Raw genomic sequence first — 71,381 nt, forward strand, 5'->3', positions numbered from 1 at the left:
CCACAGAAGTGAATCCATCTGGAGAATACTTTTGGTCCGGAAACAGCTACCATGGATTAGTTTTTTCTTTACCCTATTGCTCATCAACCCTGAAAAGAAATAAGTGCTGCAGTTGGAACGGGAGAACAGCAGATTTTTTGCTTTGGTGTTCGCAACGATACAACATAGAATAGGTTACCTGATTGTTTCCCACGCAGCAATACTTTGAAAGGTAGGTCCATCAGTCACTAAACTAGATTTGCTTTAGGACTTGCTAGCGGGGCATCATATATTTTAACTGAAGTTTTGATACTCCATGAGATCTCGTAGATTCTTGCTGGTTGCACAAGCCTGCTGATTGGCATTTGGCAATACATACATATAGTACGTAGCAGTTTGATTAGGGATGTGGGATTTTAAGTTCAACAAATGATGGCTTCTGTGTAGTCAATCATTAAATTGTCTCGGCCGAGCTATCCGCCATGTCATTATCTTTCTATTGTTAGTGATCAAGAGGCCTGCTTATGAGATTTATCCCCTTCTATTATACCTCACTTTATAGTTATCAAAATATGGCTATTTCTAGCTGTAGCTATATTTTATGAAGGATGGAGGTAATAGATTCTTAACTGATTGCCCTTTGTTAGATTTGGTCCTGTTTTCTACCATGCATATAACCAACTTTTGGTTATGAATATGGACAAATATGTGTTCAGATTTATAGCTTAACACTTGCTATATTTTGAGAGCATGCAGTATTTCTTTTTCATTTGACAAGTAAATTGACAAACTACTCGCCCAACTACCCAAGCTACGCCATTTGCCGATCTGCACCGTATGCCGTTGGCGACCTGCTCGTCTTGTCCCTTGCTCGTCGCGTTGCCTCTACTTATTCTCGAATAAAACCGTACATAAGTAATAGGGATTTGATATAGGGAAAATTGGCATATCTCATTAATATGAAAGTAGTATTGGTGGGTTGGTTGGTAGGTAAGGGGTATTGAAGGGATAAAACTCTTCCATTTGTGAACCAATAGTAGGTAAGAGTATAGAAATCAGCTTTTTTTTTGGCATTTGACGGGGAACTTGTAGTTACATTTTGGAAAAGTTCCTGACTTGTAATTAGCGCGCAGTTCGTCTTTGGCAACCTTTAGAACTCCCGCTACCTCTAACATGTTAGAGCATGTCCTAGCTCATCCAAACCTGATCTACCATATTACCATTTGAATGGTCATAAAAAAATCCATCTCTATATCTCTTTTCACTCCAACAAATCATTCATATTACATCTTCAATAAACCACACCTTTTTATATTTTATTAATATCTTTCAACTCCTAACTGGTAAAAGTATATTTCTCTTCATCTTTTCTCTATGACAGGTTCATCCCGGGTGCTCGATCCAGAGAAGAGGAAGAGGGGAAGGGTGGACTAGGACAACCGAGTAGAGGGGCGACAGTGGGAGCTAGCGACGCAGATGGGCACGGGTGGTGCAGGGCCATCGGAGTTGGGTCAGCGGCTCAGCACGAGAGGTGCACTGGTCACAGACTGTGGGCCGCTAGAGCCTCCTAGGGGAGGGCGTGAGCGGCGCAGGTGATAGCGCGGGTCGCACAGGGCCGCCGAAGTTGTCGCAATTGGAGGTGCTGCAGGCGTAGGGGCAGGGGTAGTTGATCCGAATGGGGGCGGGAGCTTGATCTGGAGGAGTCGGTTGCAATATGGCGTGAGGAGAGAGAAACGCCAAATATAAATTTGGTGTTTCTCTCTGTGGGATAGCGTATGCACCATTTTTGGAGGCCTGGATAGCATATATGCTAGAGTCGCTTTTTTCCCTCCATATGCCATTTTTTCAATGGAGAACATGATAGATGAGCTGCTAGGCATGCTCTTAGCAAGCGTCCGTGTGGTGGATTATGTTTCACTTGTAGTGAAAAGAAAATCTTGACCGTGGAAAATACATAACATGATTATCTGATGTCAACTTAGTGGAACGCTGAGGATGGTGCCTGCCTCCGGACTGCTCCAGCTAAAAACCAATTCCCTAATAACAAACAGATAAAATAGCTTATAAGCAGCTACGTTTTCTAGGTAGCCAGCTAGTTAGCTAGCAATGCTGCCTGTCGATAAATCATAGGCAAGACCGGCCACCTGTTGGCCGCAGCGAGCAGCGGGAAGGCGATGCTTGTCGCCGGCGGCGACACCAGGTGGTGAGGTCGGCTGGCCGGCCATCCGCGCGGCGCGGTGGTCGTTTTATTCTTAGCCAATAAAGAAACTAAAATTCTGCTTCACAATTTTTAATTTTGGTAGCGGCTGAGAGGCAAACTTCGATGTGACTTTGTATAAATTTAGTTTATTTTGCTTATTTTTTATATACTCTCTCATCCTAGAATATAGCAGTCTATAACTAAATGTAACTTACACTACTATGTAAATCTAGACAGGAAAAAAAAGTACAAGAGTACTCTCCATCTTATATTAAGTGCAGTTGTAGAATTTAATTAAAAACCAAATTAGTAGGACAAACGAATTACCTAAATGCCCGGATGGGATTGAGAGTGGGATGGCATGTAATTTAAATGATGAATGATAAAATGGGAAGGAATTAATTTAAATCAAAAGTGGTTGAAACAGAAAAAATGTGAATAGGTTGCCACTTATTATGTGATGAAGTTTGCATACTAGGAGGTGTTTAGATACAGGGGTGTAAAGTTTTGGCGTGTCACATCAGGTATTATATAGGGTGTCGCATGGGGTGTTCAGGCACTAATAAAAGAACTAATTACAGTATCCGTTAGTAAACCACGAGACGAATTTATTATAAGCATAATTAATCTGTCATTAGCACATGTTTATTGTAACACCATATTGTCAAATCATGGAGCAATTAGGCTTAAAAGATCCGTCTCGCAAATTAGTCGCAATATGTGCTATTAGCTATTTCTTTAGCCTATATTTAATACTCCACGCATGTGTTTAAACGTTCGATATGACAGAGTTTAAAATTTTGGGGTGAGATCTAGGCAACTTATCCTATGCACACACCTATCTTGGTGTACTCATGCACTCGACCACTATCAGCTCTTGTATTCTAATCCAAAGGCTAAAAACCTAAGTGTGGCGTTTTTGTAAGAGAAACCACGAGGTAAGACTTCATGTTAGTTTTCCTCAAAAAAAAAATTCCATCAAATGGCCCATTCCGTAGGAATTCTGAAGATGCTTTTCAGAGTCATTCTTTTATTCAAAACAATCACATAAGAATTATTTCCCCTAAGAATTCAATCTTTGATAATTCCTCCATTTCCCCTTTGTTCCGAAGGAGCCCATAGAAGACAGTGTCGATGTCCAAGACTTTACATAATTGCGACCACATAGAATAATCTCACAGTACACGTGGAGGCTGACGTGCCATGGTCCTATCATGGTACACTTTCACAGCCCACTTGGCACGATCTTATGACCTTCCAAGACAATAACGCCCAAAAGTTGTGGAGATTTTAGCTGCAAATGTTGCCATCCAACACAACCAGGGAGGGTACAGTCAGTAGAAAATGTACAATCGAGTGGAGCAAGCGGCCTTGCCAAGTTGCCACGGCCTACATCCCAGCATTTGTTGTCAAAACATGAGTGACCCATCTTGTTGTGTTCGTCCTCCAAACGACAAACCGCAAAACATCATCGAACATATGCCTAGACCACCCAAGTTTCTGCTGTTCGCTAGTACTGTTGGATCCACAAGAATTAATACTCTGCTAGAGACAGACAGAGATGCCCCTAGGTGGTATTGGCACATGTACAATGCTACTATAGTTTGCAATGCCATGACATGAAAGATATCATAAAACGAGAACTAAAGAAAATGGTATAAAAGGTACAATATGACCAATACAATAAACCTGAAGCTTTGGTTAGAATCATTGCAGCAATCGACAACTCAACTATTCGTGTGCCTCTCCACTTCTCTCCATATACACAGAAAGGACTGGTCGTACATGTGAGATTCTTTACTTGTTGCAGGACCAGCAGGGCAACGATGCACATCAAAATGATGTATAGACAAGCACCTTTTACACAATAAAAGAGAAAAAATACACAAAAAGGAAAAAAATAAAAGATAATAAAGCACACTCTCCAGGAAATCCGTTCTCCTGATCCTTGCAGGGATGTTCAAAATTCTCTTCTTTCAACAGGGAGAAATGGCATTCTTTGTGTAATTGCCTCACTGTCACCTATGAGCAACCAAGACATTTACTTACAGGACCTAAGAATTCCAGGAAGCTGGATGTCTGCTGAGGTGCTGTTTCCTCTGCTCTTGAAGGTAGATGTCTGAGGAATGCCCTGACTGCACCTGACACACCATCTTCAGATTCCATGGCCTTGGCAAGCTCCACGGCATTGTCTTTCACCTAAAATTACATATGACACCCGACAAAGTCATTGATCAGGTACGAAGCAGACCCGTCATACAATGTACACCACCATGCCATAGACCATAGTATCCCCTTATCCTTATCCACGCTATGGGAAAATTAGTACTTTTCAACATCGTATCAAATATTTCGATTTATGTTAATTGACACTTACATAAAAAGTACATAAAAGTAAAATATATATATATATCTATATCGGCTGGTTTACACAGCAGATAATGGCTATGATAACTTGGTACAGATTGTATTGAAACAGTAGTGGCAGCGGCTATCTGGGACAACAGTGGAAATTGACGACATTGTGCAATGGAAAAAAATACCCTACTACTGCCTATTGCCAACCATTCCAGCACAAGGTAATGTTCAATTCCAAATGGTATTATCATATCTACAGATTATTTTATTATTTTAAAAAGGAAACCCAAACCTAGAATGGGTAGGATGCGGGGAATCATTATCTCCTGTGTGAATCAAGTATCAAGTCCAGAAACGATTTCTTTCAATGAAATGAACTAGCAACTAGGTATTCCAGTATTTCATTTGAGGGAAGAAACCAGGAAAGCAAGGGAAGTGAGTCACCCAACAGAAGAGAAAAAAATTAGCTAGAACTTTTTGGCAAAGAGGGTCTTAAATACTGTGGAGTGAGTAAGGGTCTAATACTGGAGAGTAAAAGAATAGCATTTAAGTAGCGCAAGTGGTGTAATGAATTAATAAACTACTACTATAAATCAACACCTGAAAAGAGAGAATTTAAATAACCATTCTGGGGCCAAAAAACGGATATTGCCAGTTCTGGTTTTCATCCTGAAACAGGTGATTTCCAGCACAAAAGCTGGTCCATTAATTTGGAAGGCAAAAAGTGATATAATATATAATCTTAGAAAACAGGTGATATAATGCCTATTCTGGTCAAACTGCAAATACAAGCAGATCCAAATAAAGAGAAAACCAGCCAAGCAAATAGAGACCAAACAGGATAAGGCTCCAGAGAACACTGGTTTTCCAAACCCTAGCGAGTTCAAGACAGACAGTGCAGGAGCAACTCTGTTGTCACAAAGTAGGAGCAGTATATATGCAATGTTGGTTGTTTCGGTGAAGCAAATGTTCGTTTTTTACTAGACATTTTGCACATCAACAGTCCCTGATGCGCATGTTCCATTGCTACCTTTTTCAACTATATATTTACAAAAAATTGAAACATAAATATATGAAAGTATTTTTCATTATAAATTTATTAATACCATTTTCACATATCAAATCCAAATATTTTTTAGCATATTAAAATTTAAGATCTCAAGACGTAATCTACTTGAGAACGGAGGTAGTAGATTCCCTGTTAACTATTTACATTTGTTGGACGGTTAAACATGTTTGAATGGAAGATATCATGTTATGTATGAAAGAGGAAGCATTAGAACCAAGTTAAAATGCACCAGCTAGTCAGCATATCTACGAGGGGTGAAATCTATATATTCGCAATCCTATTGACAACATATATACATCCGATCCATATTCTTGTTGTCTTTATACATCTTACCAACAAAAATAACAGCAACATTAAGAACATATTTGAATTGTGTTGCAAAGTAGATGTTACCTTTGGCTCCATCATGAAGTTTATAGCATCAACCAATTTTTGCAAGCTGAATTGATCAACTGGTATAGGTAGAGGCCCTACCCCTCTAGCATGCACTCGGTCTCCCCAGAATGGTTGGTCACCAAAGAAAGGTACAATAGTTGTAGGGCACTACAAATCACACAAAGGCTAGGTTAGGAGAACTGAATCATTTTCAAGAATTAGCCCAAAAAGTAGCACACCACCTGCCAGACCCTATTTTTTGCAACTGTGTTAACAGGAATTTCTGAAAGTTAGGTGGAATTGGAACTGCTGTTAGAGTTCATAAATTCATTCAATCCAGAAGTGTAACCCCAATTTTTATTAGTTAAGCCAGGTTTTTCTTTTGAGAGAGAGAAAGGAGGGAGATGGGCTAAGAAGGGAGAGAGGGAATACCGCTGCTTTGAGGCCAGCAGCTGTTGTTCCAGCACCGCCATGATGTACCTACAGAAGTAAAAAAAAAAAAAAACAAAGAGTGAGCTAGCCTCTCCCTGAACGCACATGCAAACTTAACATCATAAGTTCTTTCAATCAAATTAGATAAATTTCTAAGTACCGTTTTAGTCCGTAACAGGTACTTATGCCATGAAAGCTACTCATAATCAATAACTGAAAATTTAAATTTTGGTTTATAATTTCACTAATCAGTACTAAAAACTATTAAGAAGTAATAACTACTAATCTCTGAAAGTTAAACTTAAAGATATCTACTTCATGCCAAGCATGACAAGCAAAATGCTTACCACTGCTTTACACTGCAGGAAGAGCCAGTCATGGGGGCAGTTATCAAGTAGATATACAAAATCTTTTGGCTCTGCCACTGCCACAATGTTTTGGAGTTGTCAGGATGGAGGTAAATTACACGTGCACAGAAAAAAAAATGGCAATGAGAAACAAGGTCACATCTTAAGAGGTGAACTTACATGTTCCAAGCCCACCCCAACCTTTGTTGATGATACCTCTCTGTCCAGTTATTTCAAGTGCTTTGACAATGACTTCAGTCATCTTTGCTGGATCTTGAACTGGCTAGTATACGAACAAATGAAAGGAGTGAATTTTCAAAACACAACAATCATAGTATCCTAAAATTCATTAAGAAAAAAACTGAACCATGGAATCACTATTTGCAAGCAGCTACTATGCATGCCGCACAGATCAACACCACCAAGGCACCAACAACTCATTATCATAAGCAAAACTAACAAGGAAGTTCATCCTTGTTTCCTAAGTGTACACAACTGTTTGTACAACATTGACCTCTCCCCCAAGGTCAAATATTGGAATTGCAGTTGCAGAATGGCCAAAAAGATCACAGCATAACAAAATGTCCTGTGTGGCTATGCTTGAAGTTACTTTTTTCATAAATTTATTCTATACAAATTGAGCATAGCATTTTATGTAACAAGCTTCTCTGGTGCATCAAAGTTATGGTTTCCATAACAATTTGATCTCCTGACATCCATATACCATTTTCTAGAGTAAGACATAAACTATTGTGAATAACATAACTATTGTTTGCCATGAGATGCTATGCTAAGCTTCATAAGTGACATAACAGTGTACTATTAGATGTAAATATGCAATGGTAAAAAAGTGAAAACACTGTAAAGTGTTGTTTCATGCAGTAAAATAAATATTCCCTCCATCCCTAAATATTTGACGCCGTTGACTTTTTAAAACATATTTGACCGTTCGTCTTATTCAAAAAATTTAAGTAATTATTAATTTTTTTCTATTATTTGATTCATTGTTAAATATACTTTTATGTATGCATATAGTTTTACATATTTCACAAGTTTTTGAATAAGACGAATGGTCAAACATGTTTAAAAAAGTCAACGGCGTCAAACATTTAGGGAAGGAGGGAGTATGAGTTCCACTAATCCACAAGCTGCATTAACCACCGATGTCATTTGGACAACTACAGAAATGATAACACATGCACACAGTCCTATCAAATTAGACAAGCAGTTCAAAGTTTAACTATATAGTACAAGTAAAGGTCAACTAATTGTGCCATCATACATAGAAGAGTAGAAACATAATACGTCAAACGATGCCTAGATCAGAACAGGGGAACAAAAACTGAAAACCTCTAATAATACAAATCGAGATCAAAGTGATCTTACAAGACTACCAAACCCAACGTATATGGGCTTGTCACCAGCTTCAAGCCATTTTACAAGTGGTTCAGGAGGCACATAATTGGAAGCAAGATCAAGAAAGCAAAATCCAACAACATCAATCTTAGGGCCCCAATCTGCAACAGAATAGACTATGTAATTCACAGTAGAATTACAGACAATTAACAACAAAAATTGCTCAGTTAACACCAAAATTGAGCAGGAAACTTCAAGGTTTTTTCCTTAACAGTTAACGCACTAATATATCCATATCTTACAACTCATACTATTGAAAGGATATGATAGTTCCTTATACACATCAGTGATTACTGAAAAAGCATAAAATAGCTTAACAAGCATTTTCCTAATGATATATTTTAGAAAGAATTGGATATTTGCCACCAGAGTTTGCATCAGTCATCGGTCTGCCATCGGAAATGAGCTTATTGCTACAGTGCCATTGGTTTTTCGGTGGTTTTGATATATTTGCTACTCCTACAGCATTAGAAAACAACTAACTCCTTTAGGCCAGCAGCCTCTAACCATCAAAAGAACCCCGGGGATAGGTACATGACCCAAAAAAAGAATGCTCTCCACACCTTTCTTCATTTCTCCTCTCTACTCTCTCCCATATTTTTTCCTCTCACATCAATCGGCTGCACTCATTGCCAACCATGCATGGCACTCCTTGTCAGCTGAGGATCCCCTCCATGGGTCGTGGAGCTATCTCCCTCAGCCATCTCCACCTCTGAAAGCCACCCCAACGTGCCAAGTAAGTTCTTTTTGTAGTTTGCTGATCTTCCTTAGCGATGCATAGATGGAGAACATGGACTGATTTGGCCAAATGAACCTGGCAAAGTCATCTAACAATCACAACTGTATTTTGTGCAAGCTTTTTCATTTTTGGACAAAGTCCAAGTCAATATTGTGAACCGGCTTAAACTTGGGCAGGGCCAAATTTTGTTTGAATTGTAGCAAGTCAATTCTGGAGAATCATATACAGTGGTTTCAGCAACCCCCCCCCCCCCCCCAAACAATAAAAGGAAGTACTAAAGGACCCTATCCTATTTCCTGTGTTAACATGAAGTTTGGATGTCCACATACACAAAATGTCCATATCTGACGTTAAATTTCATTGGAATTACTCTCTCTGTCCCAAAATATAAGCATTTTTAGCATGGTGACAAGTCAAACATTTTCAACTTTGACTATTAATAGCAAAAAAAAAGATCAATCATGTCAAATTTATGTTACTAGATTTATTATTAAACAAACTATCATAATATGTAACTCTTTTTATTTAAAACATCTTCCTTTTATAGATATTGCTGGTCAAAGTAGCATCTCGGAGACCGTGTCAGAGTTCAAAAGTTCTTATATTTTGGGACGGAGGGAGTAGCAAATTTTCATGCTCATTACCAATTAGAAAAATGTGGTATCAAACTGAAAGGCTACCAATTTCAGTTGGCATTACTAATATTGACTTGGTTCACAGTGTTATCACAGCAAATACTCAAGCAAGCTCTTTTCAATACAACAACTGAATGCTATAAGAAAGTCAAATGAAAAGAAACCATAGGACCAGATTAAGGTCCACAAGTTTTAAAAACTATACAATCGAAGGATGACAAGGTTAAGCATGACGTGAAAAGGGATAACATATAAATTTCAGATAAAGCTAATACTCATCAGGAACCTTTCGGTTTTGGAACAAGGTGAGGACTCCAGATGTAACCATGAGGAATGTCATTCCCAGAACCCTGTGCACCACTTAGGTATGTTACCGGACGCAACTTCAGCTTCTTCTTCCTAAATTCATTTATCATATCTCGGATACCAAGCCAAATCATAGAGTCAACAATTTGATAAGAAAGCTGCAAGTGTAAACCATTTGAAGATTAGATAACAAATCAGATCAGAAGAAAATGAGTGATTTGAGAATGAATCTTTCAACAAGTGCTTGATGTGAGTTAGGGAGATGATCTCTAACTTTGACATGTGGTGCATGGTTGTTTTTAGGGAATGCAGCAAAATTGCATCCTATTTAATTACAAGAATTACTATAAATTGGATCAAGGTCCCTTGCAACCTAAAGAGCACTCCCAAGAACACCAGCCACACTGAATGAAGCCAGAAACTAACTCTCTGCATACAGTAACTCACTTGAGTTTACCACCCAAATCAGTCTAACAACAAACGAGCACAAGCAGGCAGGCCAAAATTGTCAGAGTTGGGATCCTATCCCAGAGATGCACAACAATGCAAACAAAGTAAGCACAACAAAACCTATTGTCTGATTGCCATTTACAAAATAACAGTTCAAGCCATTTCAAATATCTCTACTATTATAAAAATTGAAGATGTTTCCACCGGAATTTTGGTACGTATCCAATTCGACATGAGTCTAAAATAACTATTGTAGACCCCCCCCCCCCCCGGCCCAGCCCAACCCAAGGTCCCAAGCCTTTTTTTCTCTTTTTTTTTTCTTCTTTGCCTTTTCTTCTCTCCTGATCATCCTGATTTCTCCCTCTCCTTCCAATCTCTGTTTTCTGATAAACTTTAGCTCAATATTTTAGAAAACTGCAACATTAGTGCACAATTTTATCAGAAAACTGCAACTCCATCCCCATTTGTGTCCAATAGGTTGGCCCAATCTGTAAAGGCCCTATTGCATGTTGCTAACAGAATGTCGGTTCTCTAATAAAACCTACACTTTTTGCAGTTCCTTGAAATGCCCAGCTAAAGTTGAAGATAGTTTTGACAGAATAGTTGCACTTTCTGAAATTTACTCTGGCATTAACAAATGTAATAATGAATAGTTCAGAAACATCCGTGGGCAAGAACATGTTAAGGACAACCTATTATTACACATATGCACAAGCGTGCACATGGCTATGGCCAGCAGACTAGCCATCTGGACACCAAACAAATTACAGCCAGGTGTTCTGCATCTTAATCTATCTGTTGGCACATTGTTCAGTTGGATAAGGTCTTTGCTTAATTATGGGTTAGTCACCTACTTAAGAAGGCAGCCAGATATAGTAATCGAACGCAAGAAAGAACAAATAAAATCTAATCTCATCTAAGTGTTCGTCATATATAATGTTCTCTCATCACAAGCAGCTGACACTGCCAGCTATCCTCCCTGCAGTGTCTGCCGCATTTAATAGTATAAGGATCATTATGTATTGATTAAAAGAGAATGTAAGCTCCCGGCAACCTTTTTTGTAGTATTTCTTTCAGTTCATCAATTAGCATACTGACTAAGAAATGGGAAATCGAAGATCAATCCTTGCCTGCCATTTTCTAACATATGATTAACGCTATGCTTAGTTGCTTACTCCAAAAAGAAGTATTCCTGAGGCCTATGCCATAAAACCAACTGCAGTTTTCAATAAGCCTAAGTGTCACAAAATATGATAGTTAATCAATTAGACGCGGTTGATGAAAAATGGGAAATGTCTAAAGCCCTTAGAATGCTGCTTCTATTCTTCCATGTCCCAAATCAGAAATACCCCTCTAAATCAACTATAAGGTTCAAGGATTAAAGATCTACTGACCTTGAAAATATTGAACTTAAACTATAAATGCGAAAATGTATAACAGCAAACAGCAGAGTGTTTTCTTTCTTATGTTCTTAGAATATATTTCCATAGATACTCATATCTCTTTTTGTTCTTTCATGAGGCTTAGAAAGGGCATTCCCAGACAAATCATTCAAGTATGTGTTGTTTATCCTTTCTGTGAAATTTACAATGATCCAGAATGGCCTACACCACAGTATTAGTTTGTAGTATGTGCCAATGCTGTGGGTTTGGTTCAAATTAAGAGATGGTTATGGGCTCAAACCTATAATTAAGCTACCCACCAAAAAAGGCATAGAGTAAGCTAACCACCACAATATAAGCACTAATGATTCTGTTTTTTCTACTGTTAATGAAGCAAAACCACATATCTAGCCTAATGGCAATTGCATTTAAACTGTCTAAGTTTGCTGCCAAAAACAAAATCAGGTTTAGCTAACACAGCTGGGTTATGCCGGTAGGGTTAATTTAATCATTGAGCAACTATAACAAATGTGTCTAAGAGAAGAAGTTTAAAATATTTCCTGAATAAATATGTAAGATGCAAACTCACTCGATATCCAGCCGCTTGTTTCACACGAGAAAGAGGATGGGGGAATTCACTAGTTGGCCTGAACAAGCAGCACAAGTTAGATCTCCAAATGAGAATATTCCTCAGCAAATGTGCTCTTCAAAGAGGAAGCAGAACAATAGTGACTCACGTCCATGGCATGGTAAAGAATATATGAATAGGTACTTTTAGTGCCTCTGCCACATGAGTATGTCCTGAATAATCGTTAAGGTCAGCAGCAAAGAAACATTTATAAATTTTCATAGAAGTGAATTGCAATTGGCTACTGGACCATAAAATACAAAACATGCAAAAAAATTCACACTAGAGCACCTTGTAAACACATCATTGCCTAATCATTTGAGCTGGAAATGACTATGATTGGTTCCAAAGTGATAAACACAGAAAAATCCTGAAAAGAGATGCCTCCAGAAAGATTGGCGAAACAGAAAGAGCTTTTAAAGATGTCAACTTCCCAAGTATATTACTAGGTCAGTCTGCCTATTAATTGCACACCAAAGAAAAGCACCACCATCATAAGGCATGAATCAAGAAATGATTGTTCTGAAATGGATGCCTCAAATCAGAAAAATAAACCAAATTGAAGCAGTAAGAAAGAATTGTACATGAGCAAACTTATAAAAATTTAAGATCTTTTCGTTTTAAAAAATATATGATCTTGACTGGACCATAAAATATGATGACGCTGATCCCGTTGGATCCTAACGTGCATAGGATCTTTTCAATTCTGACGACCATGCAAATTAGTAACTTATAACATATAACCTTCACAGTAACAATTTTCACAGTGCAATACTAAGACTCCAAGCATGTCAGGACAAAAAAAAAATCCTGCCTTGGATCCTGATCCTCACAACCTTGTATATGAGTATGTCAGAAATTGGTGTTTTTTAGAGTAGTAGGTACTTAGTTGAGCATATAATAAACAAACTTGGAGTTACACTTGTAAGGTAGAGAGAAAGTAAAGCAAAGCGCAAGAAATCAATCCAAAGCTGGTAAGATATACTGACCATATGCTGGAGGGTTAGCAATGATAGCATCCACTTTGAAAGGAATACCAGTGTCAGGATCAGGCTCCTTGCACGCAGGTAGCAAAGAGAATATAATTTCTTTCATCTGTTTCCTCTGAATAGGAATTTCTGAAGGACCAGAAGGCAAGAATCCTTTATTCTTCACCATGTCTGCTCAAATATGAATATACCAAATATATTAATCATCGTGACGTAGAAACTGAAAAAAAATCAACTATGTGAATACAAGGATTTATTTTCATACATTCAGCAAGTATTTTTGGATCACCGCCAAGAGGGAAAAACTCCAGACCAGCCGTTAGAACGAACTCCTTAAAGTTTGCATGGGTTGCCAATCTCACACGGTGTCCATAATCCTAAAAAAAACAGGTAATGGATAATCCTAGTCATACAGAAACCATGTATTTAGAAACATTAAGCTTGAGAAGCAAAATAGTTCACCTGATGAGAGATAAAATAATGTGAAATTAACAAACAATGGTAGCTTTTGATCTAACCTGTAAGCGTTTGCCTATAGCAATGAATGGCTGAACATCACCTCTTGTGCCCACAATAAGAATAACAATATCCATAGGAGGCCTCACAGATATGTCTGCTCCATCCAATGGTTCCTCAACAGTAACATCACTATAGCCATCATATGCTACACCATCAGTTGTACTTGTTTCCAGAGAACTTGGCACATCAACCACCACAGTTCCATCATCTTTCACTGTAGCTATCCGATTTAGCATTTCGAGCTACAATAAAATGTAAAATATCACAAAAAACTGTTGAACAACATCAAGCATCCAGATACAAAAGAGTACATCTGGCACTGAGTTCCTGACTATTCGAAGCTACCATGCAGTGTATCACAATACACAATTGTTGTGAAAAAAAGGCTGAATTGGCTGCATAATAATCTGAATAATCAACTATTTTTCAATCAGTTGGAATGTTTCTCAAGTTTAATCGTAAAATAGACTTTACTCCCTAATTACAGTGAACTAATCTCTGATCTCATGTAGTAGTGTTTGCTTTGGAGATGAAGCAGTGAAGCACAAAATACAACATGTCAAGCTTAGCAAGTGCTGTTTTTAAGTGGTTATAACATGTCATAATTTTCATGTTTTAATTGACTTTAGTTATAAATAAATAAATTAGTAGAGCATAACTATCAAAATTCTGATTAATCAGCAGTATCACACATAATCGTTTAACAGATATAGCTATCTTAGCCCTCACCTCTGCAACAGGCTCCTAGCCCTTTTTCACAATGCTGCATTATACTAAAATGTATCAAATTCAGATATAGCTATCTTGTCCGCGCTCAGAAGATAAGGCTAACAGTTCACGTGACTGTTCAAAATGGCTTCTCTTATATGAACATATACATGCTCCAAATTTCAAAGGTCAAATGCATGAAGAAAAGGAAGCTACAAGGGTAAATAGATGAAACAGGGTGCATTGCAAATGAAGGAAAGGCAAGACATAGGCAACAGGACTATGTTATCCGCACCTTCTTTTTTAGGGAAATTTTATCATCAAATAACTGTTTAGTAGGATCATCAGCTGGATTGTTTTGTCGACGCCTCTCTGTTCTTGATCTTTCCAGATTAGATGGACCAGCAGTTTCATTGGTTATTTCAACATTATTAATCCCACCTGGCATAGTGCTTGATCTGGGGAGGCCCCTGTCATCTACAAAAACATAATGATGGTTTGAAAAATATGGATGACAACATTCCTTTTATTTTACACTATCATAACTTACTGAACAAAGTGAGATTAAAATGTATCAACAAAAGATATATTTGCACTATGATTTGAGGTTTGCTGCAGTAAATTATCCTTTAAAAAATGATACAACTATAAACACCACTGCATAATCCTATTGAACACAACTCACAAGCCACATGGTACAACTAAGCCTAGCAGTGTTACCCTGAGTAGTGAGTAGAGCATACTTTCACACTGTGCAATGGACCTACAATATTGTGTAATAACCAGAGCTGAAGAGCACAACCTGCTTGACAGTGTAAACAAAATTACAATAAGTTTAGTTCATTGGGGTTTCGATGTAATCTAACCCTCCAAAACGGCTTCGTTTTGTGAAGAGATTTGAGAAAACCATTATTCAGAAAGGTAAAATCTAGGAGAAGGCAGGCCATCACCCACTAGTCGTGGAGTCAACGCCTAAAATTAGCACTCAACACAGCACCAAACCCCCACACCAAACCCTCACACGCAGCATTCCCAGCAACCAGCGTGACACAGACAGTGAAGCAGCCATCAGAGTGTCCACCAACAAGGCGAAGGTGCGCTCGCAACTAGCAGCCATCCACATGAGCGGAGATGGCAGAAGCCGCCGCAGATTTGGGGGGGCGAAGCTGAACTAGGGAAGGCAAAGCAACCGCCACCAATCCCAACACCCTAGGTTGCCTCTCGCAGCAAAGCTACACGAACGAAGACGAAAGGAGAGAGGCAGGCGGGGTGTGGGGGGTACGGATGGATGGATCACCAGCGGGGGAAGACGACGAGGCCGCGGCCGCGGCGGAGGCGGAGGCGGTGGCGGTGGCGGGGTTGTCGCCGCCGTTGGCGCTGGCTCCTCCTCCTCCTTCCTCCACGCCCTTGGCCTCCTCGGCGGCGGAGGCCATTTGTAGCCGCTCTCTCTCACACACGCGGATGTAGGCGGGCGCGGTGGAACTCCGGCGCCGCCCCCGCCGCCGCCGCCGTGGAGCACCGACGCCGAGGCAAAAAGCGAAGATGCGTCTCTGAAATCGAATGCCTTTGCTTTGCTGTGTTGCTACGTGCGTGCTCTGCTGTGATCTCTTCTCCTTCTTTTTTCTTTTCTTTTCTTTTTCATTTTTTTAGAGTAATTTTTTCTTTGGGTCACCTTTTATTACCGGTTGTCGAGGAGTGATCCTCTCCAGCGGGAGATCATGAGATCCCCTTTTGTGAGTTCGGCCGAGGGAAAAGGCTCGCTTTTCGAGATTGCGTATCCGCCCTGAATGCTGCTAATCGCGTATGGGCGATAAGATTATACAGGTTCGGGCCGCTATCGAGCGTAATACCCTACTCCTGTGTGTGAGATTATGGTCGAGTGTTACAAGGGTTCCAAAACTCCGGAGAGCACTCTCGCTCTTCTTTCCCTAGAGTTCAGGCCTACTGAGTGGCGTTCCCCTTCCCGGTGGACAAGGTCCTCCTTTTATAGTTCAAGGGGATACCACATGCACCGCTTCTACCTACTCTTTCTACGGGAGGGGGACCCACTCTACCTTGACCGGACCGCGATTCGTGCCTTCGCCCGGAAGCTAAAAAGCGGTCCGCCCTTCAGTGTCACCCGGTGCCGCCCCCCACCTGACACGGGGGACAGCCCTGTCACTCACTCTTAAATGGGCGGAGACTTGTGGCTGCCCTCCTTACGGGGAGAGAACTCCGGATGATGCTCCGATGTGACAGGACATACCTACCTCCACTCCGCCGGATACAGAGGCGACGTGGGGGCACGGCCGCCTGTCCAGTCAGATGTGACCGACGACAGGCCGGTCACAGACTGGTCAGACCCGACTGACGTGCATCAGTCGGGCGGCACCGCATGTCTGCCCTTACCGCATTAAATGCGGTGAGGGGCAGTTGGGGCGCCGCGCGCATTGATAGCGGCTTGGCTTGGGTCTCCTCCCCGCTCGCTCCCCCCGCCACATGGCAGTTGGGCGAGGGCCTCAGGGCGAGTCAGCGCGGGGGCCCGAGGGGCGTGATGTGGCACCCCGAGGCCCCCTGGCTGCCCCTGCGTCTCCCGAGGCGCGGGGGGAGGGCCAAACTGTAGAGTCACGTGGCTGGATGGGAAGGTAACTTCCCCTCACTTTGCATACCCCCGGGCCCATATCTCCGACAGTAGCCCCCGGCACCACGTCGGACATTGGTCCCCTGAGGGCAGTCTGACGTGGCGCCTCACGACTTACCGTGCCGAGGTTGTGGGCCCGACGAGGACTCCAGACGGTTGCCGGCGGCAACCAGGATGGCACATTAGCCAAAATGGCGATTTGACCGCCACTGACCACGCTGATGATGGGGGCACTTAGGGCGCGAAAATCGGGGGTTTGGTCAGACCATGCCCAGAATCGCTATTTACGCCGCCTCGACTCCCCCGCCTGTCAAGCATGCGATGGGACCAATGGCGGGCCCGCCTAACCGTGCCTGTGAGCATCGCACGCCCCACGCCGAGTGTGCCGCTGACAAGCGCACTAAACGCGGGACGCGGGCTCCGCGGGGCAACGTGATGAGTGGGCGCGAGATTTGAGGAGGCAACCGCAGGCGCAGGAATCGAGGGGGCAACCGTAGGGGTGTGAAACGAGGAGGCGAGTGCGGGCGAGGGGTGGATAAAAGGAAGGGGAGGCGGAGAGTTCGTCCCCTTTCTCTCGCCAACTGCATACTCGCATACTCGCTCCTAAAGCCCTAGCGCTCCTCTCGCTCCACCCTGCTCCATACACCAAGCTCCTCGCCGTTTTCCCGCCGGCCATCATGGCCCAAGACGCTGGTGACGCCGTCCTTCCGGCATTGCGCATCACGGCGGAGAGGCACCTTAGCCTCATCCGCAAGATCATGCCGGAGGATGCCGCCGTGAGGGTGGGGGAGTCGCGGCTGCGGCCGCGGTACCCCGACGATCCGTGCACCTCCTGTCCTTCGCCATGGTGGGGTTGATCCCACCATTTTCCAGGTTCTTCCATGAGGTTTTGGATTTCTACGAAATTCACGCCTTCCACCTCGCGCCCAACGTCGTGATGACTCTGGCCATCTTAGCGCACTTGTGCGAGATGTTCATCGGGGTGCGGCCGACGATGCGGCAGTTCCTGTCCTTCTTCGTCCCATGGCTGCTGCAAGGCGCGGTGGTGGGGGGATGCTGCTTCCAGCCCCGGCCGGGCACGGCGGGGCAATACATTGAGAGTCACCTATGCAAGAAGTGGGAGGATTGGAAGAAGGATTGGTTCTACACCGCGCTGCCGGACCATCCACGACTTCGGCTCCCCGCCGGCCCTCCCGAACGATCCGCCACGTGGTTGGTAGTTTCGGAACTAGGCGAGGAGTACGACGCAGTGCGGGATCGCCTCAGGGGCCTGCGAAGCCAGGGCCTAACGGGGGCGATGGTGTTCGGTGACTACTTCCGTCGTCGCATCGCGCCTCTCCAGGAGCGGTCTCGCGGCGCGTGGGAGTACACTAGGTACAACGATCCCATGCGCACCCATGTGGGTGAGCACTGGGACTGGGCGAGGAGGACGCGAAGACGGTGATCCGGCGGGTGCTGGGCCTGGACACTGTCGAGCAAACGCTGACTCCGGACGGGATCCTCCCCTTATGCAGCTTCCGCGACCGGGAGAGTATCCTGGCTGTGATGTCGGCCGTCGGCGCCGGCAGGGGTCGGTCCCGTCGGGGCGGCGCCGGTGGCGGCGCCGTCGGCGCGGGTAGCAGCAGCGCGTCCGCAGGCGGCAGCCGAACCGGCAACTCCGGCGGGGACGGCGACTTCAGGGCACCTGGTCCGAGCCGTGGGCCCGGGGGAGATTCGGCCGGTGATCCGAAAGGGAAACGGAAGATGTTCGAATCTCGGCCACCCTCTCCCCCGCGCGGAGGGGGCGCTGAGCGAGTGGCGGACAGACCGCCGGCGGGCCACAAGCGCCCCGCCGCGTCCGAGGCTGGAAGGAAGAAGAAGCGGCTCCGGAAGATAGGGCAAACGGAGCCGTGCCGGGGGAGTTTCATCGAGCCCCCGAAGTGGACCTTCAAACGCCCCCCCTCGCAGGTACGATCGCCAACATCCGACTCGGTGCTCTCTATCCATCTCGGGCTCCTGTTCCTTCCTCTTTCTGTTTTTTTTCTTAACGTGATCGGGGTCCTCCTGTAGTGGGATTCCTTCCTAGGGGGTCTCGGCGACCGATCCCTCGCAGGGGTCAAAATCTGAGCGACCAGATCGAGAGGGGCCCGGCCGACCCAGTGCCACGGGGCCTTCGCAGTACCCTGGCGGGGCCCACAGGACACATGCCGGGTTTGGCTCTGAGTCTGCCACAGCCGAGGTGCACCCATTCGCGGGCGATGGCAGTGGTGGCGGCGTCCCCCCCAGGGCCGATCCCGAGGGTGCGACCTACGAGGAGCGCCACTCGGGGGCGGAGGCCGAAGCGATCGCGGCCCGGAGGCCGAGGTGGAACGCGCTCCGGGGGCCGAGGCAGGGCGTGACCCGGAGGCCGAGGCCGGGGGCGGGCCCGAACCCGAGGTCGAGGTCGAGGCCGAGTCTGCCCGAGGGCCCGAGGCGGGGGTGACGGGGGCAACTGTTCCCCTCTGCATCTGGGGCGCCCTCGGGGCTGGCCGCGCGGAAGGGGGGCTGAGAGCAGCCCCCAGTCCCGCGGGGGGTCCAGCAGCACTCTGTCATCTCGGGGGCGGACCGTGACTTTTTCTTCCCTGACTCCCGCGAGCATAGAGCCACTCCTGTAGGTGCTCGCCGCCGCCGACTCCATCGTCTGGGAGGGGCTCAATGCCCAAGTTCAAGCCCTGGCGGACGAGCGGGCGGCCCTAGAGGCGGAGTGGGCGCAGCTCGCGGCGGACCGCGCACGGGTTGACGAGGGGCGCCGCGCCGTGGACGACATGGTGGAGGTGGGGCACAAAATGCGCCAAGCCCAACCGGCGGAGATCCAGGCGCGTGAAGAGACGCTGGACTCGGTCATGCGGGAGACGGAGGAGGAGCGGCAGGCGGCGCTCATCGCCTCGAGCGTCTTGGATGAGGCGCTGGGCGACATCCGTTTGCAGTACGAGACCCACGCCGAGGATCTGGCGAAGAGAGTCGAAGACACCCGCGGAGTCCTCGACGCTGCTGCCGCCCAAGAGCGGCGGGCGTCGGAGGTCGACGCCTCGCTGCGGGCTCAGTCGGCGGCGCTCGAGGCCGAGCGCAAGGTCTTAGACGAGCGTGCCCGCTCCGCGCAAGAGTTCGAGGCCACGATCCATCGACGAATTGAGGTCCTTGACCGTAACCAGCGCGAGCAGGACGAGCGCAGCTGGAAACAGGCGCAGCAAGCCCGGGAGCTTGAGGAGCACGCTCGGGCACTGGAGGAGCATACCCGGGCACTAGAAGAGCGGGCGCGCATGCTAGACCAGTGCGAGACCACTTTGGCCGCCCACGAGAGAACGGCGGCCGAGGCAGAGTCCTCCCTTCGCCTCCGTGAGGAGGCCGCAGCCGAGCGCAACCGGACCACCCTTGCCGTAGAGGCTTCGGTGGCCCATCGCGCGGAGGAGCTGCGGCTTCGAGAGGAGGCATGCCAGGAACGGGACGCCACGCTTGCCGTACGCGAGGCCGAGGAGAACCGCCGTGGGGTGGCGGCGCGCTGGCTGGGTGAGCAACTCGCGAAGCGCGAGGAGGCCGTTACCGGGCACGAGGCCCGGCATCTAGAAAGTGCCCGCGCTGAGCGCGAGGCAATGGCAACGAGGTCTTCCGAGCTGGAGGCCCAGGAGAAGGAGCTAGAGGTAGGCGGGCAACTCGCTGGCGCGGAGTTGGTGAGCCAGCTCACCGCGGCTCAAAGCACTCTCGCCGACCTGGGGCGCCTGGTGCAGGACCAAGTCGGGGAGATCACAGCCCTTCGCCTCACCAACGAGATTGGACCTGGCCAACTCTCCGACGCCGTCGACCGGCTGGGGCGCGCGGGGCGCCGAATAGGCATCTCCGTGCGCCAGGACAGGAAACTCCCGCCCACACAGCCGGCAGTCGTGCTCCGGCTGGATGGGATGGCGGCGGATTTGGAGAGGCTAGAGGAGGAGGTCGGCGAAACCGTGAAGTCGTCGTCAGCTTTGGCGCAGGCTATGGTGGAGCTGGTCCTCGCAAGTCATCAAGCTCGTGACAACGACTTCCTCCCGTGGCGCGCGCTCGAGGACTTCCCCCCGGGGACCTAGGCGAGGGCTCGGGAGCAAGTCTGGGAGGCGGCCGACGTAATCGTCTCCAGCTTCGACGGGTCGGCCCCTCGGTTCAACCTCGCGCTTGCTTCAGACGAGGAGAGCGGGAGCGAGGACGGTGGTGGCGATGATGGCGGCGAGGACTGGGACGAGGTGGTCAGCGGCGCCGGACTCAGGGGCCCGGGCACTCCGTGACTATCCCCGCTTTTCTTCTTTTATTTGGTTATGTACTCGCGGTGAACGCTTCAAACTTTAGGCCATCGTGCCATCCTGTTTGCAAATAAAGCTTACCCTTCGCACCTTTACGTTCTTGCTTCCGCCTTTCAATGTCTGCGGCAAGGAGAGAAGGAAAAACCAAAGCGAACGTATTCAATTAACTTTCTTATGATTAAGTTGTCGTTCTTACCCCCTTTATACCCCCCTCGGGCTCGTTCTGGTGAAAAGGGAAACTCACGCTCGGTCCGTGGTACCTAGGTGGCGAGGGGCAATGCCGTCGCCCCGAGAAAGCTGCCCAGCGGGTCTGGCCAAACCGGGGCTACGGCGACCGGGGGTCGGGGATGGCCGTGTGAAGGCCCTTCCGAGCCCCCAGGGTTCGCCGCAGCCCGGGGCGCGGCCCGCGTTTAGGCTCCCTTTCGGCGGTTTTCAGGCCGCCCAATGCCACTTAGGGTCCGGAGTAAGCGCGAATCGTCCTTTAAACCCGGACAAGCCATAGGAAGGAGTAAGAAAGGGTACACAACGGCTTCCACTTGAGCAGAAAAATTTATTGCTGGGGAAGGAACAAGATACAACATATTTAACAGTGGTAGCCCCAGGCCAAGCCCGCACAAGCCGAAGGATGTGCGGGGGTTGGCCCGAGCACCATGAAAGCGAAAGACGCGCGACCCTATGGATAGAAACGGCGGAGGTTTTCGATATTCTAGGGGTTAGGCAACCCCGTGCCGTCCTCGTGGTTAGTCGAACGGAGCCCGGCCGGGGAACGCCAACACTTTTTATGGCCCTTCCCACATTGGTGAGAGCTTGCTCAGTCCCAAGCGCGACTGCACGCGACATAGGACGAGGTCGCCGACTTGTAGTGATCGGGCCAGGACGTGGCGCTGGTGGTAGCGCCGCTCGCAGGGTTGCACGCCTTCTGCATTCTTCTAAATAGTCGAGATCGTCACGGCGAAGATCATCCTGGTTGGCCTCATCGTACAGCACGACGCGAGGCGAACCTAGGGAGAGCTCGGAAGGTAGGACTGCTTCGGCACCATAGACCAGGAAAAAGGGCGTTTCCCCGGTGGGGCGACTTGGAGTGGTCCGATTCGCCCACAGCACGGCAGGCAGTTCCTCCAGCCATGAATCCCTGTGCTTCTTTAGGACGTTGTACGTCTTGGTCTTGAGGCCTTTGAGGATTTTGGTGTTGGCTCGCTCGACTTGGCCGTTGCTCTTGGGGTCACCGAAAAGCTCATTGGTGAACTAGGTGCCGTTATCCGTAATGATACGGTTGGGCACCCCGAACCGGGATGAAATGCCCCTGATGAACTTCAGGGCGGAATGCTTGTCGATCTTGACGACCGGGTAAGCCTCGGGCCATTTGGTGAACTTGTCGATGGCGACGTACAGGTGCTAATACCCGCCTTGGGCCGCTTTGAAGGGTCCTAGGATGTCTAGCCCCAAGACCGCGAAAGGCCAAGAGAGCGGGATGACCTGCAAGGCTTGGGCCAGCTGATGGGTTTGCTTGGCGTGGAACTGGCACGCCTTGCACCGCCAGACCCATTCTGGGGCATCTTGCAACGCGGTCGGCCAGTAAAAACCTTGTCGGAAGGCTTTACCGACCAATGTGCGTGAGGCCGAATAGGCCCCACACTCACCCTGATGAGCGTCGGCGATGAGCTCAACACCTTGCTCCCGAGAAATACACTTCAAGAGTATCCCGTTGGCGGCACGCCGGTAGAGGGTCCCTTCTACGAGCACGTATTGCTTAGAGATACGCGTGAGCTTCTCAGGTTTTGCGCGACCCTCAGGAAGAGTATTATTGTCGGATGCCCATTCCGGCCACCGCCCTCAATCCTGCTAGGAGTCCTTCGTATTCCGCCATATTGTTCATGGCTCGGAAATCGAGTTGAACGACGTACTTTAGGACATCCCCGCTTGGCGAAGTCAGCGTGACTCCGACCCCCGCGCCCTGAAGGTGGAGGGAGCCGTCGAAGTGCATAACCCAGTACCCGGCGCGAATGTCGGCGTTTGGGTCTCCTCCGTCTCCGGGGAGGAAGGGAACATTAGACGGAACAGGGTCGTCCACCGGGGTCCACTCCGCGATGAAGTCAGCTAGAACCTGGTTTTTGATCGCGTGCCGCGGTTTGGAGTGCAGGTCGAACTCAGCGAGCTCAATGGCCCACTTTACGACCCGACCGGTCCCCTCCCGGTTGTGAAAGATTTGGCCGAGAGGGTAAGATGTCACGACGGAAATCCGATGCGCTTGGAAGTAGTGGCGCAATTTCCTTGAGGCCATTAAGACTGCGTAAAGCATCTTCTGAGCCTGTGGGTATCGGGTTTTCGCGTCTCGGAGTGCCTCGCTGACAATGTAGATGGGCCGCTGCACCTTCTAGTGGGGCCGGTCCTTGTTGTTAGGGGCAGCTGGCCCGGGGCGCCCGTGCTCAGGGGCCTCGGGGGATCTCGGGCCATGTCGGGAGTATAGGCCTCGGGGCCACCCGCCAGAGTCTCTCTTCCTTCCACGGGGGCCTCGGGGCCCTCCCGGGGGTTGGGGGCTTCGGGCACCAGGCTGTCGGGCGACGAGGGGCCATCGCCAGTCAAGGGGGCCCCTGGTCCCTTCTCATAGATGGGCTCACAACGCGGGTCGCCCTCGTCGCGCTCAACTACAAGGGCGGCACTCACCGTGTGGGAGGTCGCGACCAAGTAGAGCAGCAACGGTTTCTCTGGCCCCGGGGCCACCAAGATGGGGGGAGAAGTGAGGTAAGCTTTCAACTGATTGAGAGCTTGCACCGTCCACACAAACGGCTCGGGGCATTTGAGGAGCTTGAATAGGGGCAACGCCCTCTCTCCCAGCCTCGATATGAATCGACTTAGGGCGGCCATGCATCTCGTGACGCACTGCACATCCCTAAGTTTGCTGGGGGGCGCATCCTCTCTATCACGCGTATTTTCTCGGGATTAGCTTCTATGCCTCGGGAGGAGACAAGAAAACCGAGGAGTTTGCCCGCCGGCACACCGAACACGCACTTTTCGGGGTTCAGTTTCATGCACGTGGACCTAAGACTGTCGAAAGTCTTGGCCAAATCCTGCAACAATGTGTCCTGGTGGCGTGTCTTTACCACCAAGTCATCGACATACGCCTCTATATTGCGCCCTATTTGATTACTCAAAGTAATGCGAGTCATGCGCTGAAAAGTAGGACCTATGTTCTTGAGGCCAAAAGGCATAGTTGTATAACAGAAGGTGCCTACAGGAGTAATGAAAGTAGTTTTTTCCTTATCTTCCCTAGCCATGCGGATCTGGTGATACCCGGAGTAGGCATCTAAGAAAGACAAAAGGTCGCACCCCGCAGTGGAGTCGACTATCTGATCTATGCGCGGTAAAGGGAAGGGATCCTTAGGGCATGCCTTGTTGAGGTCTCTGTAGTCAATGCACATCTGGAGCTTGCTGTTGGCCTTCGGGACGACCACCGGGTTCGCCAGCCACTCCGGGTGGATGACTTCTCGGATGAAGCCGGCCTCCAGGAGCCGCGTCACCTCCTCGCGGATGAAGGCTTGCCGCTCCGGGGCTTGGCGCCGTACCTTCTGCCGGATGGGTCACGCACCCGGCCGCACGGTGAGGCGGTGCTCGATCACCTCCCTGGGGATCCCGGGCATATCCGACGGCTTCCACGCGAAGACGTCGGAGTTCGCCCGCAGGAAGGAGATGAACGTGCTTTCCTATTTGGCGTCCAAGGTGCCACCAATCTTGGCGGTCTTGGACGGATCATCGCCAAGGAGAATCTCCTTGACGGGCACCTCATCGGCCGAGGCGAGGCGCTTCTTGGAAGCGCGGGACGCAGAGGCCTCCGGGGCCTGCGGCTTCGTGGCCGCCGCCAGGTTATCAGTGCGCTGCTCCGCGCAGGCGAGGGCGACCTTGACATCGCCACAGACGGTGATGGGGCCGTTGGGACCTGGCATCTTCATCTGGTGGTAGGTGTAGTGGGTGGTGGCCATGAACTTCACCAACGCGGGCCTGCCCTGGACCGCGTTGTAGGGCAGGTTGAGGTCCGCCACATCGAAGTCGATCCGCTCGGTGCGGAAGTTGGTGGAGTCGCCAAAGGTCACCGTGAGCTCAACATGACCCAGGGGCCACGTGTGACCCGGGGTCATGCCGATGATCGGCAATGACGGCTGGAGCTTCATCCCCGGGGACTTGAGCGCATCAAAGGCAGCCGAGGAGATGATGCTCAGGCTGCCCCCCCCCTCCGTCGACCAGGACACGCTTCATCTTGACGTTGTGGATGGTGGGGGAGACCACGAGGGCCAACTTCCCTCCCTGAGCGAGCACTGTCAGATGGTCGCTCTGGTCGAAGGTGAGTTTCATCTCTGACCAGCGCGCCTTCCGTGCCGCCTCGTGAGTTGGGACGGCAGCCAGAAGCTCACACCTCATGGCCTTGAAACCGCGGCGGGAGGTGTGAGCGCAAGCCCCCCTATCAAGAGTGGTGACGGTTCCCTAAGGTATTTGGAATTCCAGATCCTCACTGTTGTCGCTGTCATCTGGGGGGCCTTCTTCTTGGCCTCCCCTCGCCGGTCATTGGCAGGGGTCGCGGGGGCTTTGCCCTCCCGTCGACTCTGCCGCTTCTCCTCATCGGTTTTCCGGAACCGCTCAGCCAAGTTCTTGACCGAGCGGCAGTCGGCGAGGCTGTGCCGATAAGTGTTGTGCACCGAGCACCACTTGTCTGCCGACCGACCCTCGCCAGAGGGAGCGGTGGAGCTTGGCTTGTCGCCGGTGGCTTTCTCCTTGCGCGGGGCCCGTGAGGGCCCATCGGCCGCAAGGACGTGGCCCTCGTCGTCGGAGCGGGCCGGCTTCCTTTTGCCCCTCCTATCTCGCCGCTTAGAGTGGGGAACAGATTCGGGGGCAGCCGCAGCCGCCGCGCCGGTGCTGGGGGAGTTCCAGACCCACGCCTCCTCCTTCCGAACCACCTTGTCCGCCAGCTCGAAGAGCTCGGCGGTGGTCTTGGGCTCCTTGGAGGCGATCTTCTCTAGCATGCGGTTGTGCCGCACGCCGTTCCGAAACGCATAAACGACTGCGTGGGCCGGAATGCACGAAATAGTGTTGCGGACCTGGCAAAAACGATGTATATACGAGCGGAGGGACTCATCAGCCTTCCGCTGCACAGCATGCAGGTCCGCCTCCTCTCCTAGGCAGGGGTACGTGCCTTGGAACTTCATAATGAACTGCTGGCACAGGTCCTTCCAGGAGTGGATGGAGTCGGTGTCACGTCCTGATAAATTCATCCCGAAATAAAAATCATTCTCTAAAAGGAATAATAGAATTAATTAAAATTCGAAAAGAAATTGGCAAACCCTAAAATACGTACAAGAAAAATTCAAATGTGGCCCGGAGAATTTTTGTTAAATTCTCCTTGGCCTAAAAGGAGCCCTCAAATTTTAGTGGAATTTTCAGAGCACAAATAATAATTGAAAAGAAATAAACAAAGTTGAAAAGGTTTATAAAAAGAAAAATCCTAAAAGAAGTTCTTTCCCCCCCCCCCCTTTTTCCTTCTTGGGCCGGCTCGGCCCAGTCCCTCCCTCTCTCTCTCTCTTCCCCCGCGGCCCATCGGCCTCCCTCGCGCGCGCGCGCCGCTGACAGGCGGGCCCGCCCGCCACTCTCGCTGACGGGTGGGACCCACCTGTCATCTCCCTCCTCGCGCCGCAGCCGCCGCCCGCCCGTGCCCTAGCGCCGCCGCCGCCGCCAAATCCGCCGCATCCCGCCGTCCCCGCGCGCATTGAAGTGGGGGGAATTACTCCCCGTGATTCCCTCGCCATTTCCCCCCACTTTTCCCGCTCTCTCTCCCTCGGATTCGCTCGGAATCTTTCCCCTAAACCTCGCCGGCATCAATGGCGGCCGCATCTTTCGCGGCCGTTTCCCCCTTCGCCCGGCCGCCCTCTCTCCCTCCCGACGCTATAAAAACGTTCCCCGAGCTCCGCTCTTCCGTTTCCGCCGCTCGCCGCTCGCTCTCGCCGTCGGAATCGTGCTCGCGCCGTGCTCCGCTCTCTCCGCCATCGCCGCCGAGCTCCGTTCCGCCGCCGTCGCCGCTCCGGACTTCCTCCTTACTCGGCGACACCTCCGTCCGCTTCGCCGAGTGGTTGCCGACCCCGTCCGCCGCTCCGCTTCGCCCGCCGACCGCCGGAGCACCGTCGTCATCGTCATCCCGAACCGCGCCGCCGTCTTCCTCCGCTCCGGCCGCCGCTCTCGTCGTCGTCGTTGTCCCGGGGTGAGCCGAAGACCGCCGTTCGTTTTCCCCCTTCCCTCCTCTCTCTCGGGTGCCACTCCGCCGCGCCGTTGGTCGCCGGCGGCGACCATCGGAGCGCGGGTGCGCGCCGCTCCCGTCGGCCGCGCCAGCGAGGCCGCCCTCGGGCGCGCCCTCGCGGCTGCCAAGTGGGCCCGGCCGTCCGCCGCCCGCGCCCGCGGGTGCGGCTGACGCGCGGGACCCACGGCGCCGACCGCCGCCAGCCGCGTGCGCCCGGTCCACCGTGGACCGTGGGGCTGACGCGTGGGCCCCACTTCCCGTGGACCCGGTCCGCGCGCCGCTCCCTCGGCTGACGCAATAAATGGGATTTTTAATTAAAAATTAAATGAAGAAATTCGCAAATATCCATTTAAAGAGCATATAAACTTCAAATGGCCATATCTTGGCCATTTGAACTCGGAATTGGACCGTTCAAGTCTCTAATTTTTCCTTAAGAAGTCAAGAACCCATTTTTGTGCTTTGTTTCTGCTGTTATGTGGAGTTTATTAGAGTAAAAGCCTTTTTCTTTTCCGTTGGTCGTGTAGACGCTGCAGCTTCGGAAGATCCGCTCTTCGTGGAAGTCGAAGCCGTCGTTTGGGAAAGCGAGCAAGGCAAGTCACATCATCCTTGAGCATATTGAATCCCAGTTTATAAAATTAATTTGATTTAAATTAATGCATTATCGCTTTATTTAAATTCCCGCGTTATCACTGTTTTATTTAGCCATGCCTATTTACCTTTGTTAGGACCATACTATTATTGTTATTGTTATTATTACCTTGTTCACCCTAGAATAAACAAAACCCCAACTAGTGGACACTCTATTTATGGTTCCACTAGTATGAATTTAGGTAGATGCTTCGCCGATTAATAGGACAACATTAGGTGGTTTTATAATTTTAGACTTTGGGAATATTCATATCACCTGGACACTATGAATTGTTGGTTTATGGTGGAATTGGACATACACCTCTCTTCCTCTTTCAAAACCCCTAAAACCTATTTTCGGTGGGGTTTGGGTGCATGCCAGTTGTGGGAAGTAGCACCCCGGCCACTATAAGGATTAAGCTCGGGCCTCTGTTGCAAAGCACTACCGTACTTCCACATGTCTAGTGGGTAAGGCTTAGTTTGTGGCTCAATCTAGTCATAAACAAAAGTACACGGATTGGAGATGGATGAAGTCGGGGGTCGATGGACATTCTCCAGGGCAAATGAAGGCTACACGAGCTGCGGCCCGGTAGTCGAGATGTCATATGGCAGAGGGTTGGTGCCCTGCTGCTAGGGGGCTCAGTCCTGCCTGCCTGTCCCGGGTGTCCCGGCCGTAGGAGGATTGGGTCGGTACTCTTGATTATGGCTAGGATGGGTTGGGAACTATGTCACGTCTTCCGTCCGTATACCGTGGTGGTATGTGGCACGTGGTTGCACGTGAGGAAGATGTGTCTTGTGGGTAAAGATGTACACCTCTGATCAGAGTATAATCTATTCGAATAGCCGCGCCCTCGGTTATGGGCAAGCCGAGCAATGTACCCAAGTCAGTGTTCTAATTCTTAAAATTTGCTCAACAACTAAAATATGGAATGGTTGGCCTGGGTTGGCTTGGGACGAGCTGGGACCCAGGGTCGGGTTGCCAGTTCGGTCTGAATCATCGTAGGCCTTGGGTTAAGGCAGGTTCGTGAGGGTTCACGGCCTTGATTAATAATACTGTGTAGCTCTAGGATCGTCTTTATAAAATGGCTTTGGGGCAACTAAGTGACTTTTAAATGCCGTTTACTGCAAAACTTAACCCCTATATTATTATTCCCTTGTACCTCCCTTGCATTAATTATGCATCCGCCGGTGTGGCTTGCTGAGTACTGTGGTTGTACTCATTCTTGCTCAATCTTTTCCCCCTTCAGTAAGAGAAGCTTTGGAGAAGATGTCTTAGGTGGAGTCCTGGCTTATACCCCAGTTGAGCGCCTGTGAAGATGGAGCCGTAGGCCCGCTAGTCCGCTGCTGTTTATTTTTGATTGTCAGGCCTTATGTGCCTTTGTAATAATGTAAATATTATCGATGTAATAAAGATGTGTCTTTTATATCATGTTTGTATGGTGTACCCCGGCTTTTCCTGGGACGGGGATTAATACACTAGCGTTCGGGAAAAGGCAATTTTCCCGGTCGCGACAGTCGGGGGGCTGGGTCATGAGCCAGCCGCGCGCCTGACCCTTGAGAGCCATGGGGAAATAATTCGCCATGACCTGGTCGTGCCCCCCCCATCCCCCCGCCGCCACGATGATCATGGTATAGATCTGGAGGAACTCGGAGTGATTGATGTTGCCATCATACTTCTCCGTGAGGTTGGGGCGAAACTTCGGGGGCCACCGGACATTCCGGAGACTCGCAACGAAGGCCCTACAACCAGTCCCTCCAAGGTGAACGTGGGGGGCGGGCCGCCTCGCGAGGAGGAACGTGGCACTCTAGACGAGGAGGCGCCTTCTCCCATGCGGGCAGCGCGGCGCTCATCCCGGCGTCGCTCGATGTTGATTCGAGCGTCCTGTTCCCCGTAGAGGCCGTCGTGATGTCTTCGACTTCCCGAGGCCCCCGACGACGTTGGGGCCGTGGATCGCCTCGAGGCCGTGGCCGACCGATGGGCCCTCCTCCTTGCTGACGAGGAGAGGGTGGTGGGGGTACGCGATGTACCAGCAGCGGTGGGCCGGCCGGCCGCGGCCAACTGCCGCTGGGCAGTGGTGACTAGGTTGGCCACGTCGTCTAACCATCGCTGGACGGGGGTCTCTGGCCCTGAGTTCACGGGGGGATGCCGTAGAAGGGCACCCGCCGCCTGAAGCGCGCCTCGGGGCGAGCCGCCGTCGCCATAAGTGAGGCGGTGTCGCACCCCGACGCGACGTGGCTTCCCCCCGCCCGGAGGCGGGGAGTGGGCCGAGCCACCCGACCGGGTGGAATCCTCCCTCCGCGAGGGGTCGCGGCGGGGCGGAGTCTGAGAGTTGCGGCGACGGTGACGGGGGCCGCGGCTCCCGCTAGTGGGGGTGTGCACCGCCACCTCCTCCTCCAATACCTCGACCATGATCGTCGAAGGCGGAGGAAAACTTGGGGCAGAAGAAAACGACTTGTCTTCAAAGCGCGCGAAATCCCCCTACCTGGCACGCCAGCTATCGAGGAGTGATCCTCTCTAGCGGGAGATCGTGAGATCCCCCTTTTGTGAGTTCGGCCGGGGGAAAAGGCTCGCTTTTCGAGATTGCGTATCCACCCTGAATGCTGCTAATCGCGTATGGGCAACAAGATTATACAGGTTCGGGCCGCTATCGAGCGTAATACCCTACTCTTGTGTGTGAGATTATGGTCGAGTGTTACAAGGGTTCCTAAACTCCGGAGAGCACTCTCGCTCTTCTTTCCCTAGAGTTCAGGCCTACTGAGTGGCGTTCCCCTTCCCGGTGGACAAGGTCCTACTTTTATAGTTCAAGGGGATACCACATGCACCGCTTCTACCTGCTCTTTCTACGGGAGGGGGACCCACTCTACCTTGACCGGACCGTGATTCGTGCCTTCGCCCGGAAGCTAAAAAGCGGTCCGCCCTTCAGTGTCACCCGGCGCCACCCCCCACCTGACATGGGGGACAGCCCTGTCACTCGCTCTTAAATGGGCGGAGACTTGTGGCTGCTCTCCTTACGTGGAGAGAACTCCGGATGACGCTCCGATGTGACAGGACATACCTACCTCCACTCCGCCGGATACAGAGGCGACGTGGGGGTACGGCCGCCTGTCCAGTCAGACGTGACCGACGATAGGCCGGTCACAGACTGGTCAGACCCGACTGACGTGCATCAGTCGGGCGGCACCGTTTGTCTGCCCTTACCGCATTAAATGCGATGAGGGGCAGTTGGGGCACCGCGCGCATTGGTAGCGGCTTGGCTTGGGTCTCCTCCCCGCTCGCTCCCCCCGCCACATGGCGGTCGGGCGAGGGCCTCGGGGCAAGTCAACGCGGGGGCCTAAGGGGCGTAACATGGCACCCCGAGGCCCCCTGGCTGCCCCTGCGTCTCCCGAGGCGTGGGGGGAGGGCTAGACTGTAGAGTCACGTGGCTGGATGGGAAGGTAACTTCCCCTCACTTTGCATACCCCCGGGCCCATATCTCCGACACCGGTGTTTCGCTTTGGACCACCCTTCAACAAATGTTTTCAATTTGGATCGGGTATGTTTACCATTGTGTCACTTTGGACTACCCTCAACTCTCTTATTCATCTACATCTAATTTGTCATATGTTAAAGAAACGGTCTAAATACAGCTAAGGAGGTTTATTGACAAATAGGAGCTGGCGTACTCGAGGTCGTTCATATGCTTGAGAAGAGAATCGGGGTGGTCCAAAGTGAAACAAATGTAAGATTACCCAGTCTAATGTGAAAACGTTAGTTGAAGGGTAACCCAAAGTGAAATACTGGTAATAAAAGGTGACCCAAAGTGAAATTTACTCTTTTTTTAAATTTTTCTTTTCACTTTCCCCTCTCCTTTCCAAATTCCGAATTCCAATCCCCAACTGTGAGGTGGCGGCATTTGGACTGAAAAAAAGGGGAATTAGTATGGTAAGATATAAGCGCCTATGGCATTGATAGAGTGTGGGGATCATTGGCGAAATTCTTAATGGGCGGGCGATCGATCGATCGCCTCTCCTCACGAGGGGCCTGCTTGGCACAGCTCCAGCTCCAACTCCACCCTTCCTGGAGCTGGAGCTCAGCCAAACAGTTTCAGCTCCACCAAAAATGGGAGTGTAGCTGGGTGGAGCTCTCACAAAATGAACTAGAGTTGTGGAGCTGGGTTTAGGCAGCTCTACAACTCCACTTCAGACCCAACTCCTGGAACTAAATTTAGGAGTTGGAGTTGTACCAAACATGCACTTGGTTTTCTTTTTTTTCACCGTATTACTTTTCTATTTTAGTAAATTTATACACCTAAAGTTTGTACGCATCTAAAGTTTATACACCTAAAGTTTAGAGACCCAAAGTTTATAAGTTAAAAGTTTATATGCCTGATTCAAATTTGAATTTGAATTCAAATATGTTTTTTTATATATATTATTTCTATACATATATAAAGTTTATGCACCTAAAGTTCATAGACACAAAATTTATAATCAAAAGTTTATATACCCGATTCAAATTTGAATTTGAATTCAAATATTTTTTATATATAGTATTTTCTATACATAAAGTTTGTACATGCGAAGTTTACGGTATAAAGTCTGTACATAAGTACAGAGTCTATGCACATAAAATAAGAGTATTAGATTTTTTTTCTATTTTAATTTTTTTTCTAACTTTGTTTTTTTATTTTTTAAAATTTATGGTGTAGTAGTAAGAGAAGAAGTGGAGGAGGAAGGGGGAGAGGAGCGTGTAAGAGGGATGGGGGGTGATCGCCCACAGCGATCACATGCCCATTAGGGTCCCCCCGATCATTGGTGCTAAGATATACGTGAGATTGATGTAAAAGAGAAGGGAGATATGGATTTTTATAGAGGTCCAGCCCCTAAACTGACAAGTAATACCCTTACTCCTTATTAGCTGAAGTCGGTGTTGCTTATATATAGAAGGGGCGAGAAAGTACAATATTTAGGATGATCTAATCTACTTTATGCTTGCTCGAATATGAACTTGGCGAGATTGGAGGTCATCCTAGATCCCTCTTGTCGACCTCTGTAGCTCTGTATCTAGTTCGTCTAGGCTTGTCTTAGATTATCTAGATCTGTCTTGACTTGTCTCCGTCTCTCTTCGCCTCGGGTGTCCCCTTATCTAAGTAGAATTAGGGAGTCAAGTACGGATATTATCCGAGTAGTCCTTACCCGGAACACCTTCTATATATGAGGCTTAATTCCGTATAAGATTTAGTATATGATGCCTCGCCGAGTCTAACACAAAAGTATTATATATGCCTTATTCATAACACCAATAATATATATCCTACATTTCTCATTGGTTGTGTACTACAAAATGATAAGAACTAATATTTTGGTGATATTGTTGTTATATAAAACATCACATATTTTTATGACTTCATGTTGTATACAGGAGATTGTTTTATAGAGATACACTCCCTCTGATTACAAATATATAGCGTTTTGGTGACTGTATCGCTATTTAAAATGTTACTTATTTACATGTAGAGATAGCACTTGCTATTTTCATTAAATGATAGGTTTTGTAGTACTCACTATTCCCACTAAATGATACTTATTTACGATGGCCAAGCAATACACCAGGGACTGCAAATACTACACCAATAAGCCCAAACAAAGATGACTCAAGACCTAAGAGCAATTACTATAAGGCTTTAAGTGCTTCCTCTAGAAGTGTTACATGGGATTAGGTGATGGTGGAGTAGAGAAGTGAGAAGGGAGAGAGGACGAGCCACCTCTCATACAACGGGCAATATCTATGCAATCTCCAAGAAAAGTGTAAAGAGAAAGTGTAATAGTGTGAAAGTGAACCAACAATATAAAATTATGGGTTAATTGGATCCATGCCACTGTAATTTTGTCATATTAGGATAATTCCACTACTATTCACGAAATCTGCTAGGTGCCATTACAACTTTGTAAAATTAGATCCATGCCACCGCCGTCACATTTTTCATCCATCGCCGTCACACTTCAGTGTGGGATTGGGACCCACATGTCAGCTCCATCCTCTTCCTCCATCCCCTCTCTCCTTCCTTCCCCATCTCTCTTCGGCGAGCATGGCCGACGAATACCAGCAGCAGGTGGCCGGCAACAGCAGTAGCAGCAGCAGCAGTAGCCGGCCGATGGCGGCAGCGAGGGTCACGAACGCCGTCGCGTCCTCCGTGCACCCCACGTTCTGCACCCACCTGTGCCGCAATGCCGCACGGGGCACTCCATGCGGAAGGCCCGTGTCTCCGTTCGAGCTCGCTCCGATGCACCCATGGTGTGTGTGCTCGATCATGTTCCATATGCAGCTAGTGTTCTTCTTCTTCTTCGCATGGATGTTTGTGTTGAGATGTCGATATGGTGATGAGCAGATCAGCGATGGGTGCCAATGGAGGAAGTATGGGTAGAAGATGGCGAAGGGAAACCCTTGCCCGCGTGCGTATTACCGGTGCACCGTGGCCGTCGGCTGCCCGGCGGCGGTGGCCAAGTCGTCATCCGCCAATGCCGCGACCACGGAGATGCTCGAGCTCTTGCGGGATTTCAGTGACTACTCGAGCTTCAACTCGGATATCTCAAGTGAGCTCGAGCGGCTTGCGGCGGCGGTGACGCCTAGATCTGACGCGCCGCAGGTGGCTGCTGTGGATCTGAACGGCGGCAGCAGCAGCAGTAGCAGGCTGACGACGACGACGCCACCACCACTGCTGCAACTTGGATGCCGGCAAGCCCTCCCCTTCATAGTCCCCACCGGTAGATGCGCTTCTCTCGCCGCCGTCGTCGAGGAAATCAGCGGCCGGCGTGCTTCTCCGCCATGGATGTCGGCAGCTGGTGATGCGGGTGAGAGAGAGGAAGGGGAAAGAGAGGGGAGGGAGGTGGGTCCCATGCGCAGTTGGATTCTAACATGGATTTTTAACGGAAAATGCGATGGAATGGCATGGTTCCAATTTCGCCAAATTCCAGTGGCACGTAGCCGATATCGCGAATAGTAGTGGCATTTTTCCGAATTGACATATTTGCAGTGGCATGGATCCAATTAACCCTTATTATAAGGGTATGTGTAGTGAAGAGTAGATAACACGGCTAAAATTAGATGTAGTATCCACCTCTACATAAAACTTGCTCTAAAGGCTTTTTTTCCCTTCTAAAGCTATAGGTTACTACTACATTAATGGACTGAAAGCTAGATTTGAGTTGCTTTTCTTGGCTTATTATGTGAAGTGGAGTTAGGAAACTACTCTTGACCTTGTGGGTTTTAAGCTATTGGCTTATAAACCACAAAAGTCAAAATACCAACTTAACTACTCCCTCAATGCCAGAAAGTTAGCTGTTTTAAGGATTAATGTACAAATTAACACCAAGTAAAAATGATACCCTCATATTACTCTTATTTGTTAGTCGCAGTGATACCCTCATATGAGAATCACGTCACCGAAGTCTCTACTTGCGTGAAGCATTCCTCCTCTCACACCGATATTGACCGTCTCAGGCTAAGTATCACAACCCCGTTCCATGATTATGACGTTATTACCCTCATTGATAAAATCATCAATCCGTTATTCTGGTGTTAATAATATATTTAACCCATATCCATCAAACCAACATGTCTCAAATGATTATAAAACATAGAGATGCGATTAAAATTAGGGGGAGCATTACCATATTTCTCCCAAGGTTCATAATATCATTCAAGTGTCCCATACAGATGGTGGCACGATGGCTACTTTGATTAACAAAAGTACTAACCTCCTGCCAAATTCTGCTAGAACTAAGATGAGTAGGATCACCATATATATACAAAAGATTAAACATCGTGCCACTAGGGATATGAAACACCTACAGCTACTATATAATTGGCACAACTACTCATCGCAGTGAGGTCCACTTCATTATTCCACAAAAGCCACAAACCACCAGAAGCATGGACAACAGGAACTATATAGCTATTATCTACATGAAAAGCATCAGTGAGATCAGAGGAAGTGAAAGAATCATTTTTTGTTTCAGAAATAAATATTACCTGAGCGAGAGTGGAGCTGATCAAACTACGGAGGTACTGCATCTTCCTCCTGCCGAGGTGTCCTCCCATACCTCGGCAGTTCCAGCTCAAGAAAGTCATGGTGCCTGTGGCACCTTGTGGGCTGGCGCCAACTGCCCTTGAGAAGTGAGCCGACCTTTCTCCAATCCCAAGTAATCCCCATGTGCAAGAAGCTGATCTTGAGGCTGAGTTTGCAAAAGTTTTCCTCGAGGAACGCTAGCCACATCATGCCCAGAAACAGAACAACATCCCCCGATCGTAGCAGGAGAACCATAATTCCTAGCAGCTTGAGCCCCAGCCAAATAAGCCATACCTAAAGTCAGGTGCGACTTGACTCTGTGGAGAAACTGAGACTTGCTTCCTTCTGATTGAGCTCGATCATCCACTTCTTGATAAAAGAGCTTGTCATTTTCTTCCATAGCACTGCTAGTACCCTAACGCCACCAGGGAGTACATTTCTATTAGTTGCCAGATGAGAATTTGCAAAGGAAGAGCCATACTTAGAGAGATAGCATCTCCCTGAATCAGCCGCTTGAGCTCTAGCTTGAACCTCACCTCCCCTATCCCGGCGAGAAGCTCTGCTTCTAGCTCTTGATTCGTCTCCATTGCCTCTTCCTCCCTCACTTCTACGTGAGCTCGTTGCTGTGTCTCCTCTCTCTGCATCGCCATTTATGAATCCTTCACATCTCTTCTGGATTGCTCTCTCCCATTTGTTCCAACCGATGCCCTCCTACTGATGAGGAAGAATCTGAAGGCCATCTTCCTCCTCCATCTCCTCCAACAACACCATGATTTTGAAGTACTCTTTTATTTGAAGAAGCAAATTGATCAATATTGTGTGACTTTTTTAAACCTGCCTGCTTATTTAAGGGGGAGGTGAGTGCATTAGATGCTCTCTCACAAGTTAACGGACCAATACACGGCAACTAATCGGCGCTTGAGTACACGAGTTGAGTCCAGCCGCAGAAGATCCACCCGCCCGACCAGGTTTCGTTTCGATTTTTCTTTTCTGGGTCCTTCATTCTCTTCTGGGCGGCACCATGTCGAGCGGCGGCGGCGCGGCGGCGGCGGTGGACCCGGAGGCGGCGACGGAGCTGGTGCGGAAGGGCGCCACGCTCCTCCTCCTCGACGTGCCCCAGCGCACCCTCCTCGGCGTCGACACCCAGGTTGGTTTCCCTAAACCCTAAACCCCACCTTTTCTCCTCGCTAGGCTAATTCTTGCGTGCTGCTGCTTTTGATTCGATTCGGTTCAGGTGTTCTCCGTCGGGCCCAAGTTCAAGGGGATCAAGATGGTGCCTCCGGGGCCGCATTTCCTCTACTACTGCTCCCCCAACAGGTTGCATTGCGTCATCCCATTTCTCTATTTCTTAGATTTATCACACCGTCAGTCAACTTGTGCAGAGTTGTTTAGCCAGCAAGTGCTGAGTGATATGCATGTAAGGTTGATTTTTTTTTAAAAAAATTATTAAAAGAACCTTGCTAGTGTACTAGTGTAGCATCATCAATTGGATCGGATAGCTCGATTCTACCTTCCATTTTGACAAGACAATCTTAGCGAAGCGTAATTAACTACCTAGTGCTTCTTTGGGTCACAACAGTTTGTGTACTGATCAGTGTTTTCAAGTCGTCCGATTAGTCGCGACTAATCATGATTAGTTATCCTTATCGCTACCCTGACCTCGATCATGAACTTTGAAGCGATTAGTTTGACCAGAAAACTTATCGTCCGACTAATCACGACTAGTCATGAGAGTCGATCAAATTAGTCGTGGATGACTAGTCTGTTAGGGCTAAAAATATGTGTTGGACTTTACACTTCAGTGGCAGGCCTTTTGCCCAGCCCAAGAAGGCCTGTACCCCTCATCTAACCCTAACCAGCCATCTAGATCTAGTCACGAGAGAGAGGGGAGAAAAGATGAAGGACTTATTGCAACTAGGACAGGTAAATGATTTAACTTTAAGACCTTATGTCAAGTGTGAACTGTCAACTGTGAAAATCTGATTATCCTTAGTTTGTACTATACTATACTAGTATACTATGGTAATTAATACTTATAAACATCTGTACATTATCCTGCATATCCCTAGCCTATAGTCACCGACTAATCTATGACTAGTTGCGACTAATCGCGATTAGTCGACTAGTCGGTGCCCTTACGACTAGTCCCGACTAGACGACTTGAAATCACTGGTACCGATCTTGATTAACATTTGTAAACCGGTCTTGATATATATCAGTAGCAGCACGTTTGATTACTTGATCTGGAGTTATGGCATTCAGAAAACCATGTTAAGATGATGAAACCACTTGTGCCTGTTTTACGCATTCTGTTCCATTTCGCCTGCATGGTCTGTGTCTTTCAGTTATGGCCAAAACAACTTACATGAGAAGCCACATATTGATTATTCTTCCACAATCTGTGATCCTTTCAGGCACGCAAATGAGTTCGCACCTACTGTCGGATTCTTTCTTACTACTCACCCATCTGAGGTACTCTTTCATGATGCCCCAAATCAAGTTTAAATTGCCCGCAGAGATAATATGGCACCAGATATTATCCATTCTAGGGTTAATGCTGAATTCTGCATCCTGGGTTTTGTTTTGTGCTACTCTGTTGTATGTGAACATGTCAGTTTTACTGAAAATGGGGGTTGGAAGGATGAACCATCAACATATCCACTACATTTATTATTCTGTGAATAGCTAATATTTCTTTTATCAGTGCTAGCCACGGAAAATCAGATAGGGCGGTGAATTCAAAATGTAGAACCCTGTCCTGCTAAATAAAGTAGTATTGTATTTATTTTTACTACAGTTGCATTACTACCGTATGTTATTCTCTTTTTTATTTTCATCTTAGCAAATAAGATACTGTTGATATGATTTGCTGAAGTGTAGTTACATGAATGCGTGGATCTAACCACTCATTTTCAAATAATGGATAAACTTGCATGTATTGTATATATATAGATATGTATGCCTGGCTAAAAGAAAAAAAATCTAATTTGGTCTATAGAATGAACAGAAGAAAAGCCAACAAAGAAGAACTCACTTGTAAGATGTACTGAAGCAAGAGATGAAAATGAATGTTGTGATTGTTGTCACAGTGAATGACGATTAATATTCTCAACTGTACTTAAAATTTTGAAGGAAGTCAAAGTTTGATTTTTTTTTTTTGGGGGGGGGGGGATTCTGATGATGGCAGTAACTTGCATGTTTACAGTACCATTTTCTGTATGCTATTTCCAGGTGATTGTTCGGAAGTGGCATGCACAGGAGGAGAGATTAATAAAACTACCAGAAGAGGAGGTGACATATCTGATTGATAGAATTGTCTTTAATCTATTATATCACTTTATATTTTTCTAGTAACTTTTGTAATGGTTATCAGTGTAGACATACGGACTATTGATTGGTCCTCCATTGCTTTGTTTCCTTTGATGAATGTCTTGATCCTTCAATTGCTAGGCATTCTGTTTGGCTGCTAACTGAAAACCAGGAAATCTGCTTTTATATGTTGCTAATGGACCATTTGAAACAAAAAGCATTATATTTCAACCAATTGATCCACTTCCAGTACTAGGATCCAAGTGATCCTCCGATGCGTGCAATGTTAATATTGCTTTGAAACCGGTGCAAATTAAAGTATGTGGAGCATAGAAGCACCTGTCCCTTTCTAGTTCTTATAAAGGCTACATTGCACTGAACTGAGATGGAAGTGTCTTGAAAAGCCACTATTTCAGAAGATAAAAGAGTGCATTTTGCTGAATGTTGGTATAGTAGCTTCAAGTTCTTTTAAATCCTGTAATTTTCATATTTCCTTCATGCGCTGTTAAACTGTAAAGTATGCCAAGTATCAATTGTATTGTGATTGTACATTATGAAGACAGACATGGCAACTTGTGAATAACTAAATCAGTTTATAATGAGGTATAAGATACATTGCTTAAAATTGGAATTGCAGCTCTCTCATACTTGCACCATAAATGACAGTGGAAATTAGACTAGACAATTCCCTAAAAAAAGGACTAGACAAAATGCACTCAACCTATGTTTGAAGTTTGAACTTGTTTTTCTATGGATTGCCACTGTTGTTAGTGAGAAACAGTGTACATTACATGAATCAGGTAAAATTAAATTTGTCTAATACCCCTAACTTGTACATATTCCACAGACTTGTGCTTCTGCAAAATTCACTATGACTTGACAAAAATACACATAACAGATATGCCCAGTTGGTTTTTCGTTTAGGAAACTGAAGTTTACTTTTTGGTAGGAAATCAGATATTCTGAAGCAGTAAGACATTTCGAGTTTGACAGTCAGCTTGGACCATATAATTTGGATTCATTTGGAGATTGGAAACAACTCTCAAGCTACTTGCCACAAAGTGTCATTGAACGTCTTGGTATGCAAGATTCCTTCTTGTTTCTCATATTGGTTTGGAAGTCGGCACATTTATTACATATTTGATTTATATTTGATATCTCCAGAGCCAATTGGTGGAGAAATTACAATTGCATGGGAGTCATCATGGATGGATAAAGCTCCGCAAACAGACATGGAGAGACGTTTAATGGACCAACTAAAAGATGGAAAATTTGCAAAGAATGCTCCTGTGCAGTCTGAGCGGAGAGGATGCTACTATACAACTATCCCTGCTTCAATTAAGCATAGTAACATCTCTGGGGATGAGCTAACTGCATTAAATCTGGACAAAGTAATATTCTGGGCTTCATGTTAGATATGCTCTCATGCTCTAGTTTCTACATTAGGCATAGTAATTTCTACTAATGGTGGATTGCTTGGATTGATTCCTTTCACACATGCCTCATGTAAATTGCACCAAATCGAAAAATTGTATTATTATTTGCTGATGAAGCTATTATACTTCTCAGACATGCTTGCTGGAGAGTGTTTTGGCCAAGAATTACCAAGGCCAAGAGGATTTACTCTTGGGAGAGCTGCAGTTTGCTTTCATAGCATTTATGGTACTACTGAAAAAAACCAACTTCTTTAAAGACATTCAATAAATCATAATTCTCTTAACATTTTTGAGTTATTTAGATGGGGCAGTCACTGGAGGCTTTTATGCAATGGAAAGCATTAGTTAGTCTTCTTTTGAGCTGTAGTGAAGCTGTAAGTACTAATTTATCTCAACTTTCTGTTAATATTAAGCAGCACTTTTACTGCATCTTCACAAATTGATGGATAGAATGTACATGTTTTGCTTCATCGATGGTGTACTGCCTACTCAATAGTGCTACTCTTTATTTAAACATGCTAACTAATTTCTATCAAAACAGAAAAATCAGAGTGCACAAAATAGTGTCATTGAGCATTTTTTTGGTGGCTGCTTGCATCTGCATTCTGCAAAAATAGAGCTTCGCTTGTACCCAGATGGCTAGAGGTTCCATTTCTTTTTTGAAGTGAGACATGTAATAGGTTGATTAAACTGCTCAGGACACATTTTGATGAAGAAGCTACCGTGCTTCTGTAAGCATTGGTTCAACCAAATTCCATGAATATGCTGTCTAAAAGTTTCAACAACTCATCATTATCTGTAGTAACCAGATTCTGTTGGTTAAAACTGTCATCTTAGGGTACATCTTGATGAAGCTGAGCACATGCTTCAAGACATGAATGCTTTCCGTCAATGTTAACAAACTGAATTTACTTGGTGTCTTGAGGCTGGGAGTGTGGAACAATGAAGCGAACGGATGCACTGACATGACAGTTTATAATTACCTTCTTGAGGATTTATTGCACTATATAGTACTACTACAAATTTATAATGCACATACCACTGTCCGAGTTAAATCATACCTCATAAGTCATAAGAAATGATGGCACAAGTATATTCATGAACTTATAAGTTTTTTTTTTTAATTTTTCCTCCTTTTGACAGCCTCTTCATACAAGGACTAACTTGTTTGTAAAGGTATCATTTGCCCTTATTCTACTGTTCATATATGGGCACGTTTTACTGAATTTATCAGGGCAAAGATGGTCTGAAATGATAATGACTAATCAACCATTTCCTTGTCATTTTGTGCTGCTTCAGTTTATTAGGGCAATTTACTATCAACTCAAGCATGGCTTTCAGCACACACAGGATAATAGAAGTGGTGAGGAAATGGGGAATTCTCTGTTCTTAGATGAAGCATGGTTTTCAAGAGACATATTTCTCTATCGTCTTTCTAAGGTACTTATTACCATCTTTTGTTGATAACCCTACAAAATCTTCTTGGTTACAAGATATATGCTTACTGTTTAAGGTAAATATTTCCTAAAACTAGTTGTATGACTAAGAAAAAACATTATATAATTTTTAATTGTGTCAAATACGAAAAATCAAGTAATGGTAATATTGATCTCTAGATCAGATTGTACATCTTGAAACAACCACAACAAGTCACCACTGTCCAACACTGGCTACTGATCGAGTCATTTTTCGTATTTTAGTTAGCTCCTACCAGATATGTCCCAACAGTTAGTAAAACCTCATCTCTCCTCTATCACTGCTCTTTTCATTTGAAACTGTATTTCACCCTTATATTGATTACTCCATAATTGCATTTAAATGGGTCCTTAGCAATTGCAATGAATGCACTGCTTGGACCTGAAGTAAAACGATTTTAGCTTCACTGTGTATAGTTAGCAGACATATCCTGGATTCAATTAGTTACATGTTTACTGTTTTTTATTGTTGTGAAGACAGTAAGCAGCAGCGCAGTGTGCCTATTCATTGCTAACTTAAGTTTGATCGTCCATTTGGGACTCGTAATGCAGAGGACCCTAACATTCGTACATTTTTAAACTCGAGGACTATTAAACACCTATAATAATAGTAAACTCATCAAGGTAGAGGTGAATTTGCATATCTGGAAAATGTGTGAATATATTGTTCAGTTCATTTGACTTCATGATTTATTTTGGAATCATTATATTTAATCATGACCAAGCATGATTTCTTATCGCATATTTGAATTATGGAGTAAGAAACAGTTTGCTTAGAAGCACAGCTAGAAGCTGAATAGCTTGTTCTGCTATTGTCAGGATTTCTTTGCGGTGATACTTGAAGCTACAGTTGTTGATGGTGACCTTCTGTCATGGGTGGGCATTCCTATACCTTCTCTCTCACATTTACACATACCACATAAGCAATTCTGTAGCCCATGCTTGAATTACCACATTTAGACTGAGTTTAGAACTTCATACTTTCTCTGAAAATACCCTAGCTGGACTAGTATTTTGGTTACTTCAAATTCCTGGTTTAATATCCACAAAACCACAAATTATGGACCTTTGACCAGTTATTTTGAGGGAGTTATATTTTCGTGCACTTGAATGATTGGTCTGTGGTTGCCGTTTATATGAACAGAGGAGAGTAATATCAGAGAAAAATGTTTTTTTATTTTATTCATAACTAGAGTACGTTGCAGACAAAGTATGCTGCAAATTCAATCCATTGAGCAGCCAGCCTCATTATTTCTGTAGAAAATTTATTTCAGCTTTATTATTGTGTAATGTTGGAATAATATCAAAAGATGTTTCTAATGTTTACCTCCATATATTCAGACTCGAAAACTAAAATCACTTCTGGAGACCACATTTGGATGGGATCTTGACAACAATACGGTGAATCTAATTGATGAAGATGATGAGGTAAATTTGGATCACGATTCATGATCGAGTGATAGCATTTCTTTGCTGCACTCAGAGTGAAAACATTCTTTTCATCTGAATGCAGTTTGCTCCTGTGGTCGTGGAAATGGATGGGTCATAGACTCAGGTGGACTTTTGAAGCCATATTCAGGTTTGTTGACAATTTGCAGTTTCACCCTTCTGTTCAGTCATCCCTATATCAAATTTCTTGGTTTCCTAGGTTTACTGGAATCTCATTGTAGCTAGACTTCTGCTCGTAGTACTAGCATAAAAAAAATGCACTGAAATGTTTACTATATGTATTTCTAGGACATCTGATCCGACTAACACTGGACTTGCTTAACAGCTGGCTACTTGATCAGTGATGGAGATGCATACAAGATTACAAGTAGGGCTTTCTTGGCAGTATGTATCCTGGTTTCCTAAATTCCTGTTTGTAAATATACGAAGAATAATTTCTCTTTGCACTAAGCGGTCTATCTTGTACTAGTACGCTATTTACCGAGCCTTTTATCTTCTGCAGCGAACGGCAGTTTTCTCTATGGTTTGTTCTAGTACTTCCAGTAAAGTTCTTATCCTGTTACACGAGTTCTTTAGATAACAGCTAGAAATATCCGTAAAATACCAGCGCTTCCAGGGTAAGATAGTAGGGGTAACTTTACAGTGGAAACCACTGTTTATATGAAATCCAGTCACCACATCATTTAAATTCTCAGATAATTGAAATCACAGTGTAGACAGCCATCTAAACAATACTAGGTGATTTCTACTCCATTCTACCAATGAGATTGATGGTACCTTTATCAAAGGAGCATATATGTAATATATACATCCACTGGTTTAGGCACTCTTTGCCCTTAACTGTAATTATTGACCGCCATGCTAGAAATACAGGTTTTAGTTTTACGTGTAATGTCCGTGTACAGCTCTAGTTGGTGTACATCCCAGGAATTAGAACTTTTAATTGAAAAGGATAAAACTAAACAGATTTTACATCTATCATGAACATCAGTATCACCCAGCCTACAAAACAAAATTAAGACCTATGCCCAATTCAGAAATTAATATAATCATGCATACTAATGTTTTGCTAATAGGCACAAAGAAATTTGGATCTTTTGGCGGCGGTTCCACGTGGCTACGAGCCTAGCTACTTGCTTGTAGCTTTGTATAGTACATAATACACGTTGAAAAAGAGATGGAGATGGAATGGTAAGATAAACTTAAGTGGGTTAAGCGGTGTGAGATGGAATCTAACAGCATGTGACGTCCTAATTAACCTTGGGATGCGTGTATAGTTAATCCGTCTGGAGAGAGGCCAGTGTTTTAACCTTTAAACTCGCTTCAAAAGCAGCAGCAGCTGACCGGGATGGATGGTGTGCAGTGTGGCTGGTGATTATACAGCATGGTCACTGCATGCTGAGATGCTTTTTAGGGCGTTCTTTAAGTTTTCTACTACTCTTTTTTTTACCAGCACAAGTTCATGGGCATCTCTAGTTACTTTCTTCCATCTCCATTTACCTCTAAAACATAGGAGTAGTGCCTTTGTTCTATAGATGCATGTAATTACCCAAGTAAACTACAGCTAAGAGTGAATCATATCATACTTCATATATTAGTCTCTACCCACCATGTTCTGTGTAAACTAAATACTACTAGTGTGTAGTACTAAATAATTCAGGCAGTAAAAAAAATACAGATGTCTATTACACCTATCTTGTGGTAATTAAGTAAATTAAATCTGAGAAACGACTTGAGCCTAAACAAACAGCCATTGCATTGGGATCTAGAATTCTTGTTTTTACCACTAAACCTGCTAGCTTTGTGCCTGCAGGGCTGCAGAGCAAGCTAGTAATTTAGTGACATCCGGTAAGAGAATTTTTACAGCTCGATCGGTTTGTACTTTTTCCTGCATCCACATGCACTGCATGATCCAGTTCTTGGGGTTTTAACAGTTTAATTTCTACATGGAGCATGTCTTCACATCCCTCCTTGTGTTACCCACAACCGATCATGATTCTTTCTGCTGCAAGTTTAGATCAGTTCTTGAAGTTTGGAACTTCTTATGTGCTTCATTAATTAGAATAAAAATGCTGAGGACGTAGGAAATGATGAAACATTGCGTCCGTTGCAGAAAACTTCGTATATTTGCAACATTTGATGGTCTTTGTAACCATTATTTATAATATTTTGCATTTAGTGTCTTATATTTGCATGTTTGTGGCTATGGTTCATATATACAGTGTTAGCATTAGTACTAAAATGCACTTTTATAGAAGTAGTTGGGTGATAAGTTTTGTGCTCGTCATATATACCGAGTGATTATATTTGCATATAGCTTTGATACCTTAACCATAATTAAAAAACATGTTAGTGATTATTTTAAATGTACATCGTTGTACTATATTTGACATTTTGACCTTATGGCCTGTTGAAACTTGAAACCATGAACATGCTCATCTCTCCACACTTCCACAGCATCGATGCAAAGCTTTGCAAACATGAACCATAGCCACAAGTTTTGGACGAAACTATGACCATAATTGAATTTTTATAAGATTGGGCATGTTTTCGTCAACATAAACATATTTATTGAATTTTCATTTTTTTTAAAAAAATATATATGAAAAATATAAATCCTCACATAGATATTAGGTCTAGATTTGAACCTTTCAGCACATCATAGTGTTGTAACAGTGTACTTGTCCCAAAATAACTTTAATTTTAACACACATCCTACACATACCAATACAAAGGTAAAAAAAATAAAACCTAGAATGCCCTTTACTCTAACAAACTTCAATATGCAATTGTCTGTCACTTTTATAAATCGTAATGCATTTATTGCTCACTTTCACAAATTTCTAATGCGATAATTGCTTAAAGGATGAGGTTATTTGGGTCAAACTAGTTGATAAAGAGTGAAGTTATTTTAGGACGGATGGAGTAGAACTGTATGGAATATAGAGAGGTTTAGGTGCCTGCATATTCAAAGGGATGTGGTCAAAAGATTTATTTCCAAAATAAGTTTAGACAATTTTTACATTTAATAGTTATCTGAAAAAGTTAAGAAAACAGAAAGGTTTTCTCTAAGGTACACAGCTATTTCAACCCAATCATAATGTCTTAAATGCACACGAGTGCAGAACCATATGAAGAGACACCACACCATGCATTGTCTTGTCGCTATCCAGGAGATCATCTGGCCGTCAAATGGGTCCCCATCCCAAACTTTCCAATGTGGACTTGCTCTTTAACTCCCCAAAACCAGGAACTAGCTTTGACCCATAGCCAATCAAGTGACAATACAACCAACCACACTAAACTATTTTTCCTTTTTTTTTTTGAAACAACCACGCTCAACTTTGGCCTAAACCTATATTGACAGTTTGACATGAAGTTGGCCAGCTGGCTTGTTTCCTATTACTTGTACCAGGAGTCATTGATTGGACTTTAGAGGAAAAATTAGTTTTTTGGGGTCATTGTTGCCACCAATTTTGGCCATTTCTGGATTTTCGCCATACAACTCTGGGTCTTGTTTGCTGTTTTCATTACTATACATATGTTTGTGGAAACACAAACCGTTAAGAGTGTGTAACTAATTTAAAACTGTGACGACCAGGGTTCGCAAAAACCATTGGGGATAGACAATTCATGCGCCAACAAGATAGAGAGTTCACATGCACGTATGGACTTGATAATTCGTTGTAAGATGCACAACGGATGCAATAAGAATCATCATCCAAAAGAGTACTAAAGAATCAACGATCCAAATTTATATGCTTTTATGATATTCTATATGATTTATGTTTTGTGAATCCGGCATATCCTTTATTTACTTACTTCCCTATCCACTAATTATTTTCAAATTTTCTTACCATTGCAATATTTCCTTTCACAAAGTTCTGCTGACCAAATTAAATTAATTTAATAGATAGATAAGTCTCTTTGTCCTCACTCCATATTAGTAGTTTCTTTTCGTACACATTCTTAAAGATGGTTCTTTTCTTCTTTGATGCACTCTCATACAAAAGTTTATATTGAGATATATAAATTGTTTGATGAATGACAACCTTGCCATCGTGATTGAGGATGCTCATTTAATTTGTAAAACCTTACATGATGTCCTTTATATTCTAGTACCTCGATCAACATACTCTACAATTAATGGAACATCGATCAAACATATTAGATACATTTATCCTTACAAAAAGAAATGGAACATCAAACTAGGTTATTCCTTACTTCATCTCTATTATTCTTAACAGTGATGGGCCCTATATTTTGGGGACAGTGAGGAGGAGAATTAACCCCACCACAAGTCATCCTAATCCTTTGATGCATACCAATGCCTTCTGCTTGACACCATACCTCAAAAGAAACCCAACATTCAAATGAATCAAAAACACTTTGAGATGCCTTTCTAGGTTACAATTGACTGGTAGCTGCACCCTAACATGGTGCCAATTTAAATAGGTAGCCACAAGCTCAAAGCCCAAGACCAAGCTTACCATTGAGCCATCTAAGGGCAAGTGCTATAATGGTTCATGTGCTGCCCCTAAAAATGACACATAGGATTGGGTGATGAGGTGGAGGAGAGAAGTAAGGAGAGAGATGATGAACCACCCCTAAATCAAGAGGTAGCCTCCACACAAGCTCCAAGAAAGATGTGAGAGTACTAAAGGCATTGATATTTGTGTATTAGGGGTGACCTATTGTATATCTTGCATCTTAATTTATTGGTGAATGCCATAAATAAATTTGGAGGTAACAATTACATCTATTATAGTACTTGCCCTAAGCCGAGACTAGCTAGCTGCTAATTAATATTTAATTTGTGTAGATTAGACAACGAGAGCTGGGGTTTAGACTCTAGCTTGTATGAACACTGTTAATTCAAGTACTCGGTTAATTAAGAGTAGAGGCTAGAGAGTAGTAGTACTCGGTTAGGAATAAGATATCATCAGCCAACGTGGTAAAGTTGTTAAAGTATTAAACACCTCTCAGAAGTCACACTTACACCACCTTCATTCTGATTTTAACATTAATTTTTCTTTTACTTTATGACAGTTTGATCACATTGTTAAATATGCATGTATGTGTTTAGCAGAACATCCTGGATTACTCAAGATTTCTTTGCAAGTCCAAACATGATACTACTTGTAATCTACTAATAGATGTATATATGAGGATTTGTTCATACAATGCACATAGGATTAATTGAAACCATGATTTGAATTGACAATTTAACAATTGGAATCGATTGAAACAAGATAGATTTGATCTTCTTGTTCTTCTCTAGAATTATAGCAGCTCCAATTATGTAGTGCAGGTGAAGTACATATAGATGCAGATAAATTAGAGGGACTGAATTGTGAATGTGGAAAGTAATAGAAAAATGCTTGCCTCATTTTAACCAGCTAGCCCTGACCAGCTTAATTAGAGTGATGCTTCTTAATTTCTACCACTAACTCTGTTTACTTATCACGTTAATTAATTAATTAACTAATAACTAGTGGCTGCACGCAATGAAGGCTGTCACTGTGGAGAGATGCCCCATGTCGTGTGCGGGTCGCTCCTCATCATCCAACTCAACACTAGCGCGAATCTATATGATTTTCTTTACTAATTAAACAAGCAAAGCCACTGGTAATTACTCGCTGACATGTGGGTCCTATGAGAGATTAATGTAAATGATGAGGCCCACCATTCAGTGAGTGCTCTAGTAGTTAACCGGAATGTAAACCTCAAGGTTGGCACACGGTTAATTGGCACTGTAAAAAGCTATTAGTACTCTAATTTCCCTGCATCAATCTTAAACAATGGTGTACTAATTTTTGTTGGCTTACTGTAATTTTAATCTGCAGCTGCCTGCTGTGCGCGTGATATACACGTGATCCAATGTTGGAATAACCCATACAGCATCTTGACATCTCTATGCTGGAAATTTACCATTTAGCTAATTAATTAACTAGCTAGAGGCTCCGGCCTAGTTAACACTCTGTTAATTGGAGTACTACAAAATGGGATTCTACTATGTTTACTTGCGACAATCAAGCAAGCATGCGTTATTCAGAATAGCCAGGCTCTTAGGCCCCTTTTGAAATGCTCAATAGGAAAAACAGTTGGGAAAAAAATAAAGTAGCATGTTTTTTCAATCGTATAGAATCGAAAACACACGAAACGGAAAGAGAAACCTTTTTTTTTAACAAATTGACTAGTGCCACTTTCATTGAACAGAGAAGGAAAACTTTACAAAACGAAAGGAAAAAAAAGAAGCTGAGGACCTTCCATCCGAGCTAACTAAAAGAAAGCCAATTATTAAGACTTTTCGCTCCTGCTAAGGCCCAAGTTTTAGCCTCTTTCTTGATCTTGGCTAACAGGGAGGTAGCTGAAATCTCCTTCTGTTGGAAGGTTATGCAATTCCTTTTGTTCCATATCTCCCAGGCGACCAACAACACCAAAGTGCGGAGTGCCTTCTTAGGTGTCTCTTGTATATTTACGGTAGCCTCCCACCAATCTAGCACCATCGAAGTTTGCCGCCATTGGCTAGATTGTAGTCGCTCGCACGCTGCCCACTCCGCTAGTTCCGCCCAGACTCTTCTTGTGTATCTACATTCCGCGAGGAGGTGCAGGGCTGTTCCATGGGTCCGGCGACGTAAGGGGCAGATGGAACCGTTTAGTCAATCTCTTGTCGCTAGCCTGTCAGAAGTCCAGACTCTATTTTGGATGATTAGCCAGGCAAAGGTCTTGCACTTACGCAGCGCCCAGGCTTTCCAGTTTAGCCTGTTGAAGTTGGTAGCGGTGGTTCCAAGGAGTTGTGCGTTATATGCCGTTGATGTCGTGTATTCGCCGTGGTTAGTAAGCTTCCATGTTATATTGTCCTCCTCGTGCTCTACCAGGTGTAGAGCCTGAATGGCACTCCAGACCCCGACAAGTTGATCAATCAGGTCTATTGTCTAGCCTGCAATCCCGGCAGGTGCAAGTCAAAGAAGCCATTGGTTTGCTTGCGAAGCTTGTTGAAACATTTTGTTCCAAGAAAGATTGAACTGAAGAAAAGTCTTAATGTGGCTTATTTTCCTATGAAATTGATAATAAATGCAATCCTATGAAGATTTTCAAATCCTTCCCTTGAATCAAAGGAGCCTACATGAAAAAGAATCCATTGGGAATTGAAATCTCGTGCCAATCCTCCATTTGAGAGGATTCCTTAATGTTTTTTTTAACAAAATAGTAAGTCTTTTCATGTTTTTTTCGACCAAACTAAAGATGATAGGAGATTAATTAGGTCAATTATGTGATCTCTTTACACATTTTCAATTAGACATTTGATCATAGCAGTCTGAATATACAAACTTCAAACCTGCAGTCTTACTTTTCAAACTGCATTTTAACGTTTTGTCCCCCTCTGAATACATACAATCCTGACCAACCTATGTACATACTCCCTTGACTTGACTTCAAGACTATTTGGCCAAAAAAATAGTATACATTAGCCTTTGTACGGTCGAACATTGCCTATAATTATTTTGGGTGTTAATTTTCGGAAACAAACCCTACCTTTTTGCCGCGCATTTCATGGGATTTAATGCTGCTTTTGCCCTCACTGATGAAGCAAGCAAAATTAAATTGTCAACATTCAATCGACTTGTGCAGGGGACACAACACCGACTGGCTTCCCCACAAGCCGCTTGCTTTCTAAAGCCATGAAGATCACCCCCATCAACCAACACCAGTACCACAGAAAGCCACAAATAACATTTATTAGAGCACACAATTAGGACATGTTTAGTTGCCAGCCACAGCTTAGCACAATTTACCATATCTAGAGTTAGACAAGTTTGATAAATACAGATACTAACTGTTTGGTTGCATTCGTAATTGTGGTAAAATTCCTTTTCAACAAATTAGATCGCACGTGGTAATAATAACTAAAAAGAGAGGCAAAATTCTATCTACGATATGACCAAGATTTTAAGCACATAACCTTAGGTAAGTTTGATAATTTCTATTGATAAAAAGGTAGCAACCTGTAGTTGCCAATCAAACATGTCTTACGGCCTGTTTGGTGGAACTTAAAATTCTGAGAAGTAGTTGGTTGATAGCCAGCTTCTGAGGATCTGGAAAAGCTGGGTTTTCCAGTTTCTGGCTTTAGTTCATTTTCTGGATTCTAGAACTACAGCTTCTCAAAATCTGGACCAAAAGATGTACTGTTTGTGAGAGCTTCTGATTATGGGAGAAGACGCAGCCGCACAAATTAAGTTAAGTAGTTGACAACTAAGTCAAGATTTTAATCTCAACCATAGATTTACAAAGCCAAGATACACATCAAGATTGGTGCGATTGAGACCAAAAGCATGGTGTACATGCTCCACATGAGTGTAGCATTGCAAATTGTTTGCAATTTGACAATAGAAATACTTGATCATAGCCAAAGGGCAGCTGCACACTAGAGACTAGAGTAGCTAAGCTCCCATTGTCAGTGCCACACCCAATTTTCTTCTCCCTTCTTCCCTCCCCCCAATGCACCCCCTTGTCTCTCTCTCTCTCTACACACACATCACCAATTGAATAGAGAGAGAAGAAGCAAAACTTTGTTAAATTGTGTTGGGGAGAAGCCCAATGCATTGAAGCAAGCACCCACATTTCACCATGACACCACCACCACCACTATCCATCTGGAGCAAGCAACCAAGCACCAAGACACAAGCAAACAGCTCAACCTGTTGAGTGTTTTGAGGAGGAAAAGAGAGAGAGAGTAGCTAGAGAGAGAGAGAGAGAGAGAGAGAGAGAGAAACAAGGTGTTTGTTTTCACTCTTGAACCATGGTGAGTGAGTGAAGAGTGAGAGTGAAGTTCATAGAGATCATCACCTCTCTTGAACCAAGCAAGCTTGGTTAGCATAGTGTATTGTGCACTGCCCCAAGCAAGCACAGCACGATTTTTGATGCAGCTGCCATTGCCACCATTGTTGCCAAGCCCCATGCACTTCCTTCTCCTCTTACTCCACCTCCTCTCCTTCTCCTCCTCCACCGCCGCCTCGGCTTCATCGGAGGTCGCCTTCCTGACGCAATGGCTCAACACCACGGCGGCGCGGCCGCCGGACTGGTCGCCGTCGGCGTCGTCGCCGTGCAAGTGGTCGCACGTCGGCTGCGATGCCGCCACGGGGAGCGTCACCTCCGTCACGTTCCAGTCGGTGCACCTCGCCGCGCCGCTCCCCCCCGGCATCTGCGCCGCGCTCCCGTCGCTCGCGTCGCTCGTCGTCTCCGACGCCAACCTCACCGGCGGCGTCCCCGACGACCTCCACCTGTGCCGCCGCCTCGCCGTGCTCGACCTCAGCGGCAACTCGCTCTCCGGCCCCATCCCGGCCTCGCTCGGGAACGCGACGGCCATGGCGTCGCTGGCGCTCAACTCCAACCAGCTCTCGGGCCCAATCCCGGCGTCGCTCGGCAACCTCGCCGCGTCGCTCAGGGACCTCCTGCTCTTCGACAACCGCCTCTCCGGCGAGCTCCCGGCGTCGCTCGGCGAGCTGCGGCTGCTCGAGTCGCTGCGCGCCGGCGGCAACCGTGACCTCGGCGGCGAGATCCCGGAGTCGTTCTCGAGGCTCTCCAACCTCGTCGTGCTCGGCCTCGCCGACACCAAGATCTCCGGCGCGCTCCCGGCGTCGCTGGGGCGGCTCCAGAGCTTGCAGACGCTGTCCATCTACACGACGATGCTGTCCGGCTCCATCCCGGCGGAGCTCGCCGGCTGCGGCAACCTCACCAACGTCTACCTCTACGAGAACTCGCTCTCCGGCCCGCTCCCGCCGTCGCTGGGCGCGCTGCCGCGGCTGCAGAAGCTGCTGCTATGGCAGAACTCGCTGACGGGGCCCATCCCGGACACCTTCGGCAACCTCACCTCCCTCGTCTCCCTCGACCTCTCCATCAACGCCATCTCCGGCGCCATCCCGGCGTCGCTCGGCCGCCTCCCGGCGCTGCAGGACCTCATGCTCAGCGACAACAACCTCACGGGGACCATCCCGCCGGCGCTGGCGAACGCGACGTCGCTCGTCCAGCTCCAGCTCGACACCAACGCCATCTCCGGCCTCATCCCGCCGGAGCTCGGCCGCCTCGCCGCGCTGCAGGTGGTGTTCGCGTGGCAGAACCAGCTCGAGGGCTCCATCCCGGCGTCGCTCGCCGGCCTCGCCAACCTCCAGGCGCTCGACCTCTCGCACAACCACCTCACCGGCGCCATTCCCCCCGGGATCTTCTTGCTCCGCAACCTCACCAAGCTGCTCCTCCTCTCCAACGACCTCTCCGGCGTCATCCCGCCGGAGATCGGCAAGGCGGCGAGCCTCGTGCGGCTGCGGCTAGGAGGAAACCGGCTCGCCGGGACGATCCCGGCGGCGGTGGCCGGGATGAGGAGCATCAACTTCCTCGACCTCGGCAGCAACCGCCTCGCCGGCGGCGTCCCCGCCGAGCTCGGCAACTGCTCGCAGCTCCAGATGCTCGACCTCAGCAACAACACGCTCACCGGCGCGCTGCCGGAGTCGCTCGCCGGCGTCCGCGGCCTGCAGGAGATCGACGTGTCACACAACCAGCTCACCGGCGGCGTCCCCGACGCGTTCGGGAGGCTGGAGGCGCTCAGCCGCCTCGTCCTCAGCGGCAACTCGCTCTCCGGCGCCATCCCGGCGGCGCTGGGAAAGTGCCGCAACCTCGAGCTCCTCGACCTCAGCGACAACGCCCTCTCCGGCCGCATCCCCGACGAACTCTGCGCCATTGATGGCCTCGACATCGCGCTCAACCTCAGCCGGAACGGGCTCACCGGGCCGATCCCGGCGAGGATCTCGGCGCTGAGCAAGCTCTCGGTGCTCGACCTGTCGTACAACGCGCTCGACGGCGGCCTCGCGCCGCTCGCCGGCCTCGACAACCTCGTCACGCTCAACGTGTCCAACAACAACTTCACCGGCTACCTCCCGGACACGAAGCTGTTCCGGCAGCTGTCGACGTCGTGCCTCGCCGGCAACTCCGGGCTCTGCACCAAGGGCGGCGACGTGTGCTTCGTCAGCATCGACGCCAGCGGGAGGCCGGTGATGAGCGCCGACGAGGAGGAGGTGCAGCGGATGCACCGGCTCAAGCTCGCCATCGCGCTGCTGGTGACGGCGACGGTGGCGATGGTGCTGGGCATGGTCGGGATCCTACGGGCGCGCGGGATGGGCATCGTCGGCGGGAAGGGCGGGCACGGCGGCGGGAGCAGCGACTCGGAGTCCGGCGGCGACCTGGCGTGGCCGTGGCAGTTCACGCCGTTCCAGAAGCTGAGCTTCAGCGTCGAGCAGGTGGTGCGCAACCTCGTCGACGCCAACATCATCGGCAAGGGCTGCTCCGGCGTGGTGTACCGCGTCGGCCTCGACACCGGCGAGGTCATCGCCGTCAAGAAGCTCTGGCCAAGCACCCGCAACGGCGCCGACAAGGACGACGTCGCCGGCGGCGGGCGCGTCCGCGACTCGTTCTCGGCGGAGGTGAGGACGCTGGGGTGCATCCGGCACAAGAACATCGTGAGGTTCCTCGGCTGCTGCTGGAACAAGACGACACGGCTGCTCATGTACGACTACATGGCGAACGGTAGCCTGGGTGCTGTGCTCCACGAGCGCCGCCATGGCGGCCATGGCGGCGGCGGCGCGCAGCTGGAGTGGGATGTGAGGTACAGGATCGTGCTCGGTGCGGCGCAGGGGCTCGCGTACCTGCACCACGACTGCGTGCCGCCGATCGTGCACCGCGACATCAAGGCCAACAACATCCTCATCGGGCTCGACTTCGAGGCCTACATCGCCGACTTCGGCCTCGCCAAGCTCGTCGACGACGGCGACTTTGGCCGCTCGTCCAACACCGTCGCCGGATCATATGGCTACATCGCCCCAGGTAAGTTTTTTCTTTAAGATAATGGAAGCTTTATCGAAACTTATTCAATTACATCAAGATGGTACAACCAATTGAGCCCACTCCGCTTAAAATTCACGCAACCAAAAAGGACAAACCACCCATCTTAAGCACAAATGTTGAACAGAATCATATAGTTCAGTGGCTTTCAATACTATGTCACAAAAGTTACTTCAATCTTTCACCTTCTGATTAACAAACATTGCAGAGTACGGGTACATGATGAAGATAACGGAGAAAAGCGACGTGTACAGCTACGGGGTGGTGGTGCTGGAGGTGCTCACCGGGAAGCAGCCCATCGACCCCACCATCCCCGACGGCCAGCACGTCGTCGACTGGGTCCGCCGCCGGAAGGGCGCCGCCGACGTGCTCGACCCGGCGCTGCGCGGCCGCTCCGACGCCGAGGTCGACGAGATGCTGCAGGTCATGGGCGTCGCCCTCCTCTGCGTCGCCCCTTCCCCCGACGACCGCCCCGCCATGAAGGACGTCGCCGCCATGCTCAACGAGATCCGCCTCGACCGCGACGACTACGCCAACGTCGACCTCCTCCTCAAGTCCGGCGCCGCCGCCGCCTCGCCGCCTCGCGCCGCCGCCGCCGCCACGTCGACGTCGTCGAGCACGCCGCCGAGCAGCAGCAGCTTCTCCGGCTCATCCGCCATGATCTACAACTCATCATCCAAGGCCAAGTCGCCATTCGATTGAAACCACCATATAACTCTGAACAGAAAACATAAGAAAAATGTTTGTGCCTTCTTGGGCTTGTTTGATGATCTTACATGTGTTTGTGGTGGAGAATTTGATGCGAGTTTGTTGTGAATTTGTGATGGTAGGTGGTGAGCTGTGTAAATGAATGGGGGGAAGAGGAGGAGAAGGATAGGCTGTTTGAATTCGTTTCTTTTTGTTTTGTTTTTGGAGAGTAGAAGTAGATGGAGCTGAGGAATTAGGAAGAACTAGAACCTGCAGAAGCAAAAAGCTTGATGGCTTTGTTTTGTTAGTGTTCAGTGTATGCCTGTTGAATAAAGATCCAAGATTACCTTACATTCCTAATCTGGCTATGCAGATGCTCAGGATTATTGTTCCACTTCAGATTAATCAAGAATGGTTATCCAATACATGTAGAATTAGTTTCACATCTGTAGGAAATGCAGTTCCAGGGTTTTGTTCTTCAGCAGTCAGTTCGGAACCTCTGAAGTGAAATCCTGTTACTTCAGTGGTCCAAGTCTACAGATAGCTCAATTGAATGATTCAAAAAATGGCTAGACATTTCAATTTTGAAACTTGGATTCAGAGTTTCAGGTTACCTGAAACATACATACTGTACATCCCAAGTCCAAAGCATGATCCTGCGCGGAGTGCGGGCGGACAATAATTGAAAGAATTAACAGCTGAAATTTTCAACACATAACTAAATTTTGACAGCAAATTCGAAAAGTCATAACTGATTATGAGGGCCTTTCATGACAACTCTTTTGCCCCAGACTCAAGCCTCCATCCCTATTGACCACTGGTTGGTGTAACATGTACCAGTAAATATTAAGACCTACTCCAGGATTCAACAGAGCAATTATTTTTGAGACTCTGACAATTATGAAAACTCAGTTGAACCATACTGTATACCCTAGTGAAAAAAGTTACCATGACTGGCCTGCTGCTGTTCATTTTCGTCAGTTACCCTCATATTGGGCAATGGTCATAGGCTGGGTTTAGTCAGCGCAAAGTTTGGATTTTGGTTTATATTGGAGATGATGTGACTGAAAAGTTGGGTGTGTATGACAGGTTGATGCGATGGAAAATGACTGAAGTTTGGATCCAAACTTTGGATATAAACACAGCCATAAACTAATTTCCAAGTTAACCTTACCCATGAAACTTGGATTATGAGTTTGAGGTTACCTGAAACATAAACTTGGACTCAGAGTTTCAAGTTAGCACCAGTCTTGATTCTGGGCAAAAAAGATGTCATGACTTATTCTTAATGAAAAATCGTGTGGACGGTCACCCCCCCCCACCCAACCCCAATCGAGCTCACGACTAATGAAAAATAAATTTATCATGACCTGCTGCTGTTTATTTTCACTAGTTAATTAACCCTCTTACGTTATACTAAGTGCTACTCGTTTTCAATTTGATAATTCAATTCAATAGAGAGCAATCGACAATATATAGGTGGAAGAAAAGAGGAAAACAATGTCAAGTAAGTAACTACCCTTTCAATTCAAAAAAATTAGATTACGGTTTTCTTAGACATTTTTTTAATACCAAAAGACATATGGGCAATGGCCAAAAATATACAAGATAATCAGTATCGAGATACTATTAGATTTTAGAAAATACATATTTTTATATAAAATATATAATATGTTGTATAAATTAAAGCATATAATATTGATTTTGATAAATTTAATTGGTTTTTAATGTAAACTTGAGCATATTTATTCATATTATTTTCAATCCACCTATTTTTAAATAATATTTTGTAGGATCGTAGGGATAGTAGAATTAGGATACTACCTAAGATTTCGTAGGAACGTGCGAAAACAATTAGTAAGATTGAGATACTATGAAAATTAGGATAATAGATGAGATAATATCATTTTGATTTGGTGGATCGTAGTGTCTAGTATACTGGTATACGTATCGGGATACTGACAACCTTGGAAATAGACCATGGACTTGAAGGTCATGATAAGTGCCTCAACGGCTCAACCAAGGAGGTAGCTGCAGAAGAAATCCTTTTCTAATGTATCATTGTGTCAATACGTGCAGCAATATACTACTATAACATAAGCCTGAAAATTTTAAAAGTCCCCTGAATCAGTTCCTGGAACTTGTACTTCGTCTAACTTCATGAAATTTTCTGAGCCAATACAAAATCAAGAAAATCCCAGTCAACTGTAGGATAATTCATGAAAAATCCCACAAATTCGATGTATGATCCTAAATGACCTTTCTCAACCCCTAAAGTTCACCAATGAGGTGACAAGCTATACTAGGTCTTTTACCCTTTCATAACTAATATGAAACTATTCAACAATTGAAAACTTAAAACCCAATTTAATAATTCAGAACAATCTCAAATGTAACATTCCAGTTTTTCTCTTGTTTAGTTGCTGAATTAGGTTCTATTTGTTGGACCTCTAAATGTTCACTCTTTTTTCGGAGAAGCCAGCTCCCCGAGGAAGATTACACAGGGTCCTAATAATTTGATTTATACGTGTAATCACCATTAGCGCCTTTGAATATATGCCCACAAGTAAATAAAATTTAAAACGACCTTTTCAAAGCATCCAATAGGTACATGCTGTTAGTGGTTTAGGTAAATATTCTTCTAACTTGAGTAACTGTTTTTATACGGGGACTAGTTAACCTATGGATAACCACGGGTAATCTCATATTACGTGATTTGCATATATCTGAAACAGCTCTAAATTTAAATTATTAATGAAACAACATACACAAAACCATTCAAATAATTTTGTTGTTGCTTCTATTTAGTAAATTTACTAATTCAAAATTTGTATTTACAAAGTTGTACATATTGTGGAGTTGAACTTTATATGTTTTCTTATTATATAATACTAAAATTTAGAATAAATAAAAAAAAAGCAACATGGTTTGAAATCGCACTTATAGTTTTTCTGGATTTACTAAGTACTCCCTCCATTTTATATTATAAGTCGCATTGACTATTTTCTAGTTAAACTTTTTTAAGTTTGGTCAAGTTTATAGAAAAATATAGCAATATTTTAATCAGAAAACAAACATATTATCAAAATATATTCAATGTTATATTTAATAAAACTAATTTAGTGTCGTAGAAATTGCTAAATGTTGCAATAAACTTGGTTAAACCTAAAAAAACGTTTGCCTAGAAAAAATCGAAGCTAGAGTATAAAATTTGAAACTAGCAAGTAATCTTGGAGTCTCGATGATTTCATAATTTATTAATTCTTGCAATTAAACTTAATAATTAACATCGTATGACTAACATGGACCTTTAATTAGGAAATGCATCTTCGCACTTGGTGCGTACTATTAATTTTATTTTTCCTCATAAAATTTTTCTCAATCCAATATTGATATAAATGCAAAGTTTTAATCTTCTTTTGAATCTCAATTAAATTTTTTACTGAATCAATAATTATGTAATTATAAATTATTAAATATTAAGTGACTTTCAATTTTAATATGTATCGATTTTTTTCGCGAACGCGTAAAAGGATTGCACGTCAATATTAGCAGGAAAAGAGTTTTTGTTACACAACGGAATCAGCCAGATTGGCTTAATAAAAAACCTGAAGCTAGGAACTACTACGATGGTTAAAACGAAACTCCAAACAACAGGAGGGGGCAGAGCCACACTACACTCCCAAGAAATCCCCAAAAACAGCAATGCCAGCTAAAGACCACAGCTGGCCCTCCGAGCGGATGGACTCCAAAATCACTGGGACCGAAGCGAGCGCAGAGTCAAAAACCCTGGAGTTTCATTCCTTCCACAGCTGCCAAGAGATTAGGAGTACCAAGTAGTCAAAGCCGATACGGAGGTGCTCAGGTAAATGGGCCCTGGAGGATGACCACCAATCCTGGAGCCAGCTGCCACGAGGGGGAGAGAGGGCAACCCAGCCAGGAGGGGACATCACACGGAGCCAGACCTACCGAGCGAACATGCAATTAATGAGGATGTGGTTCACCCTCTCAAGCTCCTAAGCGCAAAAGGGGTAAGCAGAGTGGCTATCGATACCACGCTTCTGGAGAAGATCGGTAGTCCAGCAGCGCTGCTGAAATGCAAACCATAGGAAGAACTTGCATTTAGCAGGGCCCTTCGCGTGCTAGAGCAGGTCGGCACAGGCAAAAGAGTGCTAGCCAAGGAAGAACGCCTGGTACGCCAATCGCACTGAGTAGCACTGGTCACCCGTCCAACACCAGACGAGGCGATCCTCAACACCCGGCGAGAGCTGGGTAGGAAGCACCGCGTCCCAAACTAACAGGAACTGAGAGATGACCGGGACAGTGAGGGCACCGCGTATATCACCAACCCAGGAGTTGTTCGCTAACCCAGTAGCAACCGTGCGCGATCCCCGGAAACGTGGAGGCACGACATGGAGGAGGTCAGGAGCTATAGAAGCTAGCGACCGACCATCAATCCATCGTCAGTCCAGAAGAGCGTGGACTGACCATCTCCCAAGGTAGTGAAGGTAGATGCTGCGAACATGTCGGAGACGCTCCGCTCAACAGAGGCCTTCAGATCAGACCAGTTGGGGTGTCCTGAGCGCTGAAGCCAGAGCCAGCGAACTCTCAAGGCAAAGCCAGCTATCCTGAGGTCCGGAATGCCCATACCACTGAGATACCTAGGATGGCAAACCTTCGTCCAGGACACTCGGCATTGTCCCCCATTGGCCGAGTCCGTACCTGTCCACAAGAAGGGGTGACGCTTCTTGTCAATGGCTTTGATAACCCAGCCTGGCAAGCCGATCGCCATAGAAAGATGTACCAGAATAGAAGAGACAACCGATTGGACCAGAACCGAGCGACCCGCCAGAGTGGTGAGACGACCCTTCGAGGGGGGGGGAGCCGATGGGAGGCTTTATCCACAAGTGGTTGCAGGGCCGCTTTTGGCAGCTTGCGAACTGATAGTGGAATGCCGAGGTAGGTGCAGGGAAACTCAGAGATCGAGCAAGGAAAAGAGGACTGAACCAGCTCTAGGTCAAGAACCGAGCAGTGGATCGGAGTAATCAAGCATTTGGTGAAGTTGGTCTGAAGCCCGGAAGCGGCACTGAAGATAGAGAGGATGCCTTGGATGAACTCAAGGTCCTACCGAACGGGGGAAAGGAAGAGAACTAGATCATCGGCGTAGAGGGATGCACGATGTCGAATAGCACAATCATTGAGGGGAAGAAAACTACTCGAGTCAGAGGCTTTGCGGAGCATCGCATTGAGCACATCCATGACTAGAATGAAAAGCATGGGGGAAAGAGGATCTCCTTGGCGAAGACCTCTCCGATACCTGGCACCCCATTGACCAGCACCCGGGAAGAGGAGGCACTGAGAATGAGGGAGACCCAATCACGCCAACGTTGACTGAAGCCAAGCTGGGCTAGCACCTCAAGCAAGAAAGGCCAGCTGACCATGTCAAAGGCCTTCGCGATATCCACCTTGAGAAGAAGTCGGGGAACGCATTTGGCGTGGAGCGCCCTTGCCGCAAGCTGGACATAGCGGAAGTTGTCATGAAGGGAGCGGCCCTTGATGAAAGCACTCTGGTTAGGCCACCGACGCCGTCGCACCTCCTGCCGACGGCCCCACCTCCACACCGGCTGTCTTCGCCGAGCCGCACCTTCAGATTTGGCGCGGGCCACCTCTGTCCGACTGCCTCCCGCTGCCGAGGGACTCGGCTGCGCAGGTTGCCTTCCTCCCGCCGCTGCACGCCGCCTCCTGCCGCCGAGGGGAGCGGGCCACCTCCCTCCCACCGTAGCGCCACCTCACGCCACCGAGTGTCGCCGCACGTCCCCTCCCACCATGGCGCCGCCCGGGATAAGGAGAGAGAGAAGAAAGAGAAGAGGAGAAGATGGAGCCGAGTGGAGGAGAAGAGGAGAAGAAAGAGACAAGGAGAGAGAGATGTAGCCGAGTGGATGGATAAGAACGACGACTTGCGGTCTTGTGCGGACTCGGCTCGGCTCGGTTTTTGTGGGGCCCACCAATGATCACTAGTACAGATCCTTCTATCTGTAACGGGCTCTAATATGCTTAGAAATAGCGGGCCGTCATAAGGAAGTCATCTCAATCGGGCCGAAAAGTGCCCGATTGAGATATGGTCGCACAGACATGTTAGATGGGTATAAAACTTAAGCCCGTCACGGATGACACCTATCAGTGACGGGCCACAACTTTAGGCCCGATTGAGATAACATTCCATACCTCAAACGGGCCTAAAGTTGTGGCCCGTCACAGATGACCATCATCTGTGACGGGCCACAACTTTAGGCCCGTTTGAGATAACATTCCATATCTCAAACGGGCCTCAAGTTGTGGCCCGTCACAAATGACCATCATCTGTGACGTGCACCAACTTGAGGCCCGTTTGAGATAACAACTAGGCCCGTCATAGATGACTCATCAGTGACGGGCTATATACTTAATCTCTATCGGGCATTAACTAAAACCCGTCACCGATGACTATTTTTTCATTTTTCATATGAAATGTTTATATTTGTAAGTTGATTATAGCAAAATAATTTTACGGGTAGTAAATGATTTCAAATGGAAAAAATGTCAACAACAAAGTTGTATAACTTATCAATATTTACAACTTTTAGTTTGGTCATTTTTTAATATAACATTTTTTTGAACAATTTGAATTTGAATTTAAAAATATGACAACTTCAAAAAACATTTTCAAATACTAAATGATTTCAATTGAAAAAGTCATCAACAACAAAGTTGAATAACTCATCAAGATCTAAAACTTTTATTTTTGTTATTTCTTCATCTGACGAAATGTTAGTAATATTATTCATAAATTTTACATATATGTGTTATAGTTTATAAAACTAGATAAGAGATATGTCAATTTTGTGAACAATGTTACTATCACTTTGTCGTATGAAGAAATGACCACAATAAAAGTTTTAGATCTTGATGAGTTATTCAACTTTGTTGTTGATGACTTTTTCAGTTGATATCATTTAGTATTTGAAAATGTTGTTTGAAGTTGTCATATTTTCAAATTCAAATTCAAACGGTTCAAAAAATGTTATATAGAAAAATGACCAAAATAAAAGTTATAGATTTTGATGAGTTATACAACTTTGTTGTTGATGACTTTTTCAGTTGAAGTCGTTCACTGATCTAAAATTCTTTTTGAACTTTTCAAACTTTGAATTTCAAATTTCAAATTGTTTAAATAGAGTCAGATGGAGAAATGACCAAAATAAAAATTTTGCACCTCGATGAGTTCTACAACTTTGGTTTTGGTGACTTTTCCATTTGAAATCATTTAATAACCCCAATTTAACATCCTGGCCTAGGGCATAATAGGATTAATAGAATACTCGTATCTTCCGGAAGCCAATCTCTAAAGAACTTTGACATTAAGTGTGCTTGGTCTGGAGTAATTTTGGGATGGGTGACCGACCGGGAAGTTTGAACTTCCGCGTGGGTGCACACGAGTGAGGGCTAGCCAAAAAATAAAATTTATTTATTTTTGGAATATACTCATATGTGACGGGCATTAACTCTAGCATAAGTTAATGCCCGTCACAGATGACTCATCTGTGACGGGTTATAGTTGTGGCCCGATTGAGATAGGTCATCTGTGAGGGGCTATAGTTTGATTGGTCGTCTGGGTCAAAGCTATCGGTGACGGGCTTTACTTAGGGCCCGATTGAGATAGAATCATCTGTGACGACCGTTTGCCCGATTGAGATAGCTCATCACATCAGTGACTTCTAGCCTGTGATGGACGCCATGCCCGATTGAGATGGGGCTTACCGCCCGATTGAGATGAGGGTATCCATTCTAGTGGATTAAAGGTGCCGTTTTTTGACATATTAAAGGTTTCGGTTTTTTAATAAAAACCAGCACCTATAGAATAAGTGTTGGTTTTTATTTAGAACCGGCACCTATAATTGTTTAAAGATGTCGTTTTTTTTGCAATTTCAACCCACATGTGCGAAAAGGCCTATATGTGTCAGATTTAGCACTTCTGGCACCTATAGTGTCGAGACCAATTTGATGTTTTGTAGTAATGTGAGTAAGAAGCTATTGATGGTTAAAGTTTTACAAGTTTCACTAAATCTGATCCTAAACATTAAATATTCAGAGGAAGTATATTAATTAATTAGCCCTGCAAGTTGGCACTGTCTATTTAAGCATTGCCCCGGGGTCTCCAGACGGTAGCAAGCGACCAAGGTTAGAATAACTCAAGGATCAAGTTTGCAACTGATCGAATTTGCTAGCTAGCTGGTTTCACAATGGTACTGATCTTCTCTTGCTATACGCATATACTACTATGATCTTCGTCCCAAAATATAGTTACTTTAAACGTTTAAATTTATTTTTTTTTCTTATATTACTTGTCTACCTAGCTATTTTCTTATATATCTCATCATTTGTTTAGTTTCTCCACCAGCTGCTTGTCCCTACCAAAGTACCAATCATTACTAATTAATTTTCTTTTTAATGTTACGTCTATTCCCAATCCTTGTAATGAAATAACTCGACCGATGAAGGAAAGAATAAGAAAAAGCTTCAACCAAACTGGCTAAAAATGGCCACGAACTTTGGCCCATACATGCGGATTAGTCCTTATGATCTGTCATTAACCCATGTTTTAAGACCTCTGTCTTTCAGATGATGGGCCCATTCTTAATACACGTTTTTACGAGGAGTCTACAAGTGATCTTTTTTAACCTGAAATTCGCTTACATAGATAGTCATACCCAGTACTACTCGAGCATTTCAACCACTAGGCTACGAGTTCTTTCTCGCTTAATCCTTATACAAGATATGCAAAGTGCTTTATTGGGACGGATGGAGTGCTTATATACTCCTTCCATCTCAAATATAGCATTAGATTCATCGTATATCTGGATATGGTCTCACCCGATTTTAGATTCCCATATTTTGTAATGGAGTTAATATTCTTATCAAACATGCATATGATTATTATGATGATCTATATATGCATGCAGCACCGGGCAACAAGAAGGGGATATACGGGCGATCCGCCAACAAAGGTACTAGAGAGAGAGAACGCCGATGCGCACAAGGATCAAGTCAAGGGCTTAAACGGCAGAATCAGTAAATTAAACGACACAATAAAAGAGTTAAACGACACGATCGAGGCGCTGGAGAGGCAGGTTCAGAACCTGACCAGGTACAAGGAAGAGAAGCAGAAGCAGCACGCGAATCTTCAGAAAGAATTCGCAGAGCTGGAGAGGAAATACAGAGACCTGGATGCAGCCCACAGGAATTGCGGCCCCACTGTCAGATTCCCTGTTTTCACCGTCGGACAACCCTACTATCACCGCCACAATTGATCGATCGATATGATCGATCTGCACAACCATCGAATGCCCTACGTACGTACCTGAATATATGTATAAGTATCTATACAGTATATGCAGGGTTGTGTGTGATGTATATGCATGCCTATGAGAGTTGCGAGTGTACTGTATGTATATGTGTGTGAAGAATAAAGCTGCATGTATACTGGCAGCTATATATCTAGAGCATGCAACATTGATATGTGATCGATCGATGTCATGCAACCTCTCCTGTTCCTGCAGCTGGATGTAATATTGAAATGCAAAGTGTGGTCAGTACATATATATATACTTGTTGTTATACGCTGGTTACTTTTATCTTTATACGCTGGTTGCTATTATTTTTGGACTACACTTGTTTTGATTGCTAGATTGTAATGATGGGCTGTAGCTTCTGTGCCGGAATGTTATATTCCATTATTAAAAAAAAACATATATATGTTATCTGTCACTGCATACATACATACATAGATACGGGCAGCCTGCACTGCTGTAGTAGCTGTCCAGCATGATCTTCATGGCTTCATCTACCCCCTCTATCATCCAAGCCAAGTCATTATTTTAGTAATTGATATATAATTTGAGGGATTATGGAGAACTACTCTGCCTTGAAGAATCAAAAAGCTTAATTTATATGCAAGATAAAAAGGGTCCAAAATTATCTTGCATTCCAAATTGCCTATACAGATGCCCAGCATCTCAGCTCTGCTAATCCATGTATAGGAATATTAATTTTGTCCTTCACTTGTATATTACCTGGAAATTCTGTGGTGAGGAGCCAAATGAGAAATTACTTCAGGGCTTGATTGTGGCCGAGTTTAGTTCCAAACTATTTCTTCAAACTTTTAATTTTTTCATCACATCGAAATTTTCCTACACACGTAAACTTCCAACTTTTCCGTCACATCGTTCCAATTTTAACCAAACTTTCAATTTTATCGTGAACTAAACACACACCCTGTATATAAAAGAGGTCAATAAGGGTATGGCTGTAGTTAGTCTGCCATCCTCACGACCTCTTGAGCTGCAGGTACGACGACATTCTATGGACAAATATATATTTATGCATATATCTTTTAGTTATGTTTTATGGATACTTGTGAATTTTATATAGTTTCTTCCAGAAATTTAAATAGCGAGATGGCCTGGATTAGGGGTATATCAGAAAAACTACATATTATACTCTAGTTTCATGAAAAAAAAATCAGTTTAACTTTTCAATCCCCTATAAAAGTTTTTATTCAAATTAATCCCCTTTAGTTTGCTTCTGAAAATTATGTATTAAGATTCATCAATTCTAATAAATCCAAAATTTGAAATTATAACTTGAGTAAAATAGGAATGTTACATTTATTTAGGATGATAAGCGCAGACGCACGTCTGCCCATCACATTTCTCCTTTATCAGATGCTTTTTGTTGGACCTGTAATTTTCACTCTCTTCATGGAGAAGGTAATTCCCGGAGAAGCTATGTAACCTGGTAAGCAGGGTCTTAATATAATTTTGTATATATCGCCTTTATGGCATATATGCCCATATCTAAAAAGAAATATTTAGAACAACCCTTCACCCATGTATTTTTAGTGGTTTAGAAAAGGATATTTTCCAACTTGACTATTATAATCATATGGTAACACAAGTGGGTCTTTGCATTTTCCATTCAACTAGGTAATTGTGTTAATTGTCACTCAGGAAGAAAATCAAGGGGCACTTTCTCAGATCAGTAGTAACAAAGTAATTTTTGTTGCATCATCCAGGTGATGTCAGCGACCTTCGGTAGCTTATCTCTTAATCTGGGTTAGCTTTGTATGGTTCACATGTGCATTGAGAGCAGCGAGATGGTATTTTTGCCACATTTTCCCACTCTCTTGGTTTGTCTTTTCTCCTTTCTCTGTTCATTTGCTCTTGACAGGGAGAGAAAAAAATAGAAGGCGATCGACACACAGAGAGTGTGTGAGATAGGAAGACAGATCAAGGAAACCTGCACAGAGACTGTGTGAGAGAAAGGAAGACCAATAACCTGGAAACAGCCGATGAATATTGAATCTCTCTATTTTTGTTGTCTTCTCAATCGGACAGCCAATATTCATTCAATGACATGGTGTATCCTAGGAGCTTTTTGGAGCAGAACTTTTTACTAAAAGAGATATGGGTAGAAAATTTTGTGGCGAGGAGCCAAATGGAAATTTGGGATATTTTTGGCATGTAGATTTTGAAGACATGAGAAAGTTGAAGAAAAACATGATATAATTAATTGGCATCGCTCCAAATAAATTTCTATATAAGAATGATAAGTATATACGAAAAAAATCTATTGTATAAAAGAGTAAATATTGTGTAACATAAATTCATTTTCTTTCTGAAAACTATGTATAAGATTCATCAATTCTAATCAATCTCCGATTTTAAATTATAAGTAAATTAAGTAAAATAGGAATGTTACATTTAGGATCATGCGCAGACTACTATGCGCTGTGCTGTGCATTCCTGCACATCACCTCGTCTTAATTTATAATTTGGTTTAGATGTCTTGCCAAAATATATATACCACCTTTGGTATATATGCTCGCATGTAAAAAAGAATTTAGAACAATCGTTTGTAATTAGAACCCATGCACATATAGAGATTTTTAGTGGTCTAGAGAAGACTTTTCAACTTGACTAAATAAACTTTACGGTAACACAAGTGGGTTTTTGCACTGTTTTAATTGACTTCTAGTAAGGAAATCAAGGGGCATTTTCCAGGTCCAAGCTATAACGGAATAATTTCGATGCGCCATCTAGGTGATCTCAGCAACTTGTGCGGTTCTCTCTTAAACAGGTTAGCCTTTGTATGGTCTGCACACCGGATGTTAGAAAATTCAATAGAAAAGTGCTATCATCTTAAATATTTGAAAACTTAAGTGACATTTCTCATCCTTTGGACTCCTGTATTTTTAGGGCCCCTTTGAATCAAAATATTTATGTAGGAATTTCATAGGATTCAAATCCTATAGGAAAATTTTCTATTTGGCCCTTTGATTTAAAGGATTGAAACTTTCTAAATCCTATGAAATTCCTATGGAATGACACATTGCATGTGGATTTTGGAGGAAACTCAGCAAGAGGTCCAACCTCTTGGAAAATTTTCTTTGAGTCTATCTCTCTCTCATCCAATTCCTATGTTTTTCCTACGGTCCAATCAAACGATCATTCCTGTGTTTTGCAATCCTCTGTTTTACACTTCAATACCTGTCAGAATCCTGTGTTTTTTCTATTCCTCTATTTTTTCAACCCTACGATTCAAAGGGGCCCTAAATGTCTTTTGGTGAATCCTTAGACCGTTTGATTGAACCACAGGAAAAACACAGGAATTGGATGAGAGAGATAGACTCAAATAAAAGTTACCAAGAGGTTAAAGCTCTTGCTAAATTTCCTCCAAAATCTCTATAGGGTTGTCCATTCCATAGGAATTTCAAAGGATTGGATATGATTCAATCCTGTGTTTCAAAGGGCATCATAGGAAATTTTTCTATAGGATTAAAATCCTCCAAAAAGCCTATGTTTTTCCTCCAATTCAAAGGGGCCCTAAAATCCTACCTTTTTCCTATTCTTACGTTTTCTTAATCTTGCGATTCAAAGAGGCCCTAAATGTCTTTTGGTGAATTGTCTCTAGAAACAAATAGACATTTTATGAAATGTCTATATGCCTTGCGGTATTTTCGTAGAGATATTTCCTTATGCATGCCTATAAGAAAGTAGATGCACTTTCTACAGGCACTAAATTGTGTGGCACTTTTTATGAAAATGTTGTATGAATTTCATCAAAGCTGATTTCATATGTCCTTTTTTCTACAAATTAATGAATCTTTTTTCAGTTGACAGTTGTGTTTTTATCACTAGCATATAAGTATGGGATGGGGGCAATATGTAGTTATTTAAAGAAAAATAACAATCAACTACCAATAAGAAAAAAGTCTCTGGTGCATGTAACGGATGACACAAAATTTAGGGGCATAGCAGATTAATCTTGTAGCAATTTTCTCTGGATGGATGCACAGTACGTGGCATGAATCTGATTCACTTGATCCCTCCACTACTAACACTCGTCTAATTCTAGCAGCCGCCTTTAACTTCGCCGCCTCTCCAATTTCTGTAGATGAATGACAAATTAATACCAAAGAAATCCAATATTAAGCAACACGTAACGTACATATAAACAAGATTTTTACAGGACTATAAATCACATAATTTAAAAACCATGCTGTTTTCTGAGTCTTCCAAATTAAATGGCCCAACGCACACCTGCATGTAATGGCAGTCAACATCAGATATCACAAATCCCTGTCGTGTTTAGCAAATCTCTTTAACCAGATCGATGTTCTTTATGGATGTGTGTGGCATGCGAGTGTAGCCCATTGAAACCAAAAGGTATTTACTAGCAAAATACCCATACGTTTCAATAGATCTCTAAATGTATAATTCTTAACTTGAAATTTTATATTTCTCAGAAAAAAAACATATAGAATTTGCAAGCAAATATCCAACAAAAAGACCATCAAGAATTTGGAACTCTTTCTTTTGCCACTATTCAGTTAGTTCTCAGCTCTCTTTTGTCACTATTATTGGTCAACGTCAATTAATTGACTATCATATTTGCCCTTAAAAGATCAATGTGCCCTTATGAAGTTAAAAGTTACTATATAAGAAAACCAATGAAAGTATCATTTATATAGTTAGTTTCCAAAGTTGTCTAAATCAATGTGACCTAAATCTGTTGTCTGAATCTATACTTAGTTTAACTTAACAAACCTTTTGAAGCTCCTAAATTAGGTCTTAATAATCAGGTTTACATGTAAAGCCAACATAGCGCTTTGCATATATGCCTATATGCCCACAAGTAAAAGCAATAGTTGAAAAAACCTTTTTTAGGACCCATAGGTACTGCTTCATAATGGTTTAGGTAAATGTTCTTTCAACTTGAGTAATTAACCATACTATGATACTATAATCGCAGTAATCCCTGTCTTCGCATGGCACATTTATATTACATACTTTTTTATCAAAATAAAAAATAATTAATGTCAAAATTATATATAGAATCCACGACCGTACTTTTTAATTCTTTCTTTTTTTTAAATCTATTTAATTATTTAATTCTAAAATCTATAATTGATAATACTAAGTTGTCGTATAGTAGCTAGGGAGTCCCAATTACAATTCTACATTTGCTATTCAACCATGTAGGATTAATAATTGTTTTGGTTTATTAATAATGAAACCAGGGCGCATATATTCTCTTGTATCTAGATCTAATGGGGTAATGGAATAATTTCGGGCCGTCATCAAGGTGATATCAGCACTCCTGCATGCATGGCTATCTTAGTATATGATTATTAGTGAATATA

General features: G+C 45.2%; 4 protein-coding genes and 1 long non-coding RNA gene across 8 annotated transcripts; 3 read left to right on the forward strand and 2 right to left on the reverse strand.

Moving 5' to 3' along the window:
• Positions 1-3,813: 3,813 nt before the first annotated feature.
• LOC4335001 (sterol 3-beta-glucosyltransferase UGT80A2) lies at positions 3,814-16,113 on the reverse strand. Its single transcript, XM_015781084.3, has 14 exons — positions 15,830-16,113; positions 14,828-15,009; positions 13,824-14,066; positions 13,571-13,682; positions 13,306-13,476; positions 12,426-12,489; positions 12,278-12,335; positions 9,837-10,014; positions 8,147-8,277; positions 6,941-7,043; positions 6,761-6,837; positions 6,414-6,461; positions 6,000-6,149; positions 3,814-4,378 (listed from the first exon to the last, which is right to left on the reverse strand). The coding sequence occupies exons 1-14, from the start codon at positions 15,963-15,965 to the stop codon at positions 4,202-4,204; spliced, it is 1,830 nt and encodes a 609-aa protein (XP_015636570.1). The 5' UTR covers positions 15,966-16,113; the 3' UTR covers positions 3,814-4,201.
• A 9,029-nt stretch (positions 16,114-25,142) lies between these two features.
• LOC136356043 (uncharacterized) lies at positions 25,143-25,607 on the reverse strand. Its single transcript, XM_066309452.1, has one exon. The coding sequence runs from the start codon at positions 25,605-25,607 to the stop codon at positions 25,143-25,145; it is 465 nt and encodes a 154-aa protein (XP_066165549.1).
• Positions 25,608-37,371: 11,764 nt separating this feature from the next.
• Positions 37,372-44,581, forward strand: LOC4335002 (uncharacterized). 4 transcript variants are annotated; one of them, XM_015778528.3, is made up of 14 exons: positions 37,372-37,540; positions 37,628-37,710; positions 38,808-38,865; positions 39,625-39,684; positions 40,652-40,781; positions 40,867-41,093; positions 41,272-41,364; positions 41,441-41,512; positions 42,282-42,314; positions 42,438-42,578; positions 43,433-43,489; positions 43,955-44,041; positions 44,127-44,192; positions 44,351-44,581. In XM_015778528.3, the coding sequence occupies exons 1-13, from the start codon at positions 37,415-37,417 to the stop codon at positions 44,160-44,162; spliced, it is 1,203 nt and encodes a 400-aa protein (XP_015634014.1). In that variant the 5' UTR covers positions 37,372-37,414; the 3' UTR covers positions 44,163-44,192; positions 44,351-44,581. The 4 variants fall into 4 exon arrangements, with proteins under 4 accessions (XP_015634014.1, XP_015634012.1, XP_066165980.1 ...); XM_015778526.3 differs by having other exon boundaries at positions 44,388-44,581; XM_066309883.1 differs by lacking the exon at positions 42,282-42,314.
• Positions 44,582-52,928: 8,347 nt separating this feature from the next.
• LOC4335004 (LRR receptor-like serine/threonine-protein kinase RGI2) lies at positions 52,929-56,994 on the forward strand. Its single transcript, XM_015778054.3, has 2 exons — positions 52,929-55,936; positions 56,163-56,994. The coding sequence occupies exons 1-2, from the start codon at positions 52,987-52,989 to the stop codon at positions 56,654-56,656; spliced, it is 3,444 nt and encodes a 1,147-aa protein (XP_015633540.1). The 5' UTR covers positions 52,929-52,986; the 3' UTR covers positions 56,657-56,994.
• Positions 56,995-64,844: 7,850 nt separating this feature from the next.
• LOC107280692 (uncharacterized) lies at positions 64,845-66,306 on the forward strand. The gene is made up of 2 exons (XR_001545254.3): positions 64,845-64,923; positions 65,641-66,306. It is a non-coding gene; the product is annotated as an uncharacterized lncRNA (long non-coding RNA).
• The last annotated feature ends 5,075 nt before the right edge of the window (positions 66,307-71,381 follow it).

Source organism: Oryza sativa, chromosome 4, assembly GCF_034140825.1.
Source record: "Oryza sativa Japonica Group chromosome 4, ASM3414082v1".
Lineage (NCBI taxonomy): Eukaryota > Viridiplantae > Streptophyta > Magnoliopsida > Poales > Poaceae > Oryza > Oryza sativa.

Coding starts and splice junctions, on each gene's coding strand:
- LOC4335002 (XM_015778528.3), top strand. CDS start 37,415: ATGTCGAGCGGCGGCGGCGCGGCGGCGGCGGTGGACCCGGAGGCGGCG. Junction 41,094..41,271: donor CTGCATTAAATCTGGACAAA/GTAATATTCTGG, acceptor TATACTTCTCAG/ACATGCTTGCTGGAGAGTGT. Junction 41,513..42,281: donor TTTTGAGCTGTAGTGAAGCT/GTAAGTACTAAT, acceptor TCCTTTTGACAG/CCTCTTCATACAAGGACTAA.
- LOC4335004 (XM_015778054.3), top strand. CDS start 52,987: ATGCAGCTGCCATTGCCACCATTGTTGCCAAGCCCCATGCACTTCCTT. Junction 55,937..56,162: donor ATATGGCTACATCGCCCCAG/GTAAGTTTTTTC, acceptor CAAACATTGCAG/AGTACGGGTACATGATGAAG.
- LOC4335001 (XM_015781084.3), bottom strand. CDS start 15,965: ATGGCCTCCGCCGCCGAGGAGGCCAAGGGCGTGGAGGAAGGAGGAGGA. Junction 13,683..13,823: donor CTATAGGCAAACGCTTACAG/GTTAGATCAAAA, acceptor TGTTTTTTTTAG/GATTATGGACACCGTGTGAG. Junction 6,462..6,760: donor TCCTGCAGTGTAAAGCAGTG/GTAAGCATTTTG, acceptor TTACTTCTGTAG/GTACATCATGGCGGTGCTGG.
- LOC136356043 (XM_066309452.1), bottom strand. CDS start 25,607: ATGAAGCTCCAGCCGTCATTGCCGATCATCGGCATGACCCCGGGTCAC.